Source organism: Pinus tabuliformis, chromosome 9, assembly GCF_031772625.1.
Source record: "Pinus tabuliformis cultivar Carrire ecotype Pingquan chromosome 9, CPIR1, whole genome shotgun sequence".
NCBI lineage: Eukaryota > Viridiplantae > Streptophyta > Pinopsida > Pinales > Pinaceae > Pinus > Pinus tabuliformis.
The window spans coordinates 1,003,257,740-1,003,329,828 of NC_142307.1; positions in this window are offsets into that span (position 1 = coordinate 1,003,257,740).

Sequence of the window (72,089 nt, forward strand, 5' to 3'; positions counted from 1 at the left end):
GGGACTACGCGAAGTGAGAAGATCTACATAAGTGAAAGTAGTGAAGAATTGGAAACTAGTCCCTTAATTTCCCCCTCACGGGAAAGTGAGGAAGAGCTCGCGAAAGTCTCTCTGAGAAGCGCAGTCAGTCTAATAAGGTAATGAATTCCACGTTTACCATCTCCACCTACACTGCCACCCTTATCACCCTCCTCACCTCCATCTCCACCCACCTGACCTCGCCACCACCATAGTTCAGTATGGCGAGTGTGATCAAACTACCAGTATTCCGAGGAGTAGGAAATGAAGATCTAGACCAATTCTGGTTCATGGTAAGGGAAATATGGGAAGCACAAGGTGTCGTGGATGACAATATCAAGAAGGCTACGCTGGTGAGCGTGTTGCAAGATTGCGCATTAACATGGTACATCAAGCATTCTAATGACCATCCAAACACAGGAATCGCAGAAATCTAGACCGCGTTGAATAGGGAATTTAGCAGGCCAAAGTCGGAAACACAATCAGTCGTCGGGTTTAAGGAGATCGCGATGCTCCCAGGTGAGACCCCCTGGGATTTGGACCAAAGACTCAAGGGTTGATTTGTGAAGCCAACATGACATTGACAGATGGACAACACCACGCATGGTTTGTAGCATCACTAACACCACACATAAGGATGACGCTGTCACAGCAAAAACTTTCGACCCAAGGAAAAGATTTGGAAAAGGCGATGACGTTGCATGAGACCCCTATACAAGACCCTAGCCTAGGAGTCCAACAAATCCACGCGTAATTGAAAAATCTGTGTTTGTAGATGTAGAGCTTGAAATAGGATAGTACACCTTGACCAGTGGTGCGCGAGGAGATATGGTGCATAAAATGCAATGGCCAGGGGCATGACAAGGAGCACTGTCCAGTGTTTGTGAATTACTTGGCAGGAGGAGGGCCGATGCCGTTAAGACCTGAGGCACAGGTAGGATCAAGCGCGATGTCTGCATTATGGCTTACGATATATGTCAAAGGATTGGAAAACCATCACAAATGGATGAGATGCCATTAAATCCATAAATGGAACCGCAACCATTTGAAAAATGGGAAACTGACTTTGTGGGACCGATCAAACCTCAGGGAAAGACAGGCGCGTGCTATATCATCACCGCGACAGAGTACTTGATGATGAGCCCCAAAAATGGATAATTATATGGGCTCATTCAACCTCCTAATTCGACTTAATCCACCATTCTCATTAATTTATTGCATGTTTTTTATTATATTTATGCTAATAGAGTGAATTGGGTGAGTCATTATGCCAACAAGTCTAATGTGTGCTTTGTGTAGCCTTTTTGGTCAATTTGGAGACAAAATCAAAGGTTTAAATGAGCACTTGGCAGCCAAATTCGTGGAGAGGATTTTAGGAAGGTGTTCCCTTCATTTATGGGTCCTTACCTTGATTTGTCCACCATCAGCTTGGAGTTCAAGGGTCACCAAATCAATTAACACAAGGGCAACCAAGCAAGTCAAGTAGGACTGCTGTTAACTACAAGTTTTGGGCAGCTGAGTCCCTAAAGTTTAGGAGGACTGTTGGGGTCCTCAATTTGTATAAATAAGAGGGCTTAGGGCCTCATTTAAGTTAGTCACTTTATAGTCATTTTGTAGTTATTTTTTAGTCATTTTGTAGGCAAAATTTAGCTAGTTCGTAGGTCGAGTTTTAGGCAGTAGATTAGCTTTGCATTTCAGCACATTTTCAAGTTCTCCTTGTGGACAGTTTTTGGAATGTAACATTTCTTGCTCAATAAATATGAATCCATCTTTGCACCAGCTTTAAATCTCTCTTAGGAGGCTGTAGCTGTTGGGGTTGGGCCCATATCAAGTGCCTAGTACCTCCTTTGTTTACTTTCATGTGTCTTTGCTACATTCTTAGAATAAAATCTGCTATTTAAATCTAAATCTTGTTTTGTTATTTAGGTTGGTTTTGATGAGCAAAATAGCTTTTCATGCTCAAATTTAGTTGATAGGTTGTTAACAGAAGAAGTTTCAATAAAAAGGCCAACGAACATCTATGGTTTCACCTCTCCCTCAGTGGGATCAGGAGCTGTGACTAGGATGACTTTGCTGCCCATAAAAACACTGATTTTGCTTTGCCACGCAATCACTAGTGTTTGATTTTCTTGTGTAGAATTTGGTTACAAGTTCAGACTTTCATTTGCTTAGTTGCATGAGTTAAAATACATGGTTTCGTTGCAGGTCACACTTCTGTTCATTCTCTTTACTGACAGCTAGCAAATTAGGTCAACGTAACTAGGTCTTTGAATTTACAAGTCTTTGTTGGTTCAGATTGGAAAAATGACTTGCAGAGCACCTGTACCACTCCTTCATCTGCTTATTCTCCATCAGCACCATCCACTCCACCCTCTACTTAGAATCCTTACCTCACGTTTGCCACATTTGCTCACATAACCCTAGTTTTTGTGCAATCATTGTTTTAGCCTTCTTTGAGCCAATTTAGCCATCTACACCTTCTCACCACTCCATCCACCAGTCCCTATGCCACTTCAGACCCCTATCCTACCTCCATATCCATTCATGCATCTTCCCTCACTCACCCATCCTCCAAAATCCAATTTTTAAAACATCTTGTAGAAATTTCTGAACATCCTGTAGAAATTCCTGAACATCCTGTAGAACCTCTGCAGACTTCCTGAAGAAGCTCACGAATGAGGTTTCTTGATAGCCAAACTCTGTCAGACTCTCTAGAAGGGTGCTAGGGACCCCTTAGGCCCTCTCGGAACCTTCCCGACCTCCTCCAAGCATTTCCTCTTGCCAATCCACCTCTGCACAGTCAAAAACAGTTAAAAGCGCATGCATGATAATTCTAACAACTTATTCAAAAATACAAAAATATGTTTTCTTCAGATAGTGATAACTTAGACACATGCATTTTACCTTCATAGAAGTAATGGCATCTCTTTCAATAGTTTGCATTCTCTCCTTTGTATCAGTAGGACTAGCTGGTAGAATTAGGGTTTGTTAGGGTTTGCGTTTTCCTTCAGTTTTTCAATATCTTTTCGTAATTAGATTAGCTTCCTTCGAGTTAGCTTTCATCCATCAATTAAAAATCTTCTTCTAAGAGCTCATAGAAGTTGGCTTAAGCTCCTAGCGGACTTGTTCCAGCTGACCAAGTGACAACTGCAGCAAGAGCTAGTACTTGTGCATACAGCACCGTCGCTTCCAAGTTTGTTACGAACTACCGGGTTGATAAAATTAAAGAAGGGATCTCCAGGAGTTGCAACATTATTGCTGCAATACTGGGGCCCACCACTTGACACGATGGGCGGAAGCGCAGTCAGTCAAGGACTACACGAAAACTACAGTTGCAAAGTTTTTGTTCGAGAACGTGTTGACACGATTTGGTTGTCCGAAAATCTTAATGAGTGATCACAGAACACATTTCCTGAATGAAACCATCAGCGCGCTCATAGAAGAGTTTCAGGTGTATCATCAGAAAAGTACACCATACCACCCACAAGCTAATGGGATAGTAGAGGCATTCAACAAAATACTAGAAACTAGGCTGACCAAAGTATGTAACGCGCAACAAAACGACTAGGACCTGCACATGCCTACCGTATTATGGGTTTACAGGACAATGTGCAATAAATTGATAAGACAGACACCTTTCTGGTTAGACTAAGCTCTCGTGCCAATGTAATACATCGTACCTAGTCTGCGAATAGCAGTGCTCACAGGCATGATGGACCGTGAAGCCTTGGATCAAAGGCTCGCACAATTAGAAGAACTCGAGGAAGAATGGTTTATGGCTGGATTTCATCAGCAGGTACAAAAAAACGTGAAAATCCCTGGCACGACTGCCATATCAAGTTGTGCACCTCCAAGGTAAATGACTTAGTGTTGCTGTATGACAGTAAGTTTAAAAATTTCTGGAAAAATTCAGAATGCACTAGCTGGGACCATACGTGGTTAAGGAGGTCACAGACGGAGGTGCAGTCTAGCTAGTCAAACTAAACGGAGAACCCTTCCCAGGCAAAGTAAATAGCAGTCACTTGAAGCCCTACACAGGTGGGCCGACTATTTGACTAACCGGCCAAGGCACAATCTTCTTGACTCGAGGAGCCAGATAAGGGCACAGGACTATAAGCACACGCAACAGATGTCAGTACCAAGGTAAGGACACAATTCAAACACAGATGATTCAGAAGCAAGAATGAAATAGGTACAACAAGCAGTAGCTCAATGCGTTGCCGACATTCAGGCCATTCGGGATCAGTTGGAAGGACTCTGTGCCAAGATCATCACACCAACAAAGTGACTTGAGGGCGAGTCACGATGTTTGTGTTGGGGGCTTGTTGGGCATTGAATCCCCCCACAACGTGGTTTGGGGCTCAAAGCCCAAGTTTTGGTCAAATATATTGTAAGACTCTGTGAATTGCGGGCGCGGAGCACGAAGTATAGGTTGAGTCATAGGGTTGTCTGCCCTAAGTTTTGTAATATAATGTAATGTCATGTCAACCTATCCATGGTCTACAGAATCGCATGGGATTGTATAAATAGAGCAAGGCTCTAAGTTGTAAAGAGAGTGAATAGAAGAGAAGAGTACAAATGGTTCGAGCATAGAGTAAGAGTCTAAGTGTATTGAGTCATAGTAGTAGGAAGAGGCTCTGTAGCTGAGTGCACAGAGGCCTAGTAGAGTCCGCAACTAAGTGCGCAGACCCCTGCAGCTGAGTGCACAGAGCGAAGTTGATTTTGTAACCCAAGAAGAAGAGTAATAAAGAGAAATTTAATTCTAAAGACTGTGTATATGGTTTTGTATGATTTTCTATGCATTTATAATGTTTTGTTGAAAGTGTGCACTTATATGAATGTTGGATATATTGTTAATTATCACTAGACTTACACAAATAAGTTAAGTAATTAGATAATAACAGGTTAATAGTAAGGAACTTGGGTAATAATACGGATCACGCCCCGAGTAGGGCTACGTGAAGGTAGCATCACAGGTTGCGAGGGACTAATAGATGTGCGTGCAACAGGCGCGTAGGGTCAAACTGCACACCGCCAGAGCCCATTAGACATCCCGAGGGTGTGGAAACCTAGTTCTAGCACCCTCCCATACTACTTCGAGTGAGACCTCAGTTCACGCTTCATAGATTGTTGCCGAAAGGGCCATTAGTACCAGGATTTGTTTGGCTAAATCACCTCTAAACCTGGGTCAGGCCCATACAAGCCAACATGTCATATTCACTCTATGGGAATAATCTGACTTGACACTACTGATGAGTATCCACAACATCGATTCTTGACTATCTAACATGGTGCTCACTCTATCAACAATAGTTTTGTACACCTTCCTCTTTCCAAGGCTCACATGTATTGTATATGAAATAAGTGTTCACAAATGCATATGAAAACACACATTCACAAAAATAAAACACATTCTATTGCTCCAAATAAGAGATATTTACATAGTGTTTATATGGGATCTATGTCCAAGCTCTTATGCTCCTCATCAAGCTACCCTCTCCAAGCTTCTTGAGCTTTTCTCCTCGAGTTGTTTTAGCTCTAATCACCAGACCCCTTCTAAAATTACTATGTGTGTGTGTATATAAAACTATTGGACATAATATCTTCTAACAGTATGAATATTCTTTTGGACGATTTCCCCAAGTCTAAAAAACTATTTAACACCTTAGGCTAACATTTGTCTTTTTTACAAATGCCCACTTGGCCTAAATACTAGCTCATCAAAACTATATATATATATATATATATATGTATGTATGTATGTATGTATGTATGTATGTATGTATGTATGTATGTATGGACATGATATTTTCTAACAAAATGAATATTTTTTTGGACAATTTCCCCAAGTCTAGAAAACTATTTAACACCTTAGGCTAGCATTTATCTTATTTACAAAGGCTCATTTGGTTGAAATACTAGCTCATCAAACAACCTAACAACCCAAATTATTTTGTAGTTTGGACACTTGTAATTACATGAAGTTTTCTTATTCTATATTCTTTTTAAAATTACGTTTGAGGGAATTTCTTCCACTTGGGAAAATTTCACGACCCCTTTGGGTCTAATAAAAAATGGTTGAATAGGGGTTGATGCTCCTGTATCAGTTAGCAAGTTGAAAATGACTTGCTACAAAAGGAGGAAAAGAGGCACATTGTAGCCTACAATGAAAGTGAACACAATGAAGCTAAGAAGGAAATAATACTGAAGTGAAGGGATTAATATGAGTTACTTCCCATAGAAAAGTGAAAGAACAATTGGAAAAAGAAAAGAATAAGTGTGAAGAAGACGCTTGCAAGGATGGCACTTAAAATAAGAGATACCAAAAGAGGTCAAAGAAGGAAACCAAGAACAAAAACATTGATAACAAAGATTAGGAACATGAAAGAACATTTGTAGGCCATAGAGACAACTCAAAGAAGAGGGGTTGAAGTAGGTTATATAAGTGATGAAAAAAAAACCACAAGAAAACATGATAGTAGGAAGAGCAGGAAAGTGTAGAAGAAAGGATTATAATCATGAAGGTAGGCTTTGTACCTCAGTTCAAAATTCCTATATACAAAGAAAGTCTTAACGTAGAAGAATTGGTTAATTGGGTTGAATCCATGGATAATTACTATGAAAATGAGGAGGTAGCAAATAACAAAAAGGTTAAGTTTATTGTTACAATATTGAAATGAAATTTCTCATTGTGGTGGGATAACATTCACAATGAAAGAAGAAAGATAGGCAAGCAAATGATCACGTCATAGGATAGAATGGTAGCTAAGTTGAAATTTGAATTCATGCCAAGAGACTATTGCACAATTGTTCATAAGACTTCATAATTTGAGACAAGAAGAAATAAGTGTGAAAGATTATATGGATGAATTTTATAAGTTTACTATAAGGGAAGTTTATATAGAAGAAGAGTGGAAAAGGTAGCAAGGTTTATAAATAAGCTAAAATTCACCATTTGGGATAAAATTTGTTTATTATTTCTAATAACAATGGAGGAAGCTTATGAATTTCACTTAAAGATAAAAAAAAGTTTCCTAGGAAATAAACTAAGTGTCTAGGAGATAAAAGTAGCTATATTAGAGATAAGAGGCAACATGATGACAACAATTCAATTAATATTTCTGGAGGAAGAGAAAGAGGTCCTACAACTAAGTGTCTAGGAGATAGAAGTAGCTATTTTAGAGATAAGAGGAAACATGATAACAACAATTCAATTAAGCTTTCTAAAGGAAGAGAAAGAAGTCCTCCAACTAAAGTCAAGGTCAAAGGGAAGGTCATTCATAAAAAATAAGAACATCACATTGAAAAGGTGAATATTTTTTGGCTAAGCCTTTTTGATGCAATGAATAGGGTCATAGGTCTTATACATGTCCAAATTTTCTACATGAATCATACTAATCATATTGTACAAACTAAATATGAAAAAATTGTAGGATCATGTTTGTTGATGAAAAATACACCCGTTAACCCAAGCAAGGAGGTTAAGAGAAAAAATAGAGAAAAACTTTTTTTATAACTACGTGTAAGTCAACAGGTAAGTCCTGCAAAATGATTAGTGATGGTGATAGTAAAGATAATCTAGTATCTCTTGAAATGGTTGAGAAATTGGGTTTGAAAAGATTTTCCACTCTACATCTTATAATTTAAGTGTCATGGTTACATAATGAACATTGTATTTTGATGAATGAAAAATGCATAATAGAGTGTAAAATAGGTAGCTATTAGGATGAGGTACTTTGTGATGTAATACAAATGAATGCTTGTCATATTTTATGTGTAGAGCATGAGATAAGAAATAAATTCACAATGGGAGAAAAATACATATACCTTTGAAATCGATGTTGACTAATACATATTGCTACCATTTAAAGATGGATATGGAACTCTAGAGATTAGTAATTAAGTGTGGATGATGATGAGTGAGGAGTTTTTGAAGCAGAGAAAAGAAGATGAGACATGATATACATTGCTTGGTAAGCCAGAGGTAGTTTTTGCATATATTTTAGTAATTGGTTTGCCTTTAGAAAATCAGACAATGAACATTAGGATATGATGACTAATGAGTTATCTAGTGAATTGTTCATGAGAAAAGTCATAGGTTATCTAATGATATCTACTACAAAAGATAATTTTCCAAAATGTTTGTGATTAAAAGAAATAGTGAAGAAATTGTAATAGGTGAAAAATTGGAGAGTGAAGAGAGATTTTGTTTTGACAAACAATAAGGGATTTTTCTATGACGAACCTAATATTGATGTTGAAAACATTATGAATAAATATTTTTGTGAATAGGTTTTGGAAGAGAAAGTATTTGTGGATTTGAGAAAGGAGGAGAAGAAAAAAGTGATGTCAGTACAATTAATGAATATGAGGCACAAAATGAGGTAGTGTACTACACAAATGTGGAAGAAATGAAGGAAAGAGAGAAGAATAAGAAGACAACTTGCTTTAAAGTTGTCCTAGTAGTTATCTACAGGGAAGTCATTTTTATGGCTGAGGGTGGGCCTTAAAATCCCAATGACAATATTATTTTCCTAAACATATTTACTTCATGTGCGAGTGTAATCAAATAAGGCAAGAAGAGATTGCAGGTGAAAATTAAAGAGATGAGTAATGAAAATATTTCTTTTATGTAGAGAAGATTGGTATGTATTTATGAAATTCAAGTTAAAGAAGAATTTAAACTTCAAGGTGAAAGTGATAAAGTATGATTAAACAAAAAAGTAGTTTTACATCCAATAAGTAGACCTTGGGATCTAGGAGGGAAATATTTGAATAAATCATTCTATGCTACAGATTCACGTAAATTTATTTCAAATGTTTGAGTGAAGGCTACAAAATTGAATAATTTATGGACATGATTCCATGAATAATTTTTGTTCCCTAGGATTCCAATGTAAGAGAATCATTTATAACTGTATTTTCCTACATTGTAATAAGATTTAAAGATTTCTAGTTTGATCTATATAGGGATGGTGTGCTCCTTTCAAATTCCATGTATTGTAATAATTCTACTAAGTTAGCATATAGTGGGAGGAATTGAGTAGTTTTAGGAATAGTTAGAGATATTCAAGGGATTATATTTTATATTTTCTAGGAATGGAGGATACAAACCAATGTTTCATAGATCAAGCCAATTCCTCATTATTTTGTATAAATGGTGTGGTCATCATCATTTAAATGCAACTTTAGCATTTAAAATCTCATCTGCAATGTTTTTCTTATTCCCACAAATATGAGATAGAGATGTATGTGAGAAAGGTGTCAATAGATTGAGAATGTAATCATACAAGGATTGTATTGTAAAATTCGTGAGAGAAATTTCTTTACGCATCCATTGGATAACCAACTTTGAGTCTCCAAAAATTTGTAAGTGTGTTACACCAAATTTTTGTGTTAGTTTTATGATTATCTTTAAAACCATGAATTCACAAAATTTAATTTATTAACCAATTTCAACTTAAAAAAAAATACTATAATTTCAAGATAAGTACAATATGCCTCTTGAGTCTTCCTTAAAATGGTTCCCTTGTGATGCACCATAGATAAATCCCATGGAATATCCTTATTTATAGCCACTTCACCTTGCATATGAGAAGGATTTTTCCTCTACACGTGTGTATGCATTTAAAATATTTTAGAACTTGATAGCACATTTTACGGGATGTGTTTCTTTATCATTTAACAACTTTAGATTTCTAACAAGTCATATTCCCTAGACTATGTTAAGTGGAAGCACTCGTATCTTGGAAGTCCCCTTTCTATTACACTAGGTTTTGAAAGCCTCTTATGGAATTCGACTTTTCAAGACATTCCATATCTCTATTAATATTTTCACCACTTTTTGTACCTCCTATTGGGATCATGATTGTCGTTATACCAAAACCCACAGGTGTTAGTCTCCGCTACAATCCCCAGAGTTAGGATCCATGAGAGGCGATTAGTCCATGTCACGAAACACACGGGGATCATTGAACTCAATTTCCAACAATCTCCCTCCATCCCGACCCAGTTGAGTTTCAAACTCGAGACATGTTGCTTTGATACAACTTGTTGGGATCATGATTGTTGTTAGACCAAAACCTATAGGTGTTAGTCTCCACTACAATAACGAGAGTTAGGATCCATGAGAGGCAATTGGTCCATTTCGCGAAATACATGGGGAATGTTGAACCCAATGTCAAACACATCCATGGAGTGTGGAAATTTTAGCATGATATGAACTATAATTTCATTTGGTTTGTGACATTTACAACACCATCCTAGCCCTACAAAATTTTCTTATGAAGAACATAATGTTACCCCTATTTTAACAGGGTACATAAATGCACATTTTCATTTTTTGTAGCACCATTTTAATCCTAGAGAATGCAAGTAAAATATTTGTAGGCCATGTGGATGCTATATATCATGGCATCATATGCCTATTATGGTGGGCCATGCTTGTTCTTCTTAGACTCCATTCTTAGTTCATTTAGTCTAATATAGGATTGAAGGGTTTATGGTTGACCTATTTGGACACATGGTTTAGAGGAGCCATTGACTTGTAGGGGTGATCACTATTTGTAGGTCTAGTGCAATGCATGTCTTGAGTACACCTATATCATTCCCACATGTTCATTTTAATTGAGTCTACATGCATTATCTTGCCTTGGCATATTATTCATGTCATAGTTCTCAACATGGAAATCTCACGTTTTCCAACATTTCACATTTTCCAAGGTAATTCATGGATCCCAATGCACATGATCTCGATAGTCAAAAGTCAACAAGGCTCTTAGGCTTAGAAAAATATGTGCTTTCCATGGCATGTGGATATTTTGTCAAAAATTGTAATACATGCTCATCATTCTGAAAAAATGTTTTTTAGGGGGGAAAACCCATGTGCTCAAATTCTCACATTATCTAAGGCATTGCAAATCTACCATTTGGCTCATTAAATGAAAAGTATGCCCCACACATGTGAGCTCCATTAGACCATTCAAGTGGTAAAATCTAGTTTGGGTTAAGTTAGTGAGGAAAAAGGTCAATATTCAATAAAAGTCAAGTTACCATGCAAAAGGGAAGAAAAACATTACAAGTTAAGCCAATGGACCAAGTTGACTTCAAAAATCTAGTCATTGGGCCTTTTAAGGGTAATATTGAAGATGTAAAAGGAAACCTAAGGGAACATTGGACCACATGTGGAGAATATCTAGCTGTTAGAAAGTGGGGCAACTTCTCTTCCAAGCAAAAGAGCCTCTCCTCAAGTCAAATCATCCTCTTTCTATATTTGATGTCACTTTATTTATTGGGGGTCTATGACCCATTTTTATGCTTGAAAGTCATTCCCATGCTTTATGGAAATGCCTTGACTTGTAGTATGGGCATATACCTTCATTTGAAACATATTTTGAATATTAATGAGCATTGTTTGAGGTTTTATTGGCGTTGTTTTTTAGGGTGTTTCCCCCTTTGAAAGATTTTATCATCTCATTCATGAGGTTTCAAGCAATGTAAAGTTAATTATTGTAATTAATTACTTTCCAAGTTTTATATGACCAATCAAATCATCATTGTGGGGGAGGATTTCAAGCTAATCATTAGAAGAAAAATTATATAAGGGTAGTGTTGATGATGTTGGAAATTCTACCAACAATAGAGGATCTCCCTGTTATAAAATCCCAATTAGACTTTACACCATTTGGAGTAGGAGTCCCATCTGGAGTGACGATTTAACTTCCATTTTGTTTAACTTATGATACGCCATTGTGAAGATCTACAACATACGAGAAAATCAATATCACTTTTGAGACATGGAAGCAATTTTAGCTTTGTGAAATGTATAAGTATAACATGCATAAAATACATCCACGAATAAAATAGATAACGTGAGACTTGAAAAGAACAATGATGACACTACTCTAATAAAGATGCAAATAAAAGGAAATAATCACTAATTTATTTGAAAAATAGTTTTCAAACAATCACGATCATGAAAACATAAATACATAAAATTTCGATTGAGATTAGTATCAAAGATAACAAAATCATTCATTCCTTTCCATACATGTGAATACAAACATATATCATAACCATTACAAGAGAAGTCTTACAATGTGTTTGATATATGCATGAAAAAGATATCTGACTCAAAGAGCTTCTGATGATTATGTAGAAGTACCAAGATGCACAATTACAAAGACACTTCACTTGTTCTAATAGTGGAACATGGAAGCCACAACTTTCTTCTCAAAATAGCAATCTCTCTCTCATATGCTAATAGGAGAATCCATGGTTAAAATTCATTTTTCTTGAGTTGTGAGGGGTTATATATATAAGGGGTGAGGTGAGTCTACACCTCCCTTGTGACTCTTGGACTCCCCTCATGACTCTTTGGCTTGCATGTGACCCTTAGACTTATTTGTGACTTTTCAACTTGTACATATTTTCATTTTCTTCCTTTTTTCTTCTAATTACAAAAATTGTCCTTTTACAAAATTATGGCCAAAATCATGAAAATAAAATAAAAGACATTTATGTACAAATTTGAGTAATTTCTAATTTTAACATTATGACATGTAGCTCCTTTGTACTTTACTGGTACAAGCCTTATATTTTGCTTCTATGTCTTTGACCTTTTGTGATTGCTCTCTTTTGTACCTCATTCTACCCTCCAAAGCATCTAAAAATATTTTTTTCATGCCCACTTGTATATTGTTCCATAGCATGGTCAAATTCATGTGTAACTTGATAGGGTCAACATATTGCAAAATAGTCTCCTTGGTACTTCTAAGTCCTATTTAGTAGTCATGTGTCTTATGATATCAAAAACCTCCTTCAGCTCCTACTTGATGACATCTCTATGCTTCACCTCTCTAGGTGCACCTACCAAAGCTAACATGTGCATTTGAACCAAAGCTTCTAATCCAACATGCAATTTCAGATAGGTAGATATAGTGTTGGTTATGTTTTTATTTAGTTGATCATAAGTTTTCATGAGGATCTTCACTTCAACTCTTTCTAGTTCAGCCTCCATTTTTCCTTTCTTAGGAAACTTTGCAAGTGTATTCAGGTATTTGGAACCCCATTCTTGAATAAGTTCTATAGCCATGTGGGCTAGCTTTACAATTATCATATTATTTGCACATCCTTTTGGATTTCACACAAAGGAGCCACTAATTTATGTAATGTCATCATTTCATCATATACCTGCTTCATCATGTCTTTCAACTACTTAATTTCCTCAAGTATCGCGGACTTCAAATCTTGTCTACTTGAACTTGTGGAAGACACCCTCTAATTCTCCATAAGAAGTTTCTCATTTTGTTGCCTTGCCTCAACCAATTCTTTCTTCAACCTTTCAACTGTGAGAGTGAGAGAAATAATGTTCTTTTTAGTGGCTACTACAAAGGTTGCACTTGTTGAAGCGATTGCTTTTGGATTGGTCTTTGTGTTTGAAATTTTTTATCTTTTCATATTGATAGAGATTGGTCGATATGGATCATTCAGAAATTATTTCCTCCTCTGTTGAATTATTTTGTGCTTTAGATGATCGAATGTGAAATTAGATATATCCAATATTTTTTCTTCTCCTCGAGGAAGATACCCCTTTCACTGAGACGAATATGCCCATCTATTAGAGGAGTTGGAGGTCGAATATTCAGAGTGGCTAAAATTGGTTCAACTACCTTTGATTGATTCTCCTCTACTTTCTCATCATCTATATCCCAGGTAATTAGCTATTCTTTGTTATCCAACTAGCTCACAAAAAGATAGATCAGCGACTTAAAAAGTATCCTCTTCGATGGGGAAATCTCCTTTACATTACATAAATGAGAAATTATTGGATGATTCAAATGACAAAACCTCCTTTCTATATATAGGAGTCTAAGGGGTCACAATATAATCAAAGCCTACATAACAATAATAATGTAAGGGCACAACAATAACAATAGTGGGCTTCTATGGGGTGCAATAATAATAATATGGGGACTACATGGGCACAACAATAATGATAAGGGGGCTACACTAACGATAAAAATAAGGATCTACACTAGTATTATAGGGACCTAACATGCCCCTCTCCTTCAAAAAAGTTTTTTTCTCAATGCTTGAGTAGTTCTAGATGTTTCTGTATAAAATTATCATCCTCCCATGTGGAATCCTCAGTGGGTAAGTTCTTCCACTTGATGAGATACTCTGAAATTGATCAATTTCGTAGCTGTCAAGTTCTTATTTCTGTGACTGCTTCAGGTTCCAATATGATTTTTCCTTCCTCATCAAGTTATGTAAATATTGTTTGAATTGGGAGCGTGTCACCTATAACCTTCTTTAAGCATGAAAAAATTTGGTGCACTTGGGAAGATGCAGGAAGATCCAATTTGTATGCCATAGTACCAATCTTTTACAACACCTTGTAAGTACCATAGTACTTTGGTGATAATTTATTATCCTTCTTAGCTTGCTTGAGGGACATTTGTTTGTATGGTTGTAGCTGTAAAATATTCAGTCGCCTACATCAAAAATTATTTTGCTACGATGTTTATCTACCTATTGTTTCATTCGATTTTGTGCCAAAGTGAGGTTATCCTCTAAAAACTGGAGAACTTTTTGTTGATGCTCAATGTTATCTTCCACTACTTGAACCTTAGAATTTTCTCTTAAAGATGATGTGATGGACGGTGGATGATACCCATAAAGTGCCATAAATGGGGCCATTTTACTGCAATATGGAAGGAAGTGTTATACCACCATTCAGCCAAAGGTAAACACTTGGCCCATTGTGTTTTCTTATCAGATATAAAGAAACAAAGATATCCTTCCAAATATTTGTTCAATGTCTCAATTTTCCCATCAGATTGAGGATGATAAGATGAGATATGAGCTAATTAAGTACCCAGGCAAGAAAATAATTCCAAAAATTTCACTTGAAAATGGGATCTCTGTCACTTACAATAATCTTTGGGTTTCCATGTAGCTTTTGAATTGTTTCCATAAATGCAGTAACAAATGTACTGAATTTAAATATACGAGATAATGCACAAAAGTGTGCATACTTGGTAAGTCTATCAACTACCACCATAATGACACTCTTCCTTCGGACTTGGGTAAACCTGTGATAAAATCCTTTAAAACCTCCTGCGGACGTTGACTTGGAGTGAATAAAGGTTGTAACATACTCGAGGTCTTAATTATCTCAACTTTATTTTGTTGGTAAACCAAATATTCTGCCAAAAACTTTTGAATATCATATTTATGGCCATCCAAAAAAAATTCCTTCTTGATCCTCTTGTAAGTTTTTAAAAATCCCGAGTGCCCTCTAGAAAAGAGGTGTGTGATTCCAGAGGAATATTTTGTTTGAGTTGGGAATTCTTACAAAAATATAAGAGATATTTGTACCATAATGAATCATTTTTCTAGCTAAATGTATCATATGTATTGTGATCTTGCTGCAACTTTTGAATGAGTTTCCACACTTCTTCATCATTCTTCCATTCATCCCTTACTTCGATTATCCAATCTGGTTGGATAATAGAAATGGCACAAATAAATGCTTCCACATCCTCGTCCTTTCTTGAGAGTGCATCTGCAACAACGTTTTTCTTCCCTTTTTTTTAGATGATTTCAAAGTCATAACCCAACATTTTTTTAACCCATTTTTGCTACTCTTTTGAAGATAATATTTGTTCCAAAAAGTATTTAAGAGTATCATGATTTGTTTTTACCTTGAAGTGTCTTCCCATTAGGTAAGTTCACCATTTCTTTAGTGCATGTAGTATTGCCAACATTTCCTTTTCATAAATAGGTTTGTGTAAATACTTTCCTTTGATTGGACGACTTTCAAAATCAATGGTTCTTCCTTCTTGCATTAAAACAACACCGATTCTATTTCTTGGGGCATCACATTCCACAACAAAGGTTTTTGTGAAGTTTGGTGTAGCTAAGACTGGTGCTTAGAATATTCTCTATTTAAGATGTTCAAAGGCCTTAGTTGCTTCCAGAGTCCTAGAAAATGCATCTTTCTTCAATAATGTTGTTAGGGGTGCTGCTATTCTCCCATAATTCTTAACAAACTTGCGATAATACCCTGTCAACTTGAGAAATCCTCGTAGATGCTTTATGGTTGTGGGGATTTTCCATTCCTTAATGGATTTAATTTTGTTAGGGTCTACCTTAACACTACCATGAGATATAATATGACCCAGATATTCCACCTCCTATACTCCAAAGAAACATTTGGAGTTTTTTGTGCATAATTATTTCTCCTCCAATAGTTTGAGCACCCTCTCAACATTTTGAACATGATCCTTCTAAGACTTGTTGTAGATTAGCATATCATCAAAAAATACTAACACAAATTTTCTAAGGAAGGGTTTGAAAATGGAATTCATCAAACCTTGAAATGTAGAAGGTGCATCAGTAAGGCCAAAATGCATGACCAAAAATTCATGATGAACCTCTTGAGTTCTAAATGTTTTCTTTGGAATGTCTTCAATCTTCATTCTAATTTGATGATATTCTGAATGAAGATACAACTTGCTGAAGTAAATTTCTCCATGTAATTCAACTAATAATTCATCAATGATAGGAATGGTAAATTTATCTTTAATAGTGAGCTTGTTGAGTTGCTTATAATCTGGAAACATGTGCCATGATCCATCCTTCTTGTGCACCATTACTATTGGAGCCGAAAAATAACTTTGACTATGTTGAATTATGTCGGCCTCTAGCATTTCTGCAACCATACGTTCAATTTCACTCTTTTGGGGATATGGATATCTGTAAGGCCTAATGTTTGGAGTAACGCTTCCTAGAGTCAAATGAATAGCACGATCATGACCACGAATAGGTGGGAGGCCTTTGGGAGTCTCAAATACCTTTGAATGATTGTCCAATACTTTTTGGAGATATGGAGAAATTGATGATTTCAATGTTTGAACCTCTAGTGAGCATAATTGTGCAACAACTCCTTGTTTTATTTCTTTAGAATATTTGTCATGCCATTAGAGCTAATTATCTTTCCTAGTTTCCCTACAATACCCTTTAATTCGACTTCCTTTCCTTCCAAAAAAAAGTCAAGAAAAGTTCTTGAAAATTAAAAGCTATCATACCCAAAGATTGTAACCATTGGACTCCTAGTACAACATCATCACCACCCATTGGAATGAAGAGAATTGGACTATTAAATACATATTCCCCCATGGTTAGCTTGATATTATAGTACTTTCCATAGAAATTTATAGTTCCTCCATTTGAAACCATCACTTGACACTCTAGTGTTGGGTATAGGAAGCAATTCAATACCTTAGCTATCTTACATTGAATAAAATTATGGGTACTACCTGAATCAATCAACACTATTACCTTTTTCTTCTTGATACATCCTTTTATCTTGAGATTTTAAGGAGTGTTAATTCATGCCAATGCATTACAATATATATTTAGATTCATTTATTCTCTCTCTAGGGTTGGTTCCTGGTGTATATCCTCTTCTTTTGAAGTTTATTGTTCATTTTCGTCCTCCTCTTAACAATCTATGTAAAATAATTTATTCTCAGCATTCTTATTACCCTTAGTTTATTTTCTATCACAACTGTAGCAAAGCCCTTTTGATATTTTTTCTTTCAATTGTGGTGGTGTCAACCTTGTAGGTTGTGGAAGTCTAGGAGCAACAACACTTCGATCTTTATAGTTGTGAGTGGTAGGCTTCCTTGTTGCCATAATTTTTCTTTCAATTTTTCTTGCCAACTTGAATTCCTTCTCCAATGAATCAAGTTCCCAAAAGCGAACCTCATGTTGGATGCTATCCTTTAAAGTCCCTATGAAGACATCAATCCTATGCTCCTCTAGAATATCATTTACCCTTATATTAAATTTTTGGAAGTCCTCAATGTGATCCATCATTGAACCCTTTTGTTTGAGATTTATCAATTAGCTAAAGAAGGTGTTTCTCTTTGTATCCTCATTATGTGTTATCATTTCTTCTATAAAAATGGACCAAGTGACAAGTGGTTTATGAGAACAAAGCCATCGATACCATACAAACTGATTGGGTTCTAAATATAAAGTTTCAATGCATACCTTTTGTGTGTGTTGCACATTATGGAGATAAAAATATTTCTCCATCTCTAGTATCCATGTTACTAGATCCTCTCCATCAATCTTCCTCATATAGATATTTGGAATATGGTGGGTCTTATATCCAACATTAGAGTCTATGAAATCATGATTAGAATTTATTTTATTCTCATCATGAGTTTCATCTAATACATTTTTTCCATTAGGGAGCATTTCTTGTAGCAACTTTGTCAAACCATCCATGTCTAATTTTAAACTATTCTTCAAATCTTCCATGTTGCCTTTCATTTTTTCTTCTATACCATCCATATTAGCTTTCATTCCATCCTTAAAACCTTCCATGTTTGATTTTAAACTATTCTTTGAACCATCCACCTTAGATTCCATTTCATTTTTGGTTACTCTTTGTGAGGGTGAGATTTGTTGCACTTGGTCTTGTAATTTTGATATATCATGTTGAATTTCTTCCTCTTCTTCATGCGACATAGTAGAGATTTCTAGTTTCTTACTAGGTGTTTCCATTTTATTATTTCTAGTCATTTTGGAATAAAATAATGATATCTATGCTTCACTATGCCCCTTGAATCACTTCAAACTTATTTTCCAAAAAACACTTATGCAAAATTTTAAAATAATACACACATTTTTCTTGCTATGTAGGATCTCGATATTGAATCTATTGTATCTCTGTAATTTTGGATCTCAAAGGTCTGAAATTTCTTCTTGTGGTATCCCTCTAAGTCTTCTTTCCAACCCCACAATTGTGATCATGATTGGATTCTTCAAGAAAGAGTTATGCCAAATCTCCCACAGTGACCTGATTATGGAATAGTTCAGTAGAGTGAAGTTGTACGGGATGAAACGTGTCACTGTTTCAATCTTGGGGCCATGAAATTTATACAAGAAGCATTAAAGTCTATGCACTTTCAGCCGATTTTACATAATTCAAATCTGATGTATGAAACAAAAGTTAAGACAATTTTCCCTGGGTCACCTGTTTGAGATAGAATTTTAGAGCCGACAAGAGCCCTAACTTCCTCGGATCATATCTCTAAAAATAAAGTTTACCAAGCTCTGAAAATTTTACACGAAGTTAAAAAATATCTCAACTCCATGTGGTAAACATTTTAGCTTCTAAAGCCACGTAGAAAAAATGTTATAGCAAAAATTCCAATATGACCTATTTGAAGAAGTGAAACCCTATAATCAAAGCTCTGATGCTAAATTTTATGCAATCAGCGCACAAAAAGATAGATCAACGACTTAAAAATTATCCTCTTCAAGGGTGAAACCTCCTTTACATTACATAGACGAGAAGTTCTTGGATGATTTAAATGACAAAACCTCTTTTCTATATATAAGAGTGTAAGGGGTCGCAATATAATTAGAGCCTCCACAACAATAATAATGTAAGGGCACAACAATAACAATAATGGGCTTCTATGGGGCACAATAATAACAATATGGGGACTATATGGGCACAAAAATAACAATAAGGGGGCTACACCAACAAAAACAATAAGGGGCTCACTAGTATTATTGGGGCCTAACATTCTTCCAATTTCTTCTTCATTTCTTCTTCTTCTTGTTTCCTCTTCTTCTCTTCCTCAAGTTGTATCCTTCTTTATTCTTCCTCCTCCTACTTCTTCAGGGCTTACTATTGTTGTTTCTTCAAAGCTTCCTCTTCATTCCTTTTTCTAAGTTATTCTTTTATTTTTCTCATGTCTTCTTGCTTTTTCTTTTCTTGTTCTTCATTTTTTCTTTGCTCTTCTTCTTGTCTCTTTATTTTCGCTTCTTCACACTCTTTCCTGTTCTTTGAGTAATTTGCAATTTTGACACTATTACATGTAGCTCCTTAGTAATGTATTAGTACAAGCCTTATATTCTGCTACCATGTATTTGATCTTTTATGATATCTCTCTTTCGTACCTCATTATTCCGTCTAAAGCATTTGGAAATATTATTTTCGATCCCACTTGTATATTGTTCCAGAGCATCGTCAACTTCATGTGTAACTTGACAGGTTTGGTGACATGTTGCACAAAATCTCCTTTATTACTTCCAAGTGGTCTTGAGTAGCCACATTTATTAGGATATCCAAAACCTCCTTCAACTCGTGTCTAATGGTATCTCTATGCTTCAGCTCTTCAGGTCCACTTACCGAATGTATCCTTTGCATTCAAACCAAAGCTTCCAATCTGACATGGAATTTCATATAGGAAGATATAGTGTTGGTTATGCTGTTATTTAGTTGATCATAAGTTAGCATGAGGATATTCACTTCAAATTTTTATAGTTCTACCTCCATTCTACCTTTTTTATGAAGCTCTGCAAGTGCATTTAGGTATTTGGCACCCCACTCCTGAATAGGGTTTATAGCTATGTGGGCTAGCTTTACAATTCTCATATTTTCCTACACATCATTTTGGATCACATACAAAGGGGATACTACTTTATGTAATTTCATCATTTCATCATATACCTGTGTCATCATGTCTTCCAACTACTTAAGTTCTTTAAGTATTGCAGACATCAAACCTTATCTACTTTACCCTATGGAAGGCACCCTATGATTCTCCATATGGATTTGCTATTTATGTTGCTTTGCATCAACTAGTTATTTCTTCAACTATTCAACCTTGAGAGTGAGATAATCAATGTTCTTTTTAGTGGCAACTGCAAAGGATGCACCTGCCGAAGCGATTTCTTTTGGATTGGTCTTTGTGTTTGAAATAGTTTCTCTTTTCGTATTGAAAGAGATTGATTGATATGGCTCATTCAGAAACTATTTCCTCCTTTCTCGGATGATTTTGTGCTTGAGATGATTGAACGTGAAATTATAGATATCGAATATTTTGTCTACTCCTAGAGGCGGGATAACCATTTCACTAGGAGAAATATGGCCACCTATTAGAAGATTTGGTGGTCGGATATTCAGAGTGGCTACAATTGGCTCAACTTCCTTTACTTGATTCTTCTCTTCTTGCTCATCATTTATCTCTTGGGTAATTTGTTCTTCCAATTTCTTCTCCATTTATTCTTCTTGGTGTTACCTCTTCTTTTCTTCCTCAATATGTATCCTTCTTTATTCTTCCTCCTCCTTCTGCTTCTTGAGAGCTTCCTCTTTTCTTTTTTCTTCTAAGCTTCCTTGTCATTCTTTTTGCTAAGTTATTCTTTTCTTTTTCTCATGGCCTCTTTCTTTTGATTTTATTGTTCCTCCTTTTTTATTTTTCTCTTCTTCTTGTCTCTTTCTTTTCACTTCTTCAAGCTCTTTCCTTTTCTTTTCCTCTTACCCTTTTCTCTGTGCATTGTAATGATTCTTGATTTTCGCTTCTTCTTTCCAAGATATTGAGGCATAATCCCATGTATACATTAAATTTGGATAATGTTGCATGGCTATCCTCATAGCATCATACCGTTAATATCCTAGATCACCGAACCTAAGGCATTCCAATCCTACAATTTCTTGTTCTGCCATCTTCAATCTCTTAAGGCTATATGATCCTATTCGTAGCGGGAATATTGGCCATGGAGACTTATTCAACTTCTGCAATGATCCATACAACCCTGTAGAAAGCTAATAGATGACCTCCTTTATAAAAACCTTTTTTGTTGCAAATAATGGCATAAGATGTGGGATTTTATATGCTCTAAAGACACTGATGAATGTTCCTTGAGACATTGCAATCTAATCTGCAATGTATGCTAGGGATTCCTTTGCTTGATTTGTCGTGCATGGTTTCTCAGGTCCAACTATCATCTAATATAGTAATGATATGAAGAGTTTAATTATCCTCGCATATACTCCCCTATAACTTGTTTCCAACAATATTTTGTAATATATATGCACTAGAAGTATCTTTTTAGCATAAGCCCGTTTCCATTCCAACCCTGGGAATTCATTCTTGGAACACATACTGTCTAACATATATGAAGACATGTATAATTCCATTTTATCATATTTTTACCACATTAGTTTCTTTTGTAACAAACATTTACAATGATTTATCTATGAGATTGGATCAATTGAAAATAGTTCCCTTGTTAGTGCATGCGTGCACCATATAGACCCATTTTTCCTTAAAGAACTAGACGTTCTTGTGTCCATATAGTCTACAACACATGGCCATTTAGTAGTAGTACACTTTCCTCAATGTCTTGGTTTTGTAATTACCATCGGGATTTTGATGAAATATACTTGGATCCTGCCAACAAGTTTTGAGGATATCCTTCATACATTGGTTGAAATTGGCATATAATCTTGAATTGAGATATTATTCAGGATTAGGAAGCTTGTAATATATGTGAATATCATGAACATGATATGTGTCCAGTACTTCTCCCTTTGAACTTCTAACAATCATGTTTTGAGGGTCAATGCGTTGCAGGATCCACCCAATTGTCTTTGCACAAGGTAGTATTTGATAGTGGAAAGAAATCGTGTGAATCCTGGAATTCTTAGTGTTAAGGTGAACCTCTATGTCTTCTTCATCTTCCATAATCACTTTCCTAGTGAAGTCTTTGAAAATATTTTGCCAAGATATGGTCGTAGAATTGTTAATGAAACATGTTGTGTGCTTAAATATTGGTATTTTAGGCTTTGGACTATTAACTACTCCCTTAATACTATTCTCAAGGGTTTCTCTTAAAGATCCTTTTCTCCTAACTAGAGGCATTATTTCTTGTTGAATATGAAAATATGATACAATGGACATCTCTTGCACCTAAGAACTCAAAATCATTCATGGAAAAATATACAATCAGTCCAAGAAAATCCATATTCTATCTCTATTATTTGTATGTAATTTTCACTATGGAAATAAAGTGTACTAGTCTTGGCACTGGCGCAGAGGAAAAAGGAGAGGATTGGTTTATTAGGGACTATTAGTGCAGATTGCACTAGAAATGTGCTAAAGAACCCATATGTTCAGAACTAATGAGGTTTTCAAAGATAAAGGAGTTTGGATAAGCTCTATAAGGTGTGCTAGTGCATTCATGAAGAGAAAAGGCTCATTACTTGGTGCATTTGCAAGCGAAAAATATCTTGATGCTAATATTCTAACTTGCACTAGCACACTAAGTCACATCAAGGTATATTATCAACACATTCACAATGCACAGAGATAAGTGTATGAGGCTAGAGTTCTAGGTTGCAGGATGCACCACAAAGGGCAGGGTAAGGATGTGTGTTACACTAAAAAATGTCACCATGGCTATTTACAGTCAGTATGGCTCAATCAACAGTCATACTACCCTTTTGAGCAAGTCTTAGGCCTCTGCTATTCATGTCAAAATCCAAGAAAGAGAGAAAGTCCTTGTAAAATATGTTTATCTCTGGGTACGCAGGTTCTCTCAAGCCTTGCCTGCGGGTATGCACCTTTTGTTCATAAGGTCTGCGTCCAAGGACGCTCTGTATCTAAAGGGGCAGGTGCGTCCCTCTGAAAAGGTTAAAATGCGCGAGTTTCATCTTCAAAAACTTACTTGTGGTCACTTCTAGAGCTTTCTAGAAGGTTCTTGGATGAATATTGAGCGCCTCCAGATGGTTCATGCACTCCTATCAAAGAGGAACTTATCCCATCAATAAGGGAGTGATCCCATCCAAAGAGGGGACTATCCCATTGATGGTGGGCCTGATTAACTTCCTCTTGAGCACTATAAAAAGAGGCATTGAGCCAGAAGGAAGAAGGTTGAAAGCTATAGATTTCTAAGGGTAAATGTTGCAGGAATTAGGACTCCCATTTAGAAGTTTGTGAGGAGAGATTGTCACCCTTACTTGTTCTATTTGGAAGTGGGTGAGCTTTGTCAAAGTAGAGGAAGACTCTTGTGGACCCTGGAAGGAGCTTGCACAACACCAAGGCTCAGGTTGTAATGGTTCCTTTTGATTACCTTTAATGCAAATTGGTCCATTCTTCTCAATAGCTTGTTGTTAATGGGTTATTTCATGTACTCCTTGGTCTATATGTTGAATATGCTTTGTTTTATGTTATAATCAGGTGCTATTTAATTGTTTGAACTGTTGGTGATTGCAGGTTTTGGAGAACGGGAGGAGCTCATCCGGATCAACAAAGCTTGGACTTCTACAATAGCGTTTGGACAGAGGTAAGAACGAAACACCTTGATTTCTCATATCATAATGTATGTTTAGAGAAGGATAGCTCCAGTTTGTTTTGTTTGTCATTAGAATGTCTTAGACTTCTAGGAAGGTCAGTTGTGTCCGCACCCTTGACCGATTCCGTGTGACAAATTGGCGACTCCGCTGGGGATAGTTTCCATTAATGAAAAGAGTCCTTTCTTTTGTTTGAACTTTGCTTTGAGAAAATTGATTTATTTTTCTGGTTTTGGCTCTGTGATCTTGTCTCTGGGTGGGTTAGCTTAGGATTAGTTTTATTTTTGGTTTTCTTGAGTTTTTCAGTAGGACGCACCCTCTGAGTGCTGCACAGTGCGTCCCTGGACGCACTTTTGCTGTGTGCACAGAGCGGGCCCGCACCTGTGCTAACGGGTTGCCTGCGTCCCCTGCCAAAATTTAAGAAAATTCCATTTTTTGCCTTTTTTGCTCTTAGATTTTGTTTTTTCTTAGTTTTTTCTGCCCAGATTCATCAGTCCCTTGTCCAGAATCTTCACCTGAACTGGTTTCAATAGTATTAAGTGTTTTAGTGGATTTCGTCGAAGTGTAAGCCCTAGGGTTTGATTTTGAGTAGGTCTTGTAGTGACTTTAGCGGTAGGAATTGTCAAAGCCTTAGATCTCTCTGGTTTTGTCAACTTTCTAAGAAGTCAGACCTGTTCTAAAAGTCTACCTATAGAAGTAACTTACCATCAAGTTGTCTTTTGGGCCATTTTCGAAGTACTTGTTATTTAAGTCTTGAATTCCATTTTACGAAAAAAACAAAAAGATTTGAGTTTTGTTTTGGCTAGTCTTTTGATTCTGCATTAGCTAGCCCTTGATTTGTTTTTGATCAAGTAAAACATCCTAGAATCGCCTTTATGAGCTTTTGCCTTGTTAGTTTTACTTAGAGTAATCTCTCTTTTGGTTTGCTTGTGAGTCAAAATTTCATAGTTTTATAGCTTTCGAGATTGTTTTTTGTTAAAGGTAGGTTTACATGCTTTATTGAAATAGAAAATACAAAAATATCTCCTTTGAATAGTTTTGTTTCAAGTAGCTTTAAAAGTTTTTGAAAGAAAAAGAGTTTTTCGTGCAAGTAAAGAGTGGTTATGTTTGTATGCTCGAAAAGCAAAAAGAGAATTGTTTCTTTGATTGTCTTTTCTAAAGAAGTTGTTTTCTCTAAAAATTGCATTCTCTCAACTCTTTTAGTTAAATATTTTCATTGAAAAAGCAAAGTAGTTTAGATCATCTTAGGTGCATCTTTATAGTGGTTGGAGTCGAGTCTATACACCATTGGTTTCACTTCCATCACCTTGTGACTTTAAAGAACAACCTTAAAAGCAACGCTTAAAGTAAAATTGAACTAGTAACTTTTATTTTCTAGGGCTCTAAAGCACCAACATAGCTTAGGCTAGTGTCTTGGAGTAGGTGAGTACTTAACTCTCCAAGGCAGTAAAACAAACAAGTAGTCGATCTTGTGATAGAATCAAATCCAATTGTTACATTTACACTCTGGGAAAGCTCCTCTTAAAGGAGAAGCACGAGCTCGTGTCCGAACCAGTGAGGGGATCATTCCCCCCTCGTTGGGAACGACGCCAGGCAGTACGTATTACAAACGGTAAACCTCGGATTAACCATTGTCGAGGAGCCAGGGGTCACTTATCGGTAAACCTTGGATTACTGTCAAGGAGCCGGTAAGGGGATTGAGCTTGCTACTCTGCCCTTGCGTGCTGTCGGAGTTTAGACTGTTCCCCCAGGTGTACTTGTGGCCGTTGGTAACCTTAGTGACCATAATCTCTAGGATTCTACCCAAGGTGACGGTGGAGGGAAGGTCCCACTGTACCTGGAGCAGACGTCGGCTATACTCACTTGGATTTTCTGGGGGGTTCACTTCACTTCGAGACGGTTAAAGTGGAGGAACTTGGTCCAGTCTATTCATTAAGCAGGTTGTCGGCGTAACTGTTCCACCCGCCATTTCTGTACTGAATCCTGCGAGGTTGGACCTAATCACCAACTAGCACTTTTGGTCCGGAAGATACTGTTTGTGTTTGGTTTGACGCTCTAGATTCTTTAGGCGTGTGATTCAATTTGTTTGGTTCTTTAGAGGCTTTAGGTGGTTTGATTTGAAATTTTATTTTGTTTTCGTGTGTAGTAGTTAAAAGTTTTTAGCTGTGGCGGAATTACCGAGACAGTCCCGTAGAATTCGGGGCCAGTCTCCTGAAGTTGTTTCTGTGGCCGAATTGTTGAGAAGATCCCGTAGACTTAGGGGTGAACCTCCTCGAGACAACCCCAGTAATTTAGAAGGTTTAAAGGTCCTTGTAACTCCTCCTAGTGGCAGTAGAGTAGGTTCACCTGAAGAAGGAGAATCTTCCTTGGTAGTCCATCCAGATTACCAAAGTTTAGAGACAGGTTATAATCTCGAAGCTGTTACAGTTTCTGAACTTGTTGGTAGTTTTTCGTCTGCTAGCGATACAGGCGAAGAACCAGAAATATCCGAACCTGTTACTCCGACTCCTAGTGTTCCTGATTCACCGAGAATAGAAAGAATTATCACCGAAAATATTCCTGTTGGTTTGATTGCTATAGAAGAACTTGTTCCAGAGGAAGAAATAGGCGTCTCTGATCCTGAAGATCAAATTACCCTTGATCTAAGGGAGCGTGAATCCATCTTTTACAGTCCTCCTAGAAGTACCACTTGGTACCTTTCGTTAACCAATTATTTAGACAACTTTGGGCTAGGTTTTTCTACACCTCGAACTCCTTTTCCACCTAGAGGAATTCATACTCCTGTAAATATGTCTGGTCAGTCATCTGTGTTTACACAAAGTCCTGAATCTTTTTTACATGGCGGTCCTTCTGTTCCTACTGGGTATCAATCTCTTTCTGGTACCTTTGCGGGAGCATCTCCTCAACCCATTGATCATGGGTTATTAGTTGGAAACAGTGGTAATGTACCATTGAGTGTAGGAGACATTTACATGATGTCAGGTTCAGTTCCCGTTACCCAACCTCAAGGTGGCCAATTACCGCCTGGGGGGCAGCCTTCGTTAATGCCTGGGGGGCAACCTCAAGGTACTTCATTCGTGTCTGGGGGGCAACCTCAAGGTCAGTACGCTCCTATGGGGCAATACATACCTCAAGGTCAACCCCAGCCTCAATATGTACCACAAAGTCAACCTCAGTATCAATATCAACCTCAAGGATGGCAACCTCAAGGATGGCAACCCCAAGGGTATCAACCCCAAGGGTATCAACCTCAAGGATACCAACCTCAAGGTCAAGGTCAACCCCAGTACCCGTATTTACCTCAAGGTTATCAACTTCAGGGTCAATACTCAGGTCAAAGTTATCAACCACCTCAAGGGCAATCATATGGGACTGCACCTTACAATTATCAACCCTATCCTCAATCCGGCTATGGATCTCAGTATCCTCAACTTGTTATGGGTCAATGCCCTGGAATGTTAGTGTGGGATCCGTCACAGGGTCAACAGATGTTGCAACCAAGTATACAGTCGGTACCTCAAGCAGGACAACCTGTAGTTCCTGGTCCACCCCAGCAACCGCAACCTGTCCAGTCAAGTGTTCAGACCCCTGTAACTCCGGTAGTTACTCAGCCGCCAATTGCACCTAGTACTCCATCTCAAACGGCTGCAGCAACTACCGCCACATCTACCATACTTACTTCTGGAGTATCGACGGCTCCGGTTTCTACTGTCCCTGTAACCACTCCTCAGACATCTGTACCGTTGTCTGGATCTACGATTCAAACCACAGTCCAGATGCCTGTAGGCCAACCTGGTATAAGTACGGTTGTTACTACTCAACCTCAATTTGTTCAACCTCCGTACCAGGGACAGTATCAACCTGGGCAAGCTGTCCAACAACCGGCTTACCAGTATCAACCGTATCCTGGGTACACTTATCAACAACCTCAGCAACCCCAGTACGGTCCGGTTAATCCTGGTTTTCCAGGAGGATATAATATCCCAAATGCGACTCCTGTTCCTAGTTATCCTGGATATCCTCCTCCTGGGGCCGGTATTGTGACCCAGAGTTTTAGAGATCCTAACCGGCAGTTACCGTTTATCGCAACTTTGGATTTACCAGACTTGACGCGCCTAACGAATGATCCAATTCAATATCTTCCGTTCTGGCCGTCAATGCCAAATAAGTTGCCCAGCGATATACCCAAGTTCGAAGGTAAGTCTGGAGAGGATTCGTCCAATCACGTGATGACTTACCACCTCTGGTGTGCTTCAAATTCCATCTCGGATGATTCGATCCGTTTACGTCTTTTTCAGCGTACACTCATTGGTCTCGCGGCCAAGTGGTACATTGAGTTACCACGGGCCTCTTTTTACAATTTTAGCCAGTTAGCTACTTCGTTCTTAACTCATTTTCAGTTACCAGTCAGATACGATAACGGTACAGAGTTATTAACTTCACTAAAACAATCAACCTCCACGTATATTTCAGATCACATTCATGAGTGGAGACGTCGAAGAAGGCTAGTGAAAGTTTTTATCCCGGACCAAATCTTAGCTGAATGGTTTGTTAAATCATTATTACCAAGAATTACTGAAGATGTAGCTAAGGCCGGAGTAGTTACTGAGGAGCAAGTCATTGCTCAGGCACAATACCTTGACTTAGTTTACACGCAGTCGGGTACATTACACGAGAAGATTCCGGATCTTCCAAAGTCGAACCAAATCGCTGCTGCTCCTTCGGGATCTCATGCCGCTGATGGTATGATTGGTATCGTGACTACAAAGAGCAAGAAGAAGTCTTCCAAGGCTTCAACTACTCCTATTATCACTTTTCCCGATTCCCCGACAGGAGAGTCTTCTCCTGAACTTATCGCCGATATTCACGCTGTAGAGTCATCTACGGCCAAATCAAAAAACGGTGGGAAGAAGAAAGGAAAGAAGAAGGCTAAAGCAGACAAGGCTCCAAAGGAGAAAACTGAAAAGTCGGAAACCAATGACGAAAAGCGCAAACCTCGATATCCTTGTCTCATTTGTGAAGAGGATCATTTTACGAGAGACTGCCCTCATCGGGCCGAGGTAGTGAAAATAGTCAAAGGTTCTCCCACTCCTGCTGTGTTAAAAAATCCATTTCCGGAGCAGGAGAATAAAATGATAGGTTCTTCCTCGAATGCCAGTGAAGAACCCATTTTGATGATGTCTCATGTGAGGATTGCGACTCGATCGCAAGATTATGGTAGTAAGAATCCTGTTGATGGCAAGGAAGCAGAATCTTCTCACTCTAACCCATCAACCTCAGCTCCTGGTTCCGATCCACTACAGATCGAGAAACCTAACCCAGACTTAGTAATTAAACCGCCCGCCAAGGGTGTACTTCGAAGGTCTACTTTCAATCCACATGCGAGAGCGGCCCAGAATTACAACATTGTTAAGGACTTAGTTGTTTCACCCTCAGCAATGTCGGCGTTAGAAGTGCTGCAATCATGTCCAGCACAACGAAAATTGCTTTTGTCGGCTATAGGAGCTGTTGACGTTCAGGATCCGAATCTAATGATCTTCGATTTAGAAAATAGTACACCACGACTCCCCCATCAAATGGCTTTCCAAATTCCAGTGATAGTCAAAAACAGGCCTATTCATCGCACTGTGATTGATGAAGGAGCTTCTACGTGTATTATGTCCATTCAATGTTGGAGATCCCTTGGTTCTCCTTCGTTGAACCAATCCCCCACCATCCTTAAGGCCTTTGATGGCCGTGGGTTCCGTCCGTTTGGTATTCTACAGGAATTGCCTATAGGGGTAGAAGGTAAAACCGTTAGTCTGGATGTGGAAGTGGTTGATGCCCCTCTAGACTACAACCTTCTTTTGGGTCGAAGTTGGTCATATGCTATGACAGCGGTCGTTTCATCGGTCTTCAGAGTAATTAAGTTTCCACACAACGGTAAGATCGTGACAATTGATCAGCTGACATACTTTTCATCCGACCCAGCCTCTTCAGAGAGTATCCAGCGTGTCGGTAAGACGACAATCCCTTATAAGGACGTTGGTGTAGGTTTAGTTAAGGATTCCGGTTTACTGGGAACTTTTCCTCTCCCTCCACTCAGCGTAGAACCTTCGTTTGCAACAATTCATATGATCACGTCAGAAAACATTATTTATGATGATCCTTGGTATGTTCCATCTGACTCTGAGTTAGACTCATTCGGTGATGTTATGCCATTGAGTCCGTATGAAATTGCTTATGAAGCTCTTATGTCTTTTACCGACTTTCATTCAACCGAAGTCGACCAAATGAATGTGGTCAGTGAAGAATCACTTTTCACCTCAAACTTAGAACGGATAGCGTTTCCCGAAGTCGTGTCATCTGACGAACAACTTCGCGAAATCCTAAGTGTAGACAATCTACCATGGGAGGATCTCCATCACAGATCTTCGTTTTTACCTAAGGATGATGCATTTGAAAATGATTTTTCATCTATCTTTACCGCTGAATATGTCAAAGACGCTCAGAATCTAACGAAACATCCTGATTCAGAGCTGAATTTAGGGAATATTTCTCGTACTATTCCCATTGATATTTCAGTGAAGCCCGGAATTGAGGAGAACATTCATATAGGTGCCTCATGTACAGAAGAAGAAATCCAAACTTACAAGGCCCTATTCCAAGAATTCCGCGATGTGTTTGCATGGTCTTACGAGGAAATGCCGGGAATCGATCCTGCCATTGTTGTTCATGAAATCAAAACCTACCCGGATGCTAAACCCATTCGGCAACGGTTGCGTCAGATTCACCCTCGAAAAGCGGCTGCGATTAAAGCAGAAGTCGAAAAGCTGTTGAAAGCAGGTTTCATTTATCCGATCCCGTTAACGGATTGGGTATCGAATATTGTTCCCGTCAATAAGAAACAAGGAACAATAAGAATTTGTATCGACTATAGGGATATCAATCGAGCTTGTCCAAAAGACAACTATCCTACGCCTTATATCGATCAAATTATTGATGATTGTGCCGGAAGTGAAATGTTTTCCTTCATGGATGGTTTTTCGGGCTATAATCAAATCAATATTCTACCTGCCGACCAACCAAAAACGGCATTCATTTGTCCATGGGGGACATTTGCTTATTGCAAATTACCTTTTGGACTCAAGAATGCCGGGGCCACTTTTCAACGGGCGATGTCTTACGCGTTTCACGACATCAAGCACATTGTGCAACCGTATCTCGATGATTTGCCTGCTCATTCTTTACGACGAGCTTATCACCTTGACCACCTACGAGCAATCTTTATGAGGTGTAGGCATTATCGAATTCGGTTGAATCCCCACAAGTGTGTTTTCTGTATAGAAACAGGTCGATTGCTGGGATTTGTTGTTTCAAAAGCCGGCATTCGCGTCGATCCCTCGAAAGTCAAAGCGATCATCAAATTGCCTCCTCCTTCGAGTTTGCGCCAACTCCAAAGTTTGCAAGGGAAAGCGAACTTTTTACGTCGATTCATCCCAAACTACGCCGAGGTCACTAAAGGTTTTACACGGTTGTTGAAACAGAACGTTCAATTCTTTTGGGACAAGATTGCCCAACAATCTTTTGATGCACTTAAACACGCGTTGACCCATGCACCGTTATTGCATCCTCCCAACTACAACCAGGACTACTTCTTATACCTCGCAGCTTCACATTCCACCATTGGGATGGTGTTAGTTCAAGAAGATGAATTCGGAGCTGAACATGTGATATATTATCTTAGTCAAACCTTAAATCCCACTGAGTTAAAATGTTCACATGTGGAGAAATTGGCCCTGGCAGCCGTTCAAGCTGTCCAGCGTTTTCGTCACTACATTCTTCTCCGTAAAACTACAGTCATTTCGGATTGCAACCCTATGATTTACATTTTGACAAAACAATTGCTAGGGGGCAAGTACTCTAAATGGATCGTTATCCTGCAAGAGTTCGACTTGGAGTTCGAGAAGTCCAAGTCTAAGAAATCTTTAGTTTTTGCGGAATTGATGTGTGATTTCCCGCGTACTGACACAGAGACTGTGGCAGAAGAGTCCATTGCGGACGAATATTTGTTTCTTATCAGTACTTTAGATCCATGGTTCGGGGATATAATCATCTATCTCCAAACCCAAACCTTTCGGCCTGAAGCTTCCAAAGAGGAACGACGAAAAATTAGGTTTCAATCCCAGCAATACAAAATTATTGGAGATACACTTTATCGCCGGGGGGCAGACTTAGTTTTTCGATGTTGTCTAACTCACGAAGAGACTGAGAGAGTTTTGAATGATTGTCACTCTGGAGCATGTGGCGGTCATATGTCTGGGTATGCCACAGCTCAGAAGGTGTTGCGCGCTGGTTACTTCTGGCCATCTATGTTTAAAGATTGTATCATTGCAGTCCGGAAATGCCACAACTGCCAAGTGTTTGATCGAAAGATGCGCGCACCACCTACTCCTCTCCACCCTATAATTGCCGTTGGTCCATTCGCCAAATGGGGTATCGACTTTATTACTTTTAACCCTCACTCGGCCGGGGGGCATGCGTATATCATCCTCGCGGTTGATTATTTTACTAAATGGGCCGAGGCGATGCCTACATTCGACGCAAGCAGCAAAACAGCTGCAGTTTTCATATTCAATCATATAATAACTAGGTTTGGTGTCCCACAAGCAATTATTACTGACCATGGAAGCCATTTTCGAAACACCATGATGACTGAACTTACAAGCCAGCTTGGTTTGCGCCATGACAGCTCTACTCCTTATTATCCGCAAGCCAACGGTTTAGTTGAGTCTATCAACAAAGTTCTGGTTATCATGATCCGACGAACCATTGGTATTCATCGGTCGAATTGGCACAACATGTTATTTTCGGCGCTATGGGCATACCGAACCTCAGTGAAAACCTCAACAGGGTTCACTCCTTTCCAGCTAGTTTATGGCTTAGAAGCAGTGTTACCCTTTGAATGTGAAATCCCATCACTTCAAATGGCTGTCGAATTACTTCCAGCTACTTCCGAAGAGGAGAAACGTTTATTGTACTTAGCTAAATTAGATGAGACTCGACGTGACGCTACATTGGCAATCGAGACTCACGCGAAGCGAATGAAAGCTCAGTATGATAGAAATGTGACCCCTCGAAATTTTTCGGAGGGAGACCTAGTGCTCTTATATGATCAAGCTAACGATAAGCTAGGTGCTGGAAAATTCATTCCTATGTGGCATGGACCCTATATTGTAAAGCGAAAGCTAGCAAAAGGGGCTTATGAGCTAGTAGATTTTGATGGGGACTCTTTGGATAAACCCAGAAATGGGCTTTACCTAAAGAGGTATTATGCTTAAATGATGGGTATGGAGATTTTTAGTTAGGTTAGGTTTTCTTTCTAGCTAGTTTGATTGTTAGTTAATCAGTGTGCTTAGCTTAGTGAGTGTGTTTTTCGTCATTATTATGGCTTATCTTGGTTTTTCTCTTGATATTGTAGATGTCGACGCCCCTCCAAACATACATTGGATTCGCTGATGGTGCTTGTCGTAGTACACGGAATATCTCTTCCGCAGCTTGGGTTATCTATTCACCCTCTGACGAGTTAGTTTCTATGCATGGGGTAAGCCTCGGTCAAACAACGAATAACATTGCAGAATACAGTGCGGTGGTTGAATTATTATCCGAATCTATTTCATTTGGAATTCGACGTTTGATAGTGAGGTTAGATTCTGAACTTGTTGTACTACAGCTTAATAGAGTTTATGCCATTAGAAATCTTGTGTTATTAAGGTTGTTTTTGAGAGTGCATCTCTTGGAACGTGAATTTGATTACATTGAATATCAGCATATTCCAAGGTCCTTAAATACATTAGCAGATGCAATTGCTTCTCGAGTGTTGGACAGACATTTACGATAATCATGCAAGTAAATTTAAAAAAAAAACATTTCATCATACATGTTAAACAAGATAAGCCGGTAATAGTGATATATATATAGATAGGAGTGTGTCAAAAAATATACATCGTCTTCGATCATAGGTTGAAAAATACCTTATGATCGGCAAAATGATAAGTACAAAAAGTCAAAATGTCACATGTGTCCACAAGTGACTAGCTAATCACTGGTGGTGCTCCCTGTACGACACCACTGCACGAGCTACCTTGCGCAAAAATCTCCTCAACGGTCCAGGGACCGCGACTACGTAGCGCTGCAGTCTGATAGGAACATCATCCATAGATGTCTCTGGTATATCTGCCGTCAGACGTTGTAGATCATGCTCCAACTCAGTCAGTACCTCCGCAGCCGCCGCGTCCTGTGGGGCCGGTAGCGGTGCAACTGGATGTCGCCTCTCAAAAAGCCGGAGGTTGGCTGGACGCTGTGGACCAACATCTGCATTTTGAAAATTTTACTGTCAGTTTGATACGATATATATAAAAAACAAAAAATATATATATAATTTGAAAACTCGTGAAAAATAAAGTACCTCTGTCATCCCATTGTTCTCCCTGTGGAAGAACCATGTCCGGATCACCTCGAAAATCTATTCCGGCATACGGAAAATCCTGGATCGCGAACACCTGGTCCTCTAACCAGTGAAAATAACTGTCAGTGAATCGAACAACTGCCGCACCCTCGTCCGGATGCCGGGCCATCACAACAACCCATCGTACCAGCTTTGGCTCCTGAGGACCCGAAATATCAACAGTGAGATGCTGAGGGATCAGCATTGGTACCCTCTCTAAGGCAAAGCTCACGACTATAGGCCCATATCCAAAGGTCTTTAGTCTGTCGGTCTTTGCCTTGGTCAGTTGGACTTTCATGTTAGCCAACAGTGCATCACACCAGTTGAAAATGGTGCCTTGGAGACAATCAATTGCCATCCGAAATTGAGACCCAGTAGCAATATGTAAAGTGGCTGAGCCACAAATTCTGGTCACAGTGAAAGCCAAGACCATGAGTTCACGTTGAGAGACATATTTGATCTCTATGCCTTTCTTGTGCTCTCGATCAGGTAGGCACCAATCTGCTCGGAGACTATCAAGGGATTGGCCACCCGGCCTAGTCCCAGCCAGATTGAGTTGCTCACCTCTATTCGGCAAGCCAGTAAGAAAGTAAATGTCAGTAGGCTCTATCTCGAGTTTTTGCCCGCCGATATAAAAGCATTGTTCTTGAACGTTCCATCTCTCGACCAGCCACTCCAAGAACCTTACCTGAGCTCTCATACCGGGAATGGACCAGTATTTGTATAAACCACATCCTCTTAGGGCATCGAGGGAGGGTTGATGATTGATTGCAGCTTCATCAACCTCCTCATGCTCTCTTTCTCTCCAATCCAGCATGATAAGTGCCCTACACATGATCAAAGAGGCATTAAAATTAGTTTTGAGAAATTTCATTGGTTGGTTTGGGAGTTTGGGGTTTCAAAACCCGCGTTTTGCGGAGGACGCACCCCGCGTTTGGCACACAGTGCGCCGGGACGCAGGTGGCCTGAAGGCAACCTGCGTCCCCCAACCTTTTCCCTGTGTAGGAAAAAGACGGGGGACGCAGGTCAGCCTTTAGGAAAGTTGCGTCCCCCGCAGGGCGGTTTCCAAAACCCAAAACCCCCTAAAAATCAAAAATAAAACTTAAAACAAAATTCTAAACGGATGAAATTGACAAGGAGGATGTTGTGAAATACCTGGAAGAGACGGCGTTCGATTCTAACGGTCGGTTTTTCCGCAGCGACCACGGGAAGTTTCTTGTCAAAAGCTCCTTTTTCAACCTCAACAGTCAAACGGTAAAAATGACATGGTAAAAAGTCTTTTTATAGGTTTTTTGGATAATTTTGTTCATTTTTCACCATGAAAAGATGTTTTTCGATGAATTTTTGCCTATCTTAAACAGGTATGAGTAATGTGTCGCTTTTGTGCAGGACAAAGGGACTTAGAGGGAAAATTGTAATTTTTCACAAACAAAATATCAGAGTCATCTTTTAAGCCCTTTTCTGACTCCTAAAACATGAAAAGATTGCCGAGCGTTTCTTTTACACTCGTTAAAACGGAATTAAAAGACGGTCCCCTTATAGCTCTTTTCTGACCGTAAAATCAGGAAAAGATTGCCGTGTTTTTGTCGTTTCAAACTCGATACGGAAATAAAACGACGTGTCCTTGATCGCTTTTTACTTTTCAGGTCAATGACACTAACTATGAAAGTACTCCTTGGTCGCAAGATCAAGCGGTTCCCCCAGGTATTATTTTATACTTTTTCGGGCTTGAGGGACACAAATTTACGAAAAAGTTCAACTTGGAGTTTTCTTAAGTTTTTCAGACTCTCTAAAATTGAAAAACGCCGAGTTTCTCCTATACTGGGCTCGTTAAACATTTCACAGTAAAGGACATGTTCAATTACAAACAGGAACGAACCACTCCTTCCTAGGGTTCGAATCAAAACTGGGTTGGACTCATCCGAAGGATGAGCTTATAATCAAGCATATGTTATCCTCCTCAAGCTTGTTAAAAATAAAGAGGTACTTGCCAGAAATGGCGGGGGAAAAGAGAGAAGAATGAGCCTATTTGTTACCTTTTGTCTCAAAAGAAACTTTATTACCACTCTTGGACACGACACTTTTCATTCACCTGGGTTGGGAAATCTTTTACCTCACAGTCAATCAAACCACTTTTGAAAGTCTTTAACCGGGTTCCAGGGATTAACTTTGAGTTATTAAGCACCAAACCATCTGTCGTGTCGTTATGTGTTCAAGAGGTCTGCAAACAAAACTTTCATCTGCAAAATACTTGTCATCCATTTGACCATCCCTGAGTCAGTCCTTACAGCAATATTTCTTCAACTTGAACAATGATTTCGTGTTGTGGGCTTGCCTGCAACGAGTCTCTTTCTATCGACATCAGCACATTATCTAGAGAGATGACTTAGAAATCGTCAGTACCTTGAAGTCTGCATGCATCAATGGCAGGTTTCTCGCCTTTGACGTCAGTTTACATCATTGACTTTCGATCGAAGGATTCCGTGAAATGTTCGACACCAACTCATTCATTCACATCTCATGGATTGTACTGGGTACTTTGAGAACCATTGACATTACTGGTGGTTTCTCTCACGCTTGTTAACAGTTCACATCATCGACTGGTAATCAAGTGGTTTCTACCATGTTCGACATCGACTCATTTATTCGCATGGCTAGAATCGTACCAATTCGAGAAGTAGGAATGAAGACCCTGGATTAAATCTTTACCGTCCAGGCTGCGAGGAGTTTTGTATTCATTATCTAAGTAGACTAATCATAAACAGATGGCTGCGCCCATACTGTGTCTACGAAAGTCTATGATTATGATGTACTACAAAATCATTTCTGTATCAGAGTAGTTTAGTCTGTTAGTTAAAGTTTTTATCTGAGTATGGGAATGCCTACCTCAGTGATGATATAATCTTATCCATGTATTTTGTGTTGAAAATTGCAGGTTCCAACCAGGTTCTCCACGAGATAATCCTCGAAATGATAAAGCGCTTCACCCTTCCTAGATAATACGAAACCCTAATCTATTCCAGGCTTCGCACTTTAGGGGGCAATCTGTTACACTAAAAAATGTCACCATGGCTATTTACAGTCAGTATGGCTCAATCAACAGTCATACTACCCTTTTGAGCAAGTCTTAGGCCTCTGCTATTCATGTCAAAATCCAAGAAAGAGAGAAAGTCCTTGTAAAATATGTTTATCTCTGGGTACGCAGGTTCTCTCAAGCCTTGCCTGCGGGTACGCACCTTTTGTTCATAAGTTCTGCGTCCAAGGACGCTCTGTATCTAAAGGGGCAGGTGCGTCCCTCTGAAAAGGTTAAAATGCGCGAGTTTCATCTTCAAAAACTTACTTGTGGTCACTTCTAGAGCTTTCTAGAAGGTTCTTGGATGAATATTGAGCGCCTCCAGATGGTTCATGCACTCCTATCAAAGAGGAACTTATCCCATCAATAAGGGAGTGATCCCATCCAAAGAGGGGACTATCCCATTGATGGTGGACCTGATTAACTTCCTCTTGAGCACTATAAAAAGAGGCATTGAGCCAGAAGGAAGAAGGTTGAAAGCTATAGATTTCTAAGGGTAAATGCTGCAGGAATTAGGACTCCCATTTAGAAGTTTGTGAGGAGAGATTGTCACCCTTACTTGTTCTATTTGGAAGTGGGTGAGCTTTGTCAAAGTAGAGGAAAACTCTTGTGGACCCTGGAAGGAGCTTGCACAACACCAAGGCTCAGGTTGTAATGGTTCCTTTTGATTACCTTTAATGCAAATTGGTCCATTCTTCTCAATAGCTTGTTGTTAATGGGTTATTTCATGTACTCCTTGGTCTATATGTTGAATATGCTTTGTTTTATGTTATAATCAGGTGCTATTTAATTGTTTGAACTGTTGGTGATTGCAGGTTTTGGAGAACGGGAGGAGCTCATCCGGATCAACAAAGCTTGGACTTCTACAATAGCGTTTGGACAGAGGTAAGAACGAAACACCTTGATTTCTCATATCATAATGTATGTTTAGAGAAGGATAGCTCCAGTTTGTTTTGTTTGTCATTAGAATGTCTTAGACTTCTAGGAAGGTCAGCTGTGTCCGCACCCTTGACCGATTCCGTGTGACAATGTGGGTGCCATAAGAGTTTGCAAAATATGACCAAGGAATGTTAAGGAGTTAATGAAGTGATGATAAGATTCAAAATTTGACTAAGTATTGGAAAAACATAAAGACTATGTTATGAAACTAGCTCAAGAAAAGATAGAAAAGATAGATCAACGCCTTAGAATTTAGCCTCTTTGAGGGGGCAACCTCCTTTACATTACATAAATGAACAATTCTTGGATGATACAAATGAAAAAACCTCCTTTCTATATATAGGAGTCTAAGGAGTCACAAAATAACCCAGCTGACCTAACAATAATAATATAAAGCCACAAAAATAACAATAGATGGATTCTATGGGGCACAGTAATAACAATATGGGGGCAATAGGGGCACACCAATATTAATAAGGGGTATAACTACAATAGTAATGGGGTAATCACTAGTATTATAGGGACCCAACATGCCCCTCTCCTTCAAAAAATTGTTGTCCTCAACGCTTGAATAGTTATGGATACTTCTGTATAAAATTCTCATCCTCCCATGTGGAATCTTCGGCAGATAAGTTCTTCCACTTGATAAGATGCTCCAAAATTGATTGATTTCGTAGCTGTCGAGTTCTTGTTTGTGTGACTGCTTCCGGTTCCAATATAATTTTTCCTTCCTCGTCAAGTTCTGGCAATATTGTTTGAACTGGGAGCTTGTCGCCTATAACCTTCTTTAAACATGAAACATGGAAAATTGGGTGCAATCGAGAAGCTGCAGGAAGCTCCAATTTGTATGCCATAGTGCCAATCTTTTGCAACACCTTGTATGGACCATAATACTTTGGTGATAATTTATTATCCTTCTTAGCTTTCTCAAGGGACATTTTCTTATATGGTTATAGCCGTAGGAATACCCAATCACCTACATCAAAACTTCTTTCACTGCGATGTTGATCTGCCTGTTGTTTCATTCTATTCTGTGCCAACACGAGGTTATCCTTTAAGAGTTGGAGCACTTGTTGTTGATGTTCGATGTGATGTTCTACTACCTAAACCTTAGAATTTTCTCTTAAATATGATGTGATGGATGGTGGTTGATACCCATAATGTGCCATAAATGGTGTCATTTTTGTTGATGTATGGAAGGAAGTGTTATACCACCATTCAGCCAGAGGTAACCATTTGACCCATTGTTTCTATTTATCATATACAAAGCAACGAATATATCCTTCCAATCATTTGTTTACTATCTCAGTTTTCCCATCAGATTGAGGATGATAAGATGAGCTATGAGCTAACTGAGTACCAAGACAAGAAAATAATTATGTCCAAAAATTTCCAGTGAAAATGGGATCTCTGTCACTTACAATAATATTTGGGTTTCCATGTAGATTTTGAATTGTTTCCATAAATGTTGTAGAAACTGTACTGGCCTTAAATGGATGTGATAATGCACAAAAGTGTGCATACTTGGTCAGTCTGTCAACGACCACCATGATGACACTATTTCCCTCATACTTGGGTAAACCTATGATAAAATCCATTGAAACCTCCTCCCAACGTTGGCTTGGAATGGATAAAGGTTGTAATAGAACCGATGTCTTAATTGTTTCAACTTTATTTTGTTGGCAAACCAAAAATTCCACCACAAACTTTTGAATATTTGATTTAAGGCCATCCCAAAAAAATTCTTTCTTAACCCTGTGGTAAGTTTTTAAAAATCCTGAGTGCCCTCCTAAGGGAGAAGTGTGCAATTCCATAAGAATCTTTTGTTTTAGCTGGGAATTATTACAGAGGTATAAGCGATATTTGTACCATAACGAATCATTTTTCTAGCTAAATGTATCTAACGTACTGGAATCTTGTTGTAACTTTCGAATAAGTGCCCACACTTCTTCGTCATTCTTCCATTCCTCCCTTGCTTTGTTTATCCAATCTGGTTGGATAATAGAAATGGCACACAACAATGCTTCCACCTCCTCATCCTTTCTTGAGAGTGCATCTGCCACCACATTTTGCTTCCCTTTTTTGTATATGATTTCAAAGTCATAACCCAACATCTTTGTGATCCACTTTTGTTGCTCTTCAGAGGATAATCTTTGTTCTAAAAAGTATTTAAGGCTATCATGATCCGTTTTTACCTTGAAGTGTCTTCCCATTAGGTAGGGTCACCATTTCTTAACTGCATGGAGTATTGCCAACATTTCCTTCTCATAAATAGCTTTGCTTAAAAAATTTCCCTTGATTGGACGACTTTCAAAAGCAATGGGTCTTTCATCTTGCATTAGAACGACACCAATTCCATTTCCTGAAGCATCACATTCCACAATAAATGTTTTTGTGAAGTCCGGTGTAGCTAAGTCCGGTGCTTGGCACATTGCCTCTTTAAGATGTTCAAAGGCCTTTGTTGCTTCCTGAGTCCATGAAAATGCATCTTTCTTCAATAATGTTGTTAGAGGTGCTGCTATTCTCCCATAATTCTTAACAAACTTGCAATAATACCCTATCAACTCGAGAAATCCTTGCAGATGCTTTATGGATGTGGGGATTTTCCATTCCTTAATGGCTTTAATTTTTCTAGGGTCTACCTTAACTCCTTCATGAGATACAATATGACCCAGATATTCCACCTCTTGGACTCCAAAGAAACATTTGATCTTTTTGCATATAATTGTTTCTCCTCCAATAGTTGTAGCACCCTGTCAACATGTTCAACATGATCCTTCCAAGACTTGCTATAGATTAGTATATCATAAAAAAATACTAACACAAATTTTCTAAGGAATGGTTTGAAAATTGAATTCATCAAACCTTGAAATGTTGAAGGTGCATTGGTAAGCCCAAAAGGCATGACCAAAAATTCATAATGACCCTCATGAGTTATAAATGATGTTTTTGGAATGTCTTCAGTATTCATTCTGATTTGATGATATCCTGAATGAAGATCCAACTTGGTGAAGTAAATTGATCCATGCAATTCATCCAGTAATTCATCAATGACAGGAATGGGGAACTTATCTTTAATAGTGAGCTTGTTGAGATCCCTATAATCTGGACACATGCGCCATGATCCATCCTTCTTGTGCACCAATACTACTGGAGTAGAGAAAGAACTTTGACTCAGTTGAATTATACCAGCCTCTGGCATTTCTGAAACCATACGTTCAATTTCACTCTTTTGGACATAGGGATATCTGTACGGGCTGATGTTCGGAGGAAAACTTCCTGGAATCAGATGAATAGCATGATCATGATCACGCATAGGTGGGAGACCTTTGGGAGTCTCAAATACCTTGGAATGATTATCCAGGACTTTTTGGAGATCTGGAGAAATAGATGATTCTGATGCGGAAACATCTAGCAAACATAATTGTGCAATTACACCTCTTTGTTCCTTTTTTAGAAGCTTTGTCATACCATTAGAGCTGATTATCTTTCCTGGTTTCCCTGCAATACCCCTTAATTCAACTTCCTTTCCTTCCATAAAAAATTTGATGAAAAGTTCTTGAAAATTAAAAGCTATTGTACCCAAGGATTGTAGCCATTGGACTCTTAGTACAACATCATCACCTCCCATTAGAATGGAAAGCATTGGGCTAGTCAATACATATTCTCCTATGGATAGCTTGATATTATAGCACTTTCTAGAGAAATTTATTATTCCTCCATTTGCAATCATCACTTGACACTCTAGTGCTGGATATAAGAAGCAATTCAATTCTTTTGCTACCTTACAATGAATAAAATTGTGGGTGCTTCCTGAATCAATCAACACTATTACTTTTTTCTTCTTGATTTGTCCTTCTATCTTGATGGTTTGAGGAGTGGTAATTCCCACCAATGCATTACAAGATATGGTCAGATTTATTTGTTCTTCATCTAGGCTTTGTTCTTGGAGTATATCCTCTTCTTTGACCTTTCTTGCTCCTTTTCTTATTCCTCTTCACAATCTATGTAGAATAATTTCTTCTCAGCACACTTATGACCTTTAGTGTATTTGCTATCACAACTGTAACAAAGCCCTTTTGCTCTTTTTTCTTCCAATTTTTGAGGTGTCAACCTTATATGTTGTGGAAGACTAGGGGTAACCACACTTCCGTCTTTATAGTTGTGAGTGGTATGCTTCCTGGTTGCTATAATTTTGCTTTCCATTTTTTTTGCTAACCTGAATGCCTTTTCTAATGAATTAGGTTCCCAAAGGCGAACATCATGTTGGATATTATCCTTTAAAGACCATATGAACACATCAATCCTATGCTCTTCTGGAATATCTTTTACCCTTGTGTTCAATTTTTGGAACTCCTCAATGTGCTCCATTATTGAACCCTTTTGTTTGAGACTTATCAATTGGCTAAAAAAAATGTTGCTTTTTGTATCCTCATAATGTGCTATCAATTCTTCCGTAAAAATTGCCCAAGTGATAAATTGTTTACGAGAGCAAAGCCATTGATACCATACAAACTAATTTGGTTCCAAATATAAAGTTGCCATACGTACCTTTTGTGTGTTTTGCACATTATTGAGATCGAATAATTTCTCCATCTATAATATCCATGTGGCGGGATTCTTGCCATCAAACTTCCTCATATCGATTTTTGGAATATGGTGAGTCTTCGATCCAACATTAGAGTCTATGGAATCTTGATTAGCATTTCTTTTGTTCTCATCATGAGTTTCCTTTAGTACCCTTTCACTATTAGTGACCATTTCTTGTAGCAACATATTCATATTTATCTTCAATTCTTCCATCTTATCATCCATGCCATTCACCTTAGCTTCCATGCCATCTATCTTAGCTTCTACACCTTTATTTAAACAATCCATCTTAGCTTCTACACCTTTCTTTAAACCATCTATCTTAGCTTCTACATCTTTCCTTAAACCATCCATCTTAGATTCTATTGCTTTTTGTGCAAGTGACACTTGTTGCACTTGTTCTTGTAATTTTGATATATCATATAGCATTTCTTCTTCTTCTTCATGAGTCATGCTAGAGATTTCAGGTTCCTTACTAGGTGTTTGAATTTTATTTCCTCAGGGCATCAGTTACCGATAATAATGCTCTACTAGCCCTTTGAATTCCTTCAAAATAAATTTTCAAACCACTCTTAAGCAAAAATTTAAAAGAATTTATATACATTTTTTTCACTTTGTAGGAGCTTGATATTGCCTCTAATGTATCTTTGTACTTTCAGATCATCCAGTTCTGAAATTGTAACCTCTGGTAGCCCTCTATGTCCTCTTTCCAATGCCACAAGTCTAATCCAAATTGGATTCTCCAAGGAAGAGTTATGTGAAATCTCCCACAGTGACTTGATTATAGACTAGTTCAGTAGAGCAAACTTGTACGACGTTCCACGAGTCACTGTTTCGACCTTTGGATCTAAAAAATGCATACAATAAACTACAGTCTGTCTTCTTTCTGTATCTTCTTACAAAATTTCAATCTGATCTCCAGAGAGAAAGTTATGAAGATTTTCCCCAGGTCACCTATTTGGAATGTAATTCAGGAGTCTGCAAAAAGACCAACTTCCTCAGATCATATCTCCGCAAATATAGCGCGAAAATCTCTGAAATTCGGACCCAAGGTTTAGCGTGATTTCTTCTCAAATGGGTTTGTTTTTGCAACTTCTGAAACATTGCAGAAAAAAAGTTATAGCGAAAATTCCACAATGACCTATTTGGAGCAGCGAAACCCTAAAATCCAAAGCTCTGATACCAAATGTTATGAAGCCAGCTCAAGAAAAGATAGAAAAGATAGATCAACGCCTTAGAATTCAGCCTCTTCGAGGGAGAAACCTCCTTTACATTAAATAAATGAACAATTCTTGGATTATACAAATGACAAAACCTCCTTTCTATATATAGGAGTCTAAGGAGTCATAAAATAACCCAGCTGACCTAACAATAATAATATAAAGCCACAAAAATAACAATAGAGGGATTCTATGGGGAACAGTAATAACAATATGGGGGCAATAGGGGCACACCAATATTAATAAGGGGTATAACTACAATAGTAATGGGGTAATCACTAGTATTATAGGGACCCAACAGACTAAGAGTGTGCAAATGAATAATTAGAATGCCAACTCTCTATTTAACCCTATATATATATATATATATATATCTTGTGTGTGTGTGTACATTGGATTATTCATAGGAATGTGAAAGGTCGTGAAATTAAAAATATGTAAGAGACAAGATTGGAGAACTAAAATGTCAAGGAGACAATCACAAAATTAAGGTACGAGAGAACGAGACTTACTAGATCTAGTGTGCATTGCAGTCATAACTTGGAAGGATAGGGAGATGACTCTATGCTTTGAAAGTGCACAGAGCTAAATTTAAATGTTGGGGGGAGGGATTTCTTATATAACCCACTCACACATAAATGGAAGTCACACTTTAAGGTGCGACCTAGCACAAAAATTCATCACATGACTCGGAATAGGCTTGTCTTTATAAAGTGCACTTGCAGTAGGCATAAAAGGTGCACTAGGCTTGTGAGTAGCAAGTGTGCTCTCACTTAGAAATTTTCAGAAGAACCATTAATGACTTGAAATACTTGGGAAAAATTTGAAAAATATTAGGATGAACTCAATCACATAGAAAAATGTGAGAACATGATCTTTCAAGGGGTTGATAGGGGCTCCAAAATTCGAGTGAGTCAAGAATTTTGGAGGGTGGTTATAGTAGCTGCAACAATTAGTGATTCACTGGAAGGGCCTCAACTTCTCTATTTAGAACTTACTTAAGTTTGAAGAATATCCCTTACGAATTATTGATTCATTTTATGAATTACCTTAGCTTCACTAATTAGCCCAAATTATGGATGTAGTATCTTCTATTTCTCTTATCGGTTCACACACATTTCATAAAACTAGTCAGACCCTAATTATTTCGATTAGGGAGAAGGATAATATGTATTCAAAATTTAAGATGTTTAGATATTTAGTACTAATCTCAAGTGTTTCTCTGCTAGCATGCCTACTCAGTACCTTAGCTAAGTCTCTCAAGAAATCACAAGCAATTCATTCACTACCAATGAGCTTATTCAGTAACCTAGTGAAGTTGCTTGTTTCACCTCTCTGCACAGGAAGCCTTTCTCTTCTTTCACCCTTTATCTTCTTTTCATTTATGCTTATTGGAATTTTTTTGGCATTTATTTCACTAGGGTAGAATAGGGATCTTGACTTATTTTATAGGCAAGAGAGGTTGTTCCTTGTTTTACAGGGACATATATTCTCTGAAATAGATTTTCTCACTTAAGTTTTCTTCTTTCCCTTCTCTACATGACTGGTTCAACATGTCGAAAACACCATTTGATACAAACATTGATTTGAGGAGCGAAGATCCAATAATAGATGCAGGTATCATAGATATACTAAAGCTTTCCATTCACAATGAATCAAATTTTCCATTTGGGCATCATTGACCTATGGAGATATTTAGGACCAACCAAAAGAAGATCTAAAGTTTTCCAAAAGTTGAATAGTTGCCACAATGCACTTTTAAATGTTGGGTATGTGTTATATTCTTTCCACAACTAGCTCCAGGTGTGGACCCAAGGATGGTGGGTGGACCTACCCATGGTTTTGTGCATGGTTTTGGACATGATGGTTTATGACCATGATATTTTGTAGATCTAGTCAAGGGAACTACGATTATGTTCTACTCTAGGGTTAATGGATTGGGGTTTATGAATGCTTCGACATGTACATAATGTATTGTAACATTGAAAGGAATATAATGAAAAATCAACTAGGTTTTCCTGGTTTGTGTTCCAGGAGAAAATATCTGTGTATATTTTATGTTCTTTCCATTGTATATTGTTTTATGTTTTAGGAAGGTAATTTTCATACGGGGTTAAAACCTACATTAAACTATCGCCACATTATCATTGAGCCAAACAAGACACTTTTCACACAAAGACCTTATTTATTTACAATGATTTGAAAATGTAAAACATTGTAAACAAATGGAATAGGAGAATAAGATACGAAACAAAGAATAATAAAAAACGAAAAGCACTATTTACAAGTTAGGGATGCAACCCACAACTTGCTACTGTAAAATATACCTTTAAATCTTGGCCATTTATGGGAAGAGAGTTAATCTTCATGTCTAAGGATTGTAGATGTTAGGTGTGATGGCCAAGATTCTCATGCGCTATGTATGGAACAATCCACATGGATTGAAACTTAGTGTGATTTCCTTTGTCCTCATGGGATTTATCCTATTTCAGGACTAGGTATCCCACTTGATACACTTTCGATGAACAACATTTGTTCTTTGATATTTTAATTTTCCTCCTTCAACTTGAGAAGAGTCTCAATCCTATTCTAAATGGTTGGACAAGGTCTACCTCGTGACTCTTGGGACAAATGAAAAATTGTTTATAAATTTGAATATCAATGAAAAACAATTTATAAACAATTTTTCATTTGAATTTGATGCCTATGGATGTGTGTTAGATATTGTTGGGTAGGCCATGGCAGTATGAAAAAGAAGCTATTCATGATGGAAATAAGAACACATACAAATTCAACAAAGATGGTGTCAATCATACATTGCTACCGCTAGAGGAAGAGGATACATTGAAGAAACCTGATTCAAAGACCCTTTTGCTAAGTGGAAAGGAGTACTTACAATAGATGGAAGAAGATAAGGTAAGTTTTGTGTTGGTTTGTAAACCCAAGGTAGTAATTAATTCCACAAAGGTTTCTGATTTACCAATTGAAATTCAAGAGATGATGGTCATGTATTTCTTGAACTTCTGTAGAAAAATCTTCTCCTTTAGCACTTTTCCTTTTAGCTTTTCCCAAGTCTCTCAATTCAGACACTCTTCTTGGGTGCATTCCATAGATTATATGGAATGGACTCTGCCCTATAATTCTATTAGGGGAATCATTATATGCATTTTCTGCCTGTGCCAATAATTGATCCTACTGTTTTGGATGTTCACCTGCAAGACTTCTCAAAAGATTACCCAAGCTTCAATTTACAACTTCAGTCTTTCCATCAGTCTGAGGATGATAAGCAGAACTGAAACTCAATTTAGTTCCAATATTCTTCCACAATGTCCTCCAGAAATTTCCAACAAATCTGGTGTCTCTATCTGAAACAATGCTCTTAGGTAACCCATGCAATCTTACAATTTCCTTAAAAAACAGATTAGCAATATGAGTGGCATCACTGGTTTTATAACATGGAATGAAATGTGCCATTTTTGAAAATCTATCAACTACTACATAAATTGAATCATTTCCTCTTTGAGTTTTGGGTAAAACCAAAACAAATTCCATACTTGCCATATCCCAAGACCTATCTGGAATAGGTAGTGGAACTTACAAACCTATGTTTTGACTCCTTCCCTTTGCATATTGACATACTTTACAATTTTTCACATACCTTTCAACTTCTGACCTCATTTTTGGCCAAAAATAAAACATGTTCAACTATTCATAAGTTTTATTTGGACCAAATTTCCCTCCAAGTCCTCCACTATGTTTCTCCTTGATCAAATTCTCCCTCATAGAAAAAATTGGTATGCACAATCGATTTCTTTTAAACAACAGTCCCTCTTGTAGGAAATAATCCGGCCATTTGCTTCTATCTAACAAAAAAGGATTCCTACAAGCTTCAAATGCCTCTTTAAAATCTAGATCTTTCTCATATAAATCTTTAAGAAAATCAAAACCCAACACTTGAATTTGACTTTCTTGAACTAAAATGATTTTTCTACTTAAGGCATCTGCTACTTTGTTTGATTGATCAGTTATATGTTTTAATACAAAATTAAAAATTTGTAGGTATTCCACCCTTTTGGCATGCTTCTGGTTAAGCTTCGGTTGTTGCATAATTTATTGTAATGCATGGTTATCTGAATACAATATGAACTCCTTGGACATCAATTTATGTCTCCACTTCTTCAAATACTGCACCTTCGCATAAAACTATTTGTCATAAGAAGAATATTTCTTCCTTGTCTCATTCAGATTTTCACTAAAATAAGCTACAGGCATGTCCTCCTGACTCAAAACAGCTCCAATGGCTTCTCCACTGGCATCACACTTCACTTGAAAAGGTTTATTAAAATCAGGTAAAATCAAAATAGGTTTCTCAATAATATTTCTCTTCAACAGTTGGAAGTTCTTTTCTGCTTTAGCAGTCCATTTAAATGGTTTTTTGTCCTTTATTGTGTCAATAATTGAACCATTAATCTTACTAAAATTCCTTATGAATTTCCTATAAAAACTAGCAAGACCATGAAAACTCCTTACCTCAAAGACACTTTTTGGTGAAGGCCACTCCATGATAGCCTTGATCTTTTCTGGATCCATCTTTAACCCCTCAACAGAAACAACGAAGCCCAAATACACCAACTCCTCCTTCATGAATGAACACTTCTTTAAGTTTAACAGTAACTTTTCTTGTTGTAGCCTATGTAAGACATAATTTAGATGTCTCACGTGTTCCTCCTTAGATCTGTTGTAAACTAATGTATCGCCTAGATATATGATTACAAATTTACCAATAAATTCCTTCAAAACTTCATTCATAAGTCTCATAAATGTACTAGGGGAATTTGACAATCTAAATGGCATTACCATCCACTCATATAATCCTTCATTGGTTTTAAAAGCAGTTTTCCACTCATCTCCCTCTCTAATTCTGATTTGATGATAACCACTTTTTAAATCTAACTATTTCTAGCTCCACTCAAACAATCCATCAAATATTCAATTCTAGGTAAAGGAAATCTGTACCTAATTGTTATCTTATTGATTTCTCTCAAGTCAGTGCACATTCTCCAACCTCCATCTTTCTTTGGGCTCAACACTGTTGGCACTGCACAATTCTCTCTAACCAGTCCCTTATCTAACAGTTCCTGAACATGTTTCCTGATCTCTTCATTCTCTGTGGGAGTCATCTTGTAAGCTTCTTATTAGGTAGATTTGCTCCTAGAATAAAATTTATCTGATGAATAATTTTTCTAATGGGTGGTAACTCATCAGGCAAATGATCTACAATAATATCACAATAGTTGTCCAGCATCTCTTGAATTTCAATTGGTAAATCAGAAACCTTTGTGGAATTAATTACTACCTTGGGTTTACAAACCAACACAAAACTTACCTCATCTTCTTCCATCTATTGTAAGTACTCCTTTCCACTTAGCAAAAGGGTCTTTGAATCAGGTTTCTTCAATGTATCCTCTTCCTCTAGCGGTAGCAATGTATGATTGACACCATCTTTGTTGAATTTGTATGTGTTCTTATTTCCATCGTGAATAGCTTCTTTTTCATACTGCCATGGCCTACCCAACAATATCTAACACACATCCATAGGCATCACATCGCACAGGATTTTGTCTCTGTATTTTCCCAACTGCAACTCTACTTCACATTGCTCATTCACTACCAACTGATATCCCTTTTGAAGCCATGACACCTTATAAGGTGTTGGATGTTTATTTTTTTTCAATTTCAACTGCTCCACCACTTCTGTGGAGACCAAATTATTTGTACTACCATTGTCTATTATCATCTAACAACACTTCCCTTGAACTTTGCACACAGTCCTAAATAAGGTTTTCCTTTCTGCTGGTTCAACAATTTCCTTAGTTGGCTTTAATAAAATTTTGTTGACTACCAAAGATTCCCCTTTCTCTGGTACATTCTCTTTATCTACTACCTTTGTTGCTTCCTCTTTAGCTTTTGCAACAATTGCATTCCTCTGATTCATTCCTATGTTTTCTAGGCACTTATAAGCTCCGTGTCCCAGCTTGTTACATTTGTAACATCTAACTTCTCTTCCTCTACCTCTACCTCCTCTTCCTCTAGAAACACTCCCTCTGTCACTTACATCACCTCTTGTGGGTGCATGTTGACTTGAGCTGCTGCTAGCTCCATCTCCAGGTGTTGTAGATCTTCCTCTACCACCTTGTCTTCCCCTTCCTCGAAAAGTACCTCTGTTTTTGGTAGACTGCTTCCTCATGAGTTTTTCTTCAGCCTTTAATACCATCTGAGAAGCCTCTTCTATTGTTTTAGGAGACAGCACACTTATCTCATCTTGAATGTCCATTCTAAGACCATTCACATATCTGGTAACCTTTTCATCTATATCTTGAATTTGTCTTTCTCTTATACTCACTTTATAGAGTTCCTCTGTGTATTCCTTTACTGTCATAGGCCTCTGTCTAAGATTTTGCATCTGTCTAAATAATGTTTGTTAATAGTCACTTGGCAGAAACTTACATTTTAAATTTTCCATCATCCTATTCCAATTCTTAATTGGTTTTTTTCCAAGTCTTCTTATTTTTACCTGCAATCCATCCCACCAAAGCGTTGCACGTCCTTCCAGTTTCATGACAGCAAATGTCACCCTTTTTCCTTCATCTATTTCTTCATAATCGAAGAATTTGTCCATGTCATTTATCCAGTCAATCAATTCCTCAGGGCTTAAGCTTCCTATGTAGATTGAGACTTCAAGTCTAGGCTTGGATGTGGATCTCAATATTGACCTAAAGAATCTCATTTCAAGAGTTACATCTACAGGTTCTTCATCTTCTGCAGCCCCAGCTTCAGGTTCACTAACATCAGCAGCATCTGCATCTCTTCCCATTTCCACTGCTTCCAATCTAGCTTGTATCTGTTGCATATCTTCCAACACTTTATCATTTCCAACTGGCCATCCTCTTCTTCGACCACCACCTCTTCCTCCAACTCTAAAAGCCATGCTGTATTTCCTCTTCTACCCCTTGAGATCCTATTCAATGTCATTAGGCTGCTCTAATACCACAAATGGTGGTTAGGGTGCAGGCGTAAGTGAAAAATGTTTAAACTTCGAAACTATTTCTTCCAATTCTAGTAGAATTTCTTCTTCAATTTCTTTTGGAGTCTTAGTCATTTACCTCCAGAGTTAGAAACTATAATAAATTAGAAGAAGCGCTAATTTAGCCGTAACCGCCAAATGCTTCACAATTCCTTTAAACATTACATATCGCAATCACAAACTCACTGATAGGGTTTCTTTCCTTATTAACAATGCGATGTGATATTTATTGGCACGCTTAGTATCACATATCGCATATCGTAACTTTGTCGATCGATTCATTCACTCTTGAACCTTGCGATGCGATGTTAACCAATGATCCAATGGTCAAGGTTAATAGTGATTCGACGATCACTATGACATCGCATAAAGGTCTAACATTACCCCTCACGGAGCTCATAGAATCATTAACCATAGTTTATAAGATTTCAATTCCAGACTTGAGATTAACGCCTGTTGATCATGGGTTTCAGATCTACGGCTCGCAGGACTTTAAATTAACACAAGGGTCAAAACTAGGCCAACCCCCGATGTTGACTATGGCACAATACGTTGAAAACGGAATCAACGGTGAGGAACGAGTGCGAAACTTCAATCCCGATTAAAGAATCCGTACACCTCCAAACCTTCTAGTTGTTAATACACGACAAAGAAAGAATAAATACGAATGTACCAAATCAATAGAACTCTGAGTTTTTAATCCAAACTAGAAATTCAACGATACACAGAGATACTATAGAAGGATTCGACCCCTCCAGGATTGACCAATTTTACATAGCAATGCAAAGAGAATTAATGTCTGCAAATTTAATCATATAGGCTAAAACAAGCCGAATCAATCCAAATCCTTTTACAATCATTCATAACTTACATAAATACTATTCCATCCTAACTATCAAATCCTTAAAACACTAGATCGATTTAGCCTCTTCTTAACAATATCTAATCTGGTCAACGCTCTCCTCGAGAATCTCAATTGAATCAAAACTACATGAATTACTTAAAAACCACTCAATCCCTAAATCCTAGCTGAAATCCTATCTAGAAAGGTTGTAAATTGACACCTAAAGGATCACATTCCTTTGCTTGTAACTTTTTTTGGATTTTTGGAATAAGTTTGAAGCCTTTTGCCTCAAGCCTCATGCTCCTGCATCATTAAACAACAAAAAAGAAACAAATTATTGGGGCATATCAAGATGCACTAATCTTCCCCTTCTTTCCTCTTTTTTTCTGGATCTACTACCAAATAATGGTGCCAACTGGAACCAAAGCCAAAGAACACTCAGATATCTATGGTGGATGATCCTTGTCCCAATATAAGCTCTTAGAAACATGTAAATGTTTTGTGCCCCAAAAACCATCCTCCACATGTGTCTCTTTAGCATGTCGTTCTGAAACATGAGAGTTTTTGTTTCTACCATGATCTATCTAGAAGAAACATGATCTTGTGCCACTATATTCCCAGCAGTGTGCAAGTCATGATGTATCGAATCATCCTCTCTCTAGAATGGTTGGTTTTTCGATGTGTCACCCTCCTCATCTGAAGATAGGTGTGGATCTATATGCTACCAAATTTTTTTTTTATTAGTTGGCCTCTTCTTGTTTTTCAGATTCTTTTTGGCCTTGGGACATATGTTTTTGTAAATGACCAGTTTTTAAAAAATTATCGACATCCACAATTTGTGTTCCCATAATCTAAAACTTAGGTCCAACTGAAGTCTTGGTGTTTCATTTGTATATGACCAGGAAGGCCTTTATTGAGGTCAATCTCTACACAAATTTTGGCAAATGTAAATAGTCCTTTATTATTAGTTCAACTTTTGATTATATAGTTATATATAAAAATGAAATAAAAAGAATCAAGTATCTCTTAAAAAACCCTAATCTTTAGCTTTTCATATATAGATTGTTATAAATAATTAATTTTTATTCTTTATATTTAGATTAAAAAGGTTATATATATCATTTTAAATAACTATTGTATAAATTTATATATCGATATTAATTTATATAATTTATTAATATATTATAATTTAATTGAATACAATAAAAATATGATGGGTTATTATTTTTATTCATAAATTAAAACCCTCACCTAATATAGTCATTATTAAGTTGTTATATATATATATATATATATATATATATATATACTATAAAATAAACAATCAATAAATTAATAAGAATTTATCTAAATATTATTAAACATTCCTCCTTTACCTCTCTGATTAAATTTAGTTGTTATCTTCTAGCTGTTAGGTTGACCTGTCTCCCTATTTAACCTTCTTCCTAGATATGTTTCTTCATCATGTCATGAAGATGAACCACACTCGCTGGTTCGAAACGCGTCGACCAAAATCTTCAATGTGATTTCTCTAAAAAATTCTCTATACATTATGGATCTATGTTGGTAATTATTATAATTATTAATAATTAAAATAAAATTATGAAATAAATAAACCTATTAAAATATGTGAGAGAGAGAATGAATTCCTCGTGATTGGAAATGAGTGTTGGAATTGATAAGATTGTGTACACATGGATTGTATGATTATTCATTGTTAAATTAAGTTAGATTATTTTACATAGAAAATTTTGTGAATAATTTCTATCCAGCTAGAAACGCCTTGATTATAATACTAACTTAGTTTGGATTCATCCATTATAATAGTTTACAAAAAATAGTAGATGGAGGATGTATTACAATGTTTAGATGATATTTTATTTTGGATAAGAATTAATACATCATTATTGCAATGGTCACATTAAAATATTTAACTTTATGAATAATGTAGATAAATGTCTCCCAGATTAATCACATCATTAGGATTTGGTCGATGTTTCGAACCAAATAATGTGGTTCATCCTCAAGACAAGGTGAAAAAAGTAATCGATCTTTAGGAATAAATAGCATGGATGCATCATTGTCCAGAGTTTATCATTGATGCATCCATGCTATTTATTCCCGAAGAGCGATTGATTTTTTCACTTTGCCCAGAGGATGAACCACATTAGTTGGTTCGAAACATCAACCAAATCCTAATGATGTGATTAATTCGAAATACATTTATCTACATTATGGATCACAAAAGTCTTAGATCTAACTTTATGAATAATGTAATCATGATACCTAATAAATGAAATATATTATAAATAGCTAATATTTATTCATAATCAAATTTTATCAATTATTAACAACAACAAAATTACACACATATATATTTTAATTCATAATTCATAAGTATAATCTACATAAGATCGGTAGGCATTATAAACTACTTAGTCATTATGAGCTTTGATGTCATACATTACATTGAACTAGGTTGGTAGGATTACATCATTCCTACTAACCCTCTAAACTAAACTAAATTGATGGAAATAGATATTTGTTATAAGTGTACTAAGTATAATCACTATATAAAATATAATAATTTATATTAATATGAAGTATATACGAAGAATAAAGAAGGAGATAATTTTGCAAAACAATGATAATATTAAAAATATTATTACAACACAAATTAAGAAATTGTAGCGAAATAAAGAGCTAGAGGGAAAGGAAACAAAAACATTGTAAGGAGGTGATCAACCCAAATCTTGAAAATAAAAATTCTATCTCTTGACTAGTTTAAAGAAGAAACTGAACATTGTTAAAATAAGAACAAATTGTCATGAGCTTCATAGTAAAATTGAGAATTGGCCAATTCCCAAAACACCATGTTATAAAAGAGTCTCTCACTTTTGTGACAATAAGAGGGTTGAAGATGAAAATCACTCTCTTAGATAGTCCAATAAGAAGGTTGAAGATGAAAGTACTTTCTCGGAGATAGTCCTACTTACATTCATGTTAAATCTAAATTTCAAAGTATTTGTCACACTACCAACCTTCTTGTCATTTTAAATCAACAAAGCTATAATGATCTTGGAATACTTCTCTTAATGTTTTTGAGCATAGAAATAAAAAGTTAAATAATTCTATGTAACCATTTTGATGCATATCTTATTAAGGTTTGATAGAACATTTCATTCTTAGTGAATAACCATTGTTAGTTATGTTTCTTGTATTATTGAAAAAATAACATGGTCAAAACTATTATCATTATGAGGTGAAAGTGTAATCTTTTCAGTGTGATATCGAATTAAGATGTAAAATTTAAAATATATATATATATATATTAATAATTCTTTTTCAATGTGAGTTATAAATAATATATTTCTATATTTACTTTAAGTAAAATCATTTTATATCAACTTTATATATATATATGTTTAGATAATGATGGAGATATATATATATATATATATATATATATATATATATATATATATATATATATATATATAATTCTTTTTCAATGTGAGTTATAAATAATATATTTCTATATTTACTTTAAGTAAAATCATTTTATATCAACTTTATATATATATATATATATATATATATATATATATATATATATATATATATGTTTAGATAATGATGGAGATGTTGAGTATGAGGGGATGTGTACTTTATTTGAAGTGAAATTTTTTATATTTTTTATTTCTTGCATTGAAAATCTATTCTTTAAGTTTTCTAAATTTGAAAAAAATCTAAAGACTTAATTAGTAAGATTAATTTATACTAATTATAATATAATCAATATAATAAAGTAACTTATTCTTCGATGGGGTGGTAGGGAAGATATGGTAGGGAGTTGCGTGGCCACCACCAAGTGAAGCATCACAACTGGTAGGCATGGCACAATGCCCCCTTCCCTTCATTAAAACTCCATTCACCTCACTATTATTGACCATGGCGCCACTCATCTCAACATGTAGGGGGTTTGATAAGTTCAAGAGTATCTTAGTCACTAGACAATCGACCATCACCTCCAAGTTGAATGACAATGGGAATACGTGGGTGATGTCTTACATCCACAACAATGAGGTTAATTTTGCAGTGAGCCCTTTGTTAACTGCATGCAAGCATTATGAAAAAACAAGTTATTAACCAACATAGGAAGTACTTGCATTGTTTGTTTGCGCATAAAATGACATAAACACACACTCATGGTACAGATTTCCACTTACAACGCTCAGGGTTTGAAAAGAAGGGATAAATTATAAAATTTTGCAATCAGTTGCCGACGTGTTTAAGGTTTAGTTCTTTATATTCTTAGCTCTTCAAGTTCTCTTTATCCTTATGTTTTACTTGTAATTTTTTCTTCCCCCTTCCACATTATCCTCCATGATGTCCCATTCAATTTCTCCCTTATATACCACACCTTCTCTTGCCCTTTCTTGAGTAGTTTCTACTATGATACCTTTAGTGCTCATTTCTTCTTCGGTTCTTGGAAAACTTTAGTCTAATTGGATATCTCTAGATTTTGCTCTAAACTACTCGTTGCTCTTCCTCCCTTCTGCTTCTGTTGTAGCCATTTCTCCCAGTTCCTTTAGTTCGAGCCTCAATCTATCCATAATTATGCCAAGACAACAAACCATAACATGGAGAGGGGAAACCTACTAATGGAAAATGGGAATATTTTGTGCCCAAAAAAGAGTAACAATCATGATTATCAAGTACAAGGTAAACACGCAAGTGTCGATCTAGGAGGAAATTACGCATGTTGAACAAGATATTATTGAATAAAGAGGATATTTGTCAGATATAGAAGATGATGGAGAATTTGCTAACTGGATTCTAGATGTGGAACACACTCAAGGAACACTCAATCACTACATGCATGCCATTGATATTTACTAGCATCTTTGTTGAATTTTTTATGTTCTATGTTGTAACAATCACTTATTACAAAACTTCTTTATGTTGCAATATTATATAAGATATGGTAGATAAAATATAAATCAAATGCTCAATAGAAGACAATCAAAAATACAATGAGACACATAAAATTTAGGTCCAATGACTAAGGAAAAGCCAACAAGGGGAAAATCCAACTAGATTCTTCTTCTGTTAGAAATCAATTGTTCAACAGAGATATAGAGTACAATTAGAGACCAAGAGAATGAGTAAGTTCACCCATATCTCAACAAGATATAAATTGAAGATCCCCATTAGCAGCAACAGATGCACACACTAAATCAACCTTCCCTTAAATTGAATCAACACTAAAACACTAAAGTAGTGAATCAACCTTGGCTCACCAAGCTTTGCTCTTTCTCTCCAAGTCTCTCTCTCAAAATCTTCTTCAACTCTCTCCAACTCTTTCTCAAGTTCTAATTCTTCTTTCACAATGCACAAGTAGTGAGGGGAGAAAGATTGAGGTACATATATATAGGAGGAGAAACAAATCCATGCCATAAAGGAGGAGTAACCCACATGCCAAGAGGAGTGTAACTCATGCCATTAAGGAGGTACGCATGGCTTTGTAACTTATGCTTTGAAGAGAGAGTGTAACATATGCATTAAAGAGTGCGTAAGAAAAATATTTTAAGACATGTTGTCATGACCCAAAGTCATATATGCAACGGAAATATTTAAAATACTTCGTAGAAAAAGATATCCATTGTAGGATAATAATTGTAAATTGTATATTGTATAAAGAATTTATGTAAGATGGTACAAATGAGAATGAGGGTCCTATATATATAGACAGGTAAGTACCCTTTCACGAACAGGCATGTCTGTAGAGACATACCTCTTTGTTTAACAAATTAGTATTTAATTATAGATTATTATGGTTATTATTTATTATCTATTTTTACATAATTTATGTTTATAACATTGAATTCCCCTTCAAAAAGCTTTGTCCTCAAAGCTTACTGATGAAGGATTGGATCTCCTCTTTCATTCAAAATATCTTCTTGCTTCTGAGATTTAATATTTATTGATACAAGATGATATGATGTTCTAAGTGATAAATAGAATTGTTGTACTGAAAATGGATCGGACCATCCTAGATTAACCTTCTATGGAATCTTCTGACCTTTGGGATTTTGTGATGAATTGTTATCATAGGGCTGGGTTCTGCAAACTTCAGTATTATTTGGAACATAGATCTGTTGTTTGTGCTCTAAATGATATTGATACTTAGATTGATTGGAAAGACTGCTCTTGTGATTCAGATGTCAATAAAAATATCTTCTAGTTGGACTTTCCCTTATCATGTTAGTGGTAGTTTCCTGATTTCCTTCAGGCATTGTTGTTGTTGAATTGATTACTAAATCCTCATCTAGAGTGTTCTTCATTTGGATAGCAACCTCTGAGTATGTCATTACTTCAGTAGGATTTGGATTTTCCTGAACTGTGAGACTAGTGGGATCGATGTTTATTTCTTCTTCCCCAACTTGGACTACTAAATCTAGCGATTTTGATGCTTCCTTTGTGACAATTTCTTTGAACCTATTCGTCAATGATTTCTTATCATCCTTAAGTTTTTTAATTTATTTGAGAAGATTTTGGTTATGATTTTTTAGACTCAAACGTTTCCTCATTTTCTGAGTCAAATTTAATTTGGCCTTCAAGCTTCTCGTCTTTTAAACACTTGATTTGTTCTAATAATTTTTGTTAAGCTATTTTAATCATAAATTTTCCTCTTATTTCTTTGATAGACTTTCATTGAACTTTTTCTCAAAACTTTCTTTTTCTTGTTCTAACTTGTGCTTCTTAGTTTTACACTTTGTTATTTATGCAAGTTCCTCATTGTGGTTCCTTGATGACAAATTTCTTCGTTTCTTTCTATTTATTTTTCATGAAACCGATCTTGGTGATCTTTATATTTATTTTCTGATGCTTCATTCTTATTTTGAAGTTTTGTATTTTCTTCTTTTAATATATTAATTTGTGTTTGGGCACTATCTTGATATTATTCTAAAGTAAAAAATCTTTGACATTTCAGACAAGGTATTGTGCGATTTTAAAAATAGATAAATACTCATCTCCTGCTCCACAAAATGGACATATGGTCCAAACTGTAGAGTTGTGTATGGAATCCATATTTTCTCTGTCCATCTTCAAATTAGTCTCTATCTTTTTTTAGTGATGAACTTTCTTTTGTGTTTGTCGCTAAGCTTATGGTTTAAAGGCAACCCTTTTTTTGTGATTGATTCTATTTTTCTCTCTAATAATACTTTGACTTTTACAAAATGTATTTTTTATTTTATTTTCTGCTTTCTCTTCTTATTTTTTACTTCTTCCCCCGTTTTTTTACCAATTAAATAATAATAATTTTATTATTATTATTATTATTTACTTAATTAAATTAATTAACTTATATCAATTAATTAATTAATTGCAATTGTATAAAAACTATATGGTGTATTTAGCTCATATATATATACTATCATTAATACCTGATTCTTTGTAATGTATTGTTACTTATATACCACCAGAATCGTACTTTAACAATTGTGAGCTTGATTAAGAAATGTGACATATGGGAAACCATTATTTTTACACAGAGTGGTGGGTTAATTGTTTTTGACGGCAACGTTGAATAGCGGGACTGTGGACCCTGCACTCTGGTGTCGGGACAGAGAATGTCTAGAGAGCGAGACTACCATAGTGCGGACCCTGCAACTCTGTTGTCAAGATTGAGAAAGCCCGAACTTGTTTTCTCCTAACCTCATCGAGTTTTCTTGCCCATATTTTCCCACAGCTAGGGTCAACTCCGAGATGGAGGAAGCACGATTGACGAGTAGCGTCAAAACAAGGATAGGTGATACAATGTGTGGGTAGCACGGGGATAGGCGATAGCGTGAATGGAATTGTGGGAAAAAAATAGGTGCAGCGGGTCAAACGGGTTGTGGGTGGAGCATGGATGCAACAAAAGGGATATCAATGTTTGTGGGGTTCATCTCCAGTGGCTATGCGGTCGGGTCACGTTTGGTAGAAAGGCAGAAGAAAAGATGATTGACCAACTGTGCCAACGATAGTTGCGACCTCAGCTGCAGAGAAGCAAAGGTGTTAAAACGGCATGACGAGATTCAGCAGTGGTGGCAGGAATAGGCTAGCAGAGGACTTTGTTGTTGGGGTTGGTCGATGGCCGCAAGTGCTGGCACTATGGAATTTTTATCGGCTATGGCCACTAGCAGCACTTCACCGGTTTGTCAGGCTATGCGGCGAGACTAACTTGTCAACTTGTGTGTGCTGGTTGACAGATAAATCACCGTATTAGTGTTATATATATATATATATATATATATATATATATATATATATAATTTATTTTTTTAATATATTCACTTTTCTTTTAAATATTCCTTTCTAAACAGAATTATATAACTTTTTTTATATATATGCAATAATTTTTTAATTTTTTTAAATGGCCAGTAGCTTAGTAGCTAAACTGGTTGAATGGAGAACCTCCAACTTTGTAGCAAAACACTTGAGTCTTGATGGAAACAATGTTGACAAATTTTGATGGGTAAAAGTCAAGATCATACGTGGATCTGATACCAGTATAACAACCAAAAGTTGTATATGCAACGGAAATATTTAAAATACTTCGTAGACAAAGACATCTATTGTAGGATAGTAATTGTATATTGTATAAAGAATTGATGTACAAATGAGAATGAGGGTCCTGTATATATAGCCAGGTAAGTACCCCTTCACAAACAGGCATGTCTGTAGAGACATGTCTCTTTGTTTAACTAATTATTATTTGATTAAAAATTATTATGATAATTATTTATTATATATTTTTATTTATTTTTACATAATTTATGTTCATAACAAATGTTTTTGTTCAGTGTAAGAGAGTGTAAGAGAATGTTTTATGACGTGCTTTAATGAGTGTAAGAGAATGTAAGAGAACATTATTAAGAGCCATGATTGAGTGACTTGAGTTTATTTTTAATAATAATATAATAGTATCATAAGAATAATAAAAATAATATTGATGATTAATTCAAAATTGAACTATTAGGATTGATTTATGATCAAGAGGGATTTTCCATCAACAATACTTGATTACTAATTGATGCAAGGTGATTTACTATCTTGAAAATTTTCTAATTTTATACTTTATATTTTTAGAAATCCATCCCAGAGTTGCCAAATTCTCAACACTCCCTCTCTTAGCTAGGGAGGAATTTCTTTCTGCAACAAAATATTGATGTTTTCTCTGCTCATCTTTGTTCATATCTAGTGTATATCATCTAGAACAATGATGTCTCACTCTAATGAAGAAAAATCACTATAGAGGAGCTTTGGCTACCACCATATATCCACAAACAATAAGGGAGATTAGTATATCACCCTATATTCACTTGGAGGTATTTCCACTTGCCAACATATCACAAGGATCTTGCACAACCAAGTCTCATCTTTGCTTAGGGAGATAACCCAATTGATAAGGATCTCACACAACCAAGTCTCATTTTTGTTGAAGAAAGTGTAACTAGGTTTGCTATTCATAATGACATGATCTTTGTAAATGATGAAATAAAATAAATAAAATAATTTTTGTATGCTTTGTTGCATGGGTTTCATGAAAAATATGTTAATTTATTAGTAGCTCCCATTGAGAGCCTTCATATTTATTATTGAGTCAAAGATTCAATTTCATGTATGAAGAGCTCTTCTTGAGCATATGTAAAATATATATGAGTCAACCTAGTGTCTAGAAAAACCCTCGAAAAAGACACGCACAATCCTCTTAATGTCAGCCTACAAACGGAATTAAATACACTCATGTCGGCTAACCTGAAATGACACACCTCTTCGTTGGTTCATGTCGGCTAAATATGATTGACAAACTGCTATATATACCCAGCTAGGGTCTACACAAAAGGGAAGGTTCATGATCTTGACATACCTCTGAAATCTTGGTGGTAATTATAGTGAGATCTTCACATATGTTCCTACAATTTCGGATGGGAAAGCAATAAGTCACATCAGATGGGTACAACAAAAAATTTCCAAGATTTTTAGATGGTTACAGGCCTAAGATCTTTGCATATACACCTTTGCAATTTCGGATGGCAAAAATAGTGAGACACTTTCAGATGGGTACCACAGAGGTATAGTCTTAGCATAGTTATGACAAGGATGATCTTGGTTCAAGGAGAGAACACTATGTCTCAAAATACCTCCAAATGCAGTCAAGATCTCAATCTCAGTATAGCACACACAGTATTGACATACTTCAAGGTGTATTCATGATCTTATCATAATTATGATCTCAATATTGAAGGAGACATAGTCACAAGGTGAAGATCTCAGTGAAGGAGCAGTAATGGTGTAGCAACAATGATCTAGTTGTTATGATGAAGACCTCAATGAAGGTGCAACAATGGTGTTGCAGCAGTAATGAAGATTTCAGTGGTGTAGTAGTGATGGCCTCATTGGTGCAGAAATTATGATGATATTAGCAGTGACAAAGAAGAGGATTGGTGTCTTGGTTTTGGAGTGGCTAAATAGGTCAGGGGTCATGGTTTTGGTATTCGTTAATTGGAATCTCTATAAGAGTATTTTTTGCGGGTTTTCCTCTCAAAGAGTGAGACTTTTCACCCTGACAGAAAAAAAGCATCTTGTGTTCTTTTCTATTTTGTTTTGGTAACTATTTGATGAAATGAGAAGAAACACTTTAATAATAATAATAAACAAAGATTGTGCTAATAATAAAATTTAAAATACTTCACAAATAGTTATCATCAACAAGAAGAATCATATTAACCTGAATTCCCTAGATTCTTCAACATGGTATCAGAGCTAAGGTGTTGAAGTCAAAGGAACGGAAGCAAAGAGACATTCATGGATGAAGCTTCAAGAAGGATATGAAAGCAGGTTGAAGGATATCAAATAAAATGGACCAAGATCTACATTTAAGGATTAAGCCCTAGATCAAAGAAGCAGTCTACAACAGAAATAGCATTTGTCTCCACAGTCATCATCAAAAGGCCACCAAGACTCTCATCAATATGTCTACAAAGAAATATAGCTCAAAGGACCTCAAAAATGAATATAACATCATCTTGGAAAAGGATGAAACCCTAGAAGCAGTCCTGATCTACACTACAAAATAAGGCAAATCATATTGAAGGAAAGAAGGCATTGTCATCTTCAAAACAAGCAAGGAGCATCTCCTTTCCCTAGAAGAAGATCATCTTAAGAAGCAATAAACCATTCTCATTAAAGGGAGAAACATTTTTCTATTGACGAAAGACATTTTCATCAGAAATAATATCATCCAAGAGGAAGCTCTAATACATCTTCTTCAACCATCATCAAAGTGATCAAGTAGAAGAGTTCATATTCACTTGTCAAGTAAGTACTTTTCATTCTTTAATAAATTTGGTAAAATGACTTCGTAGTTACAAGGAGATCTATAAGTTGGATGGTTCATCAAAGGTCTTTACATGGAATAAGGAAGATTTTCATAATCCTCATAGATAAGAGAAGTCAGTGAACATATCAAGGTATCCTTTGAATTCATGGGAGGGAACTCTTAAGGTCCTCTCCTCCCTATGTAGAAAGATAGGAGACATAAAAGAGATATATGAAATGCTAGAAGATATACTCTTTGAGATACACTGAAGAAGGTCATATCACTTAGACCTGATTGAAGGTATCAAAGAATGAAGGAATATCTTCATGAGATCTCAATTGGGAGATCTGGGAAAGATGATAAGAATATAATCATCATTAACTAATAAGCAAGGTAACAAATTTCCATGAACAAGAAGGTTACCTCATTTTACAACTTGTGGTCTCTATGCTAGATAGAAAAGGACAAGTTTCAACGAAAAGTGTTGAAGGTTAAAGGACTCAAACATGTGCGGAAAGGAAAGGGAAGGTTGGTGCTCAAACAAGACAGAATTATATAGCTAAGATTTAATGTTATGGAAAGATGATGGAAAGAAGCTCATATCACTAGAAAGATGGGGGAAGCTGAAGAAAAGGGCCAAGGAAAGAGGGAGTAACAGACCTCTACTATGATTGAGATGGTGTCCCTCACAAAAGGGTCCTATAATAAGCTCCTAAATATAGTGTTATAGATATGATGATGATAATAAGATGCATCATGGCATCATGAAAGCATTAGAGACAAGAGCTCGTGACATCACCATGGGAACCATGAAGGACCAAATCCATAACAGTTAAACATGAAGGATATAGCTCTTGGGAACCTCATTGAACATTGAAGGAAAGAAATATGTCATCCAAGACGAGGCTCATCATACATCAAGTCAAAAAGGAAACATCTACCAGATGGGGATATGCAAGATCCTTAAGGTTCTCTGATGGAATCCTCATCAAAGGATTCATTAATATAGAGAAGAAGCAATTGTTTCATCAAAAACTCCAACTTATGAAATTCATGGGATGATGGTGTGATGACATGAGAAATGAAGCAGATCAAGGGATTGAATATCTTTTCAATCAAGGAATATGTCAGAAGAAGCCTAGATGACCCAAAGGTAAAATGAGGTATGTATTGTTGTGTTTAATATTATAATGTCATGTCATATGGTTGCAGGTAACATGGATCATTTCTTCTATCTTGAGAAGCATGATCAAGAGAAAAAGGATCTCCTCCTCTGAAAGGATGCAGGAAGGCATAAGTAACACTAGATGAAATCAACATAATATGTCCTCATATGAAGTATGAGGTAGTTGACTACAATTAAGAAACTTTGATTGAAAGCTCCTGGAAATGGAATGTGTGAGGAAGAAAGAGATCGTGAGATATGCAACCATGATGAAGGTGATCAACATCCAAACTACCAAGACGATTTGATTAGGAAATCTCCAGGAGAGATATGAAGACTTTGATGAAAGTCTTAAAAAGATGAAGACCCTTGACAATGGATATCTTTGGGAGATGTGTCAACATGTATGCATGGTGCTGATACCTATAGGAAAATGTCATGATGAAGATCCATATCGAAAGGTACAATTTGATTTCTATTATGTTTTGATTTCTTGAGTAATATTTGGATGAGTTCATGCAAGGCTACTAGAACAAGGGTTGTAAGTACAATTACAACTGCCATTCATATGGTGGAGGAAATTCTAGAAAGAAACATGATGAGGAAGAAGTAGCCATATGACGAGGGTTCTATATATGTATCAATAAGGCCACTTTCCATGAAGAAAGGAGTGACATGACGAACCAAGAAGGAAAGTGATGGATGGCTAATTCCCTAAGAGGAAGAATCTCAACTAAATATCTTGACATCAAGGAAAGAAATTGATCAAGCAGTTGAAGGACCCATGAAGAAGAGTTTGTTGATGAAAAGGAGAGTCCCTTGTTAAGAGGGAGCTCTGATAGGTTCCTGATCAAGTGGAAGCTTGGATTCAATGACCTCTGATTAAGAAGGAGTGACAATTGTGTATTTCTATTTCATGTGTCATGCACTAGACCAGGATTAATAGTCGTAAGTCTTAGTGAAGGGCATGAAGAGAAATGTATATATATGATGGATGTATCCTCCCTAATTGAGAGGGAGAGATAGACACAAAGTTCTTGTCTTCACTTGAGAAAAAATAATAGAGGATTGAGTAATCATCTGGCATCTGATGCTCTTTGAGGATGTGTACGGAATCCAAGGTAAGAGTAAGCAAAAGGACCGATATTCTTTGAGAGTTGGGAACCCAAGATAAGAATAGTCCTAGAAGGTCATATTCAGTGAACACCCGGATGGGTATGTACCTTGAGATACAATGATGAAGGTGTCTATAGTCATTGGTCTTGCCAACATTGTGCTCTGATCTGATGAGAGATAGAGCTATCAGTCAAGGCCTTGCTATGGAAACAATGTTGGTTACTATGATGCTATACAGATGGGCTACCAATATGATTCTTCTTATGAGAAATTATTCATATTTAGAATGACAAAGTACCATTATGAATACCTCCCTAGTTAAGAGGGAGTGTTGAAGAAAGTGTAACTAGGTTCACTCTTCACTATGACATGATCTTTGTAAATGATGAAATAAAAGAAATAAAATTATTTTTGTATTCCTTGCTGCATGGGTTTCATGAGCAAGAGGTTTATTTATTAGTGGCTCCCATTGAGAGCCTTAGGACTTATTATTGATTCAAAGACTCAATGTCATGTATGAAGATCGATTCTTGAGCATATGTAAAATATATATGAGTCAACCTAGTGTCTAGAAAATCCCTCCAAAAAGACAAGCACAATCCTCTTAAAGTGGACCTACAAAAGGAATTAAATACACTCATGTTGGATTACCTCAAATGACACACCTCTTTGTTGGTTCATGTCAGCTAAATATGGAGGAAAAACCATTATATATACCCAGCTAGGGTCTACGTAAAAGGGAAGGTTTAGGATCTCGACATACCTATGAAATCTCAGTGGTAATTAAAGTGATATATTCACATATGTCCCTGCAATTTCAAATGGAAAAACAGTAAGTCACTTCAGATGGGTACAACAGAGAAAGTCTGAGATTTTCGGATGGGTACAACCTAAGTTCTTCGCATATACACCTCTACAATTTCGGATGGAAAAAATAGAGAGACACTTTCGAATGGGTACCACAGAGGTACAATCTTGGCATAGTTGTGATAAGGATGATCTTGGTGCAGGGAGAGAACACTCTGTCCTGACATCTCTCTAGATGAAATCAAGATCTCAATTATGATCTCGGTATAGAACAAACAGCCTTGAGATACTTCAAGGTGCAGTCATGATCTTAGCATAATTATGGTCTCAATATTGAAGGGGACATAGTCACAAGGTGAAGATCTCAGTGAAGAAGCAACAATGGTGCAACAACAATGATCTAGTTGTTAGGATGAAGACCTCGGTGAAGGTGCAGCAATGGTGTTGTAGCAGTAATGAATATTTTGGTGGTGAAGTAGTGATGGCCTCCGTGGTGCAGCAATGATGATGATCTTAGCAGTGACAAAGAAGAGGATTGGTATCTTGGTTTTGGAGTGGCTAAATAAGTCAAGGGTCATGGTTTTGGTATTTGTCAATTGGAATCTCTATAAGAAGATTTTTTTGTGGGTTTTCCTCCCAAAGAGTGAGATATTTTGGCCCTGGAAGAAAGCCAACATCTTATGATATCGTCTCTTTTGTTTTCGTAACTATTTGATGAAATCAGTAGACACACTCTAATAATAATAAAAAGCAAAGATTGTGTTAATAAGAAAAGTTAAATCCCACGAGGCTTTGGATTGACGGTGAATGTGTGTACTATTAAAGCACTCCTTGCAATAGGTCACCAGTTCAAATCCCCCATGGGTGCTTAGGTAGTATTTATATAGAAAGGAAATATAATAAGAAAAGTTAAAAATACTTCAAAAATAGTTATAATCAACAAGAAGAATCATATTAACTTGACTTCCCTAGGTTCATCAACATGGTATCAGAGCTAAGGTGTTGAAGTCAAAGGAGGGAAGCAAAGAGACATTCAAGGATCAAGCTTCAAGAAGGATATCAAAGAAAAGGGATCAAGATCTACATTTAAGGAGCAATCCCTAGATCAAAGAAGTAGTCTACAACAAAAAGATATTTTTTCTCCACGGTTATCATCAAAATTCAACCAATACCCTCAACAAGATGTCTACAAATAAAGTTAGCTCAAAGGACCTCAAAAATTAAGATTGCATCATCTTGGAAAAGGATGAAACCCTAGAAGCAATCCTGATCTACACTACAAAATAAGGAAAATCATATTGAAGGCAAGAAGGAATTATCATCTTCAAAACAAGAAAGGAGCATCTCCTTACCCTAGAAGAAGATCATCTTAAGAAGCAAAAAATCATTCTCATTGAATGGAGCAACCTTTTTCTGGTGAAGAAAGACTTTTTCATTGGAAAGAAGATAATCCAAGAGGAAGCTCTAATACATCTTCTTCAACCATCATCAAAGTGATCAAGTAGAAGAGTTCATCTTCACTTGTCAAGTAATTAATTTTCATTCTTTAATCAATTTGGTAAACTGACTTCGTAGTTGCAAGGAGACCTATATGTTGGATGGGTCATCAAAAGTCCTTGTATGGAATAAGGAGGATTGTCATAATCCTCATAGATAAGAGAAGTCAGTGAACATATCAAGGTTTCCTTTGAATTCATGGGAGGGAACTCTTAAGGTCCTCTCATCCCTATGTAGCAAGAAAGGAGACATAAAAGAGATATATGAAATTCTAGAAGATATACTCTTTGAGATATAGTGAAGAAGGTCATATCACTTAGACCTGATTGAAGGTATCAAAGAATGAAGGAATATCTTCATGAGATATCAATTGGGAGATATGGGAGAGATGATAAGAAGATAATCATCATTAACTAATAAGAAAGGTAACAAATTTTCATGAACAAAAAGGTTGCCTCATTTGACAACTTGTGATCTCTATGCTCGATAGAAAAGGACAAGTTGCAGGCAAAAGTGTTGAATTTTAAAGGACTCAAACATGTGAAGAAAGGAAATGGAAGGTTGGTCCTCAAACAAGAAAAAATTGTATAGCTAAGATTCAATGCTATGGAAAGATGATTGAAAGAAGCTCATATCACCAGAAAGATGGAGGAAGCTGAAGAAAAGGGCCAAGTAAAGAGGGAGTAACAGACCTCTACTATGATTGAGATGGTGTCCCTCACAAAACAGTCCTATCATAAGCTCATAAATCTTGTGTTATAGATATGACCATTATAATAAGATCCATCATGGCATCATGAAAGCATTAGAGACACGAGCTCGTGTCACCATGGGAACCATGAAGGAAAAAATCCATGGTTGTTAAACATGAAGAATATAGCTCTTGGGAACCGCATTGAACATTGAAGGAAAGAAATATGTCATCCAATACAAGGCTCATCATACATCAAGTCAAAAAGGAAACATCTTCCAGATGGGGATATGCAATATCCTCAATGTTCTCTGGTGGAATCCTCATCAGAGGATTTACTAATCTAGAGAAGAAGCAAGTGTTTCATCAGGAACTCCATCTTATGAAATTCATGGGATGATGGTGTGATGACAAGAGAAATGAAGGAGATCAAGGGATTGAAGATCTTTTCAATCAAGGAAGCTACTAGAAGAAGCCTAGATGACCTAAAGGTAAAATCAGGTATGTATGCTTGTGTTTAATATTATAATGTCATGTCATATGGTTACAGGTAACATGGATCATTACTTCTATATTGAGAATCATGATCAAGAAAAAAAGGATCTCCTCCTCTGAAAGGATGCAGGAAGGCATAATTCACACTAGATGAAATCAACATAATATGTCCTCATATGAAGTATGAGGTAGTTGACTACAATTAAGAAACTCTTATTGAAAGCCCCTGGAAATGGAATGTGTGAGGAAGGAAGAGATCGTGAGATATGCAACCATGATGAAGGCGGTCAACATCCAAAAGACCAAGAAGATTTGACTAGCAAATCTCCCGGAAAGATATGAAGACTCTGATGAAAGTATAAAAAATATGAATACCCTTGATAATGGATATCTTTGGGAGATGTGCCAACATGTATACAATATGATGATACCTACAAGAAGATGTCATGATGAAGAGCCATCTCAAAAGGTATAATTTGATTTCATGTTATGTTTTGATTTCTTGAGTAATATCTGGATGAGTTCATGCAGGACTACAAGAACAAAAGTTGTGAGTACAAGTACAACTGGCATTCATGTGGTAGATGGAAATTCCTGAAAGAAACATGATGAGGAAGAAGTAGCCATATGACAAGGGTTCTAGATATGTATCGAGAAGGCCACTTTCCATGAAGAAGGCAGTGACATGATGAACCAAGAAGGAAAGTGATGGATGGCTAATGCCCTACAAGGAAGAAGCTTGACTAAATTTCATGACATCAACGAAAGAAGTTGATCAAGCAGTTGAAGGACCCACGAAGAAGAAGTTGCTGATGAGAAGGAGAGTCACTTGTTAAGAGGGAGCTCTGACATGTTCCTAATCAAGAGGAAGCTTGGATAGGGTCACCCTTGATTACAAAGGCATCACAGTTGTGTATTTCTAGTTCATGTGTAATGCACTAGACCAGGACTAACAATCATAAGTCTTAGTGAAGGCCATGAAGAGAAATGTAGACACATGATGGATGTATCCTCCCTAATTGAGAGGGAGAGATAGACACAACGTTCTTGTCTTCATTTTAGAAGAAATAATGGAGGATTACGCAATCATATGGCATTTGATGCTCTTTTAGGATGTGTAGGGAATCCAAGATAAGAGTAGGCAAGAGGATCGATATTATTTGAGGGTTCGAAACCCAAGATAAGAATAGTCCTAGAAGGTCATACTAAGTGAACATCTGGGTGGGTATGTACCTTGAGAGACAATGATGAAGGTGTCTATAGTCATTGGTCTCGCCAACATTGTGCTCTGATATGATGAGAGATAGAGTTCTTAGTCAAGGCCTTGTTGTGGAAACAATGTTGGTTACAATGATGTTATACAGATGGGTTACCAATCTTATTCTTCTTATGAGAAATTCTTCAAATTGAGAATTACCAAGCACCATTATGAATACCTCCCTAGTTAAGAGGAAGTGTTGAAGAAAGTGTAACTAGGTTTGGTCTTCATAATGACATGATATTTTTAAATGATGAAATAAAAGAAATAAAATTATTTTTGTATGCCTTGTTGCATGGGTTTCATGAGCAAGAGGTTTATTTATTAATGGCTTCCATTGAGAGCCTTAGGATTTATTATTGAGTCAAAGACTCAATGTCATGTATGAAGAGCTCTTCTTGAGCATATTTAAAATATATATGAGTGAATCTAGTGTCTATAAAAGAACTCCAAAAAGACAAGAACAATCCTCTTAATGTTGGCCTGCAAAAGGAATTAAATACACTCATGTGGGCTCACTTGAAATGACACAACTCTTCATTGGTTCATGTTGGCTAAATATGGAGTAAAAAGCACTATATATACCCAGCTAGGGTCTGTGAAAAAGGGAAGGTTCGGGATCTCAGCATACCTCTAAAATCTTGGTGGTAATTAAAGTGAGATCTTCGCATATGTCCCTGAAATTTCATATGGGAAAATAGTAAATCACTCAGGATGGGTACAACAGAGAAAGTTTAATATTTTTGGATGGGTATAGGCTTGAGAATTTCACATATACACCTCTACAATTTCATATGGAAAAAACAGTGAGACACTTTCAGATGGGTAGCACAGAGGTATAATATTGGAATAGTTGTGACAAGGATGATCTTGGTGCAGGGAGATAACACTGTGTCTTGGAATACCTCCAGATGTAGCCAAGATCTGAATTATGATCTCAATATAGCACACACAATCTTGACATACTTCAAGGTGCAATCATGATCTTAGGATAATTATGATCTCAATCTTGAAGGAGACATAATCACAAGGTGAAGATCTTAGTGAAGGAGCAGAAATGGTGCAGAAACAATGATCTAGTTGTTATGATGAATACCTTGGTAAAGGTGCAGCAATGGTGTTGTAGTGATAATGAATATTTCAGTGGTGAAGTAGTGATGGCCTCCGTGGTGTAGAAATGATGATGATCTTAGCAGTGACAGAGAAGAGGGTTGGTGTATTGGTTTTGGAGTGGCTAAATAAGTCAAGGGTCATGGTTTTGGTATTCGT